The 72,089-nt window shown below is 40.4% G+C and overlaps 2 protein-coding genes across 5 annotated transcripts in view; both read right to left on the bottom strand.

Annotated features, from left to right (window-relative positions):
* dbnlb (drebrin-like b) overlaps positions 1-4,462 on the bottom strand; it is a 38,831-nt gene extending 34,369 nt beyond the window's left edge. For both annotated transcript variants that reach the window (XM_034169900.1, XM_034169901.1), the window contains exon 1: positions 4,286-4,462. In XM_034169900.1, the coding sequence (XP_034025791.1) occupies positions 4,286-4,368 (83 nt within the window). In that variant the 5' untranslated portion in view covers positions 4,369-4,462. The remainder of the gene's footprint in view (positions 1-4,285) is intronic.
* A 10,788-nt stretch (positions 4,463-15,250) lies between these two features.
* On the bottom strand, positions 15,251-66,427 carry ube2d4 (ubiquitin-conjugating enzyme E2D 4 (putative)). Of its 3 annotated transcripts, XR_004560662.1 has the most exons (8): positions 66,162-66,427; positions 52,093-52,156; positions 50,455-50,486; positions 50,290-50,367; positions 50,061-50,166; positions 32,760-32,853; positions 28,695-28,795; positions 15,251-16,663 (listed from the first exon to the last, which is right to left on the bottom strand). XR_004560662.1 is itself a non-coding variant. In XM_034169899.1 (7 exons), exons 1-7 carry the CDS (start codon positions 66,183-66,185, stop codon positions 16,718-16,720), a joined length of 444 nt encoding a protein of 147 aa, XP_034025790.1. In that variant the 5' UTR covers positions 66,186-66,427; the 3' UTR covers positions 15,251-16,717. The 3 variants fall into 3 exon arrangements, 2 of the variants coding, with proteins under 2 accessions (XP_034025790.1, XP_034025789.1); XM_034169899.1 differs by lacking the exons at positions 28,695-28,795; positions 32,760-32,853 and adding an exon at positions 16,914-17,007 and having other exon boundaries at positions 15,251-16,763; XM_034169898.1 differs by lacking the exon at positions 15,251-16,663 and having other exon boundaries at positions 27,860-28,795.
* Positions 66,428-72,089: the final 5,662 nt, after the last annotated feature.

Genomic DNA, 72,089 nt, shown 5'->3' with positions numbered 1-72,089 from the left:
AATAGGAGCGGACTTCAATGGGCATGTTGGTGAAGAGAACAAAGGTGATGAGGAAGTAATGGGTAGATATAGTATCAAGGACAGGAATGTAGAAGGGCAGATGGTAGTTTATTTTGCAAAAAGGAAGGATGTGGCTGTGGTGAATACATCTACTATACACCTACTTTAAGAAAATGGAGGCGCACAGAGTGACATAAGAATGGAGGAAGGTGCACACAGGTGGACTACACAGGGTTCTCACCAGCATTATAACAGCGTAACACACCGTTACAGTCATAAAAAAAAATTACACTGCAGTTGGGCTGTTACATTGTTTTTGAGGGTGTGTAACGGGAAAATAATAATTTCTCTATGTTGACTGTGGAACTGCTGGTTCTGACGGAGAAGGAGCGCGTCCACAATTTATTCATCAACCTGTATCAAAGACATTCCTGCCTTTTCTGCTGATTAAAGTCTCTAAACGGAACCCTTTTCCTGCAAGAATTGTCCACCGCTTCACACGGACAGCTTTTATTCATTCATCATTAACGTGCCTTTTTTTTGTGGGGCAGCCAATGACGTGGATCTCTGCCGTGGACTGGAACCTTAGTATCTCCTGCTTCTCTGGTTCCTAAACTAAAGTTAGTGTCCCTCATGAAAATAATAATAATAATAAATAATAATAATAATAATAATAATATACTCTGCTCCGTGTCTATTTTGGGATTTGCTGCTCCAGGCTGAGCACAGCAGCACTTCAGGTGCAAGACTGGGGCAAAAGTAATATTTTACATTTATATCCCTCTGAAACACTGTTGCTTGCAATTTGAGGGCCATATTTAATATTACAGTCTTACTTCAAAGCCACAAGAAATGAAGCATCAGACCAAACATGGACGAGTGTAGAAATGTGTGTCACTGCACAGGAGCTAATTTATACAGTCCCCAAACCCCCGGCTTCTTAAGGTGATTTTTCCATCCCGTTACGCTGAGAAAAAAAAAAAAAATCCTGTTGCAAACCCTGCTACATTCTTTGTAGGAGATGCAAGCTCAAGGAAATTAGAGGCTAAAGTGGTGGCAGGAGACAGTGTAGTTAGACAGCATCAGATGATGGTTTGTAGGATGACTTTAGAGGTGAAGAAGAAAAGAGTGAGAGCTCAACAAAGATCATACGGTGGAAGGTGAAGGAGGAAGACTGTTGTGTGAAATTCAGTGAGGAGATGAGACAGGCCCTGGATGGAGGAGAAACAATTTTCAACCACTGGAAAAGTACTGCAGATGTGGTGAGGGAGACAGCTACGGAGGTACTAGGTGTGACATCTGGACAGCAGATGGAAGACAAGGAGACTTAGTGGTGGAACAAAGATGTCTAGGAAAGCATAAGGAGAAAGAGGTTTGTGAAAAAAACAATTGGGATAGTCAAAGAGAAGTAGCCAAGAGTACAAGGAGATGGGACGCAAGGCTTAAAGAGAAACTGAAAAAGCTAAAGAAAAGGCATATTGATATGCGAGGAGAGTGTGTTGAGAAGGTGGAGGGAATATTTTGTGGCACTGATGAATGAAGAAAATGAGAGAGAAAAGGCAAGATGATGTGGAGAGAGTAAATCAGTAAGTTCAAGAGATTAGTAAGGATGAAGTGATGGCAGCTATTAAGAGGATGAAGAGTGGAAAGGCAGTTGGTCCAGATGACATTCCACTGGAGGCAAGGAAATGTGTAGGAGAGATGGCACTCGAGTTTCTAACAAGGTTCTTTAATAAAATCTTTGAAAGTGAGAGGATGCCTGAAGAGTGGAGACGAAGTGCGCTGGTTCCCATTTTTCAAATTGCTTTTGGAAATCATGGACGTTGTGTCTTCCGGACAAAAGAGGAAACTGACCATCCAGGTTGTTACCAGCGCAAAGTTCAAAAGCCAGCATCTGTGATGGCATGGGGGTGTGTTAGTGCCCATGGCATGGGCAACTTACACATCTGTGATGTACCAACAATTCTGAAAGGTCCATCCAGGTTTTGTTGCAAAACATGCTACCATCCAAGCAATGTCTTTTTCAGGGACGTCCCTACTTATTTCACCAAGACAATGCCAAGCCACATTCTGCATGTGTTACAACAGCGTGGCTTCATAGTAAAAGAGTGCGGGTACTAGACTGGCCTGCAGTCCAGACCTGTCACCCATTGAAAATGTGTGGCGCATTATGAAGCACAAAATACGACAGAGACCCCGGACTGTTAAACAACTGAAATCGTACATCAAGCAAGAATGGGAAAGAATTCCACCTACAAAGCTTCAACAATTAGTGTTCTCAGTTCCCAAACGTTTACTGAGTGTTGCTAGAAGGAAAGGTGATGTAACACAGTGGTAAACATACCACTGTCCCAGCTTTTTTGAAACGTGTTACAGGCATCCATTTCAAAATGAGCAAATATTTACACAAAAACAAAAAAGTTTATCAGTTTGAACACTGAATATCTTGTCTTTGTGGTGTATTCAACTGAATATAGGTTGAAGAGGATTTGCAAATCATTGTATTCTGTTTTTATTTACATTTTACACAATGTCCCAACTTCATTGGAAATGGGGTTGTAGAAGCTAGGCTGAGAAAACAGGCGAAGATTACTGAGCAGCAATGTAGAGTGGCAGAGAAGATTGTGGGATAGTACAGGACATGCACAAGGATGGAGTGGCAGCAGTGAAATGTGCAGTAGGAATGACAGACTCATTCTAGGTGGAGGTGGGATTACACCAAGGATCAGCTCTGAGTCCCTTCTTGTTTGCAGTGGTGATGGACAGGTTGAGGGATGAGATCAGACAGGAATCTCCATGGACTGATGTTTGTAGATAACACTGATTTGTAGTGACAGTAGAGAGCAGGTTGAGTCTAGCCTGCAAAGGTGGAGATATGCTCTGGAGAACAGGGGACTGAAAGCCAGTATGAGCAAGACTGAGTACACACGTGAAAGAGAGGGAGCCCGTGGTGAAAGTAGATGAGTTTAAATACTTGGAGTCAACTGTCTAAAGTAAAGGAGAGTGTGGTAGAGAGATGAAGAAGAGAGTGCAGTGAGAGTGAGTGATTTGAGACCAAAGAATATCTACAAGAGTGAAGGGGAAAGTTTACAAAACAGTAGGGAGACCAGCTACACTGTATGGCTTGAAGGAACAAACAAAAAGACAGGAGGCAGAGCTGTAGATGTTGCGAATGTATTTGGGAAGGATGAGAATGGACAGGATTGAGAATGAATATATCGAGGGACAGCTCAGGTGGAAACAACATCAGAAAGGGGAGGCTGAGATGGTTTGGCCATGTGCAGAGAAGGGACCCAAAGTATATAGGGAGAAGGATGCTGAGAATGCAGGCACCAGGCAGGAGGAGAAGAGGGAGGCCAAAGAGGAGGTTTATGGACGTAGCGAGGGAGGACATGCAGGTGGTTGGTGTGACAGAAGAAGTTACAGAGGACATGGTGAGAAGGAAAAGACTGACTGCTGTGGTGACCCCTAACAGGAGCAGCCAAGAGAAGATACCATTTGCAATCAGTAAAAACAACTCTGCAATATGATTCATTCCCCACATCCCCCCTTACCATGGATACATGCCCTACCAGTCATCCAAAAATTTATATAAAAAGGAATTAATAATAATACAAATTGAAAACAAACCCATACTGGCTTTCAGCTATGGTTTGCTTGTAGTACAGAGTGAAAACTATTCACAAGCTGTATCATTTTGGTTAGAATATGAAGGCAGTGAGAACATGCTCCCTGAGCAATTAATTCTTCTCATTAATTCAGGTCATTGTTAAACACCCCTAAAAGATTTTATATTCACTTCCAGGAAAAATCACCAAACTTCACTCCTCTTACCAGGAAGTGGAAGAAGCAACAGCTTCACTTTGGTCAACTAAACAATACTCAAACCTCAAAAAAACCAAAACAAAAAAAAAAAACAATAAAATAAATTATATACCGAACCTCAACATAAAAAAACTAAAAACAGCTTATCGATATTCATGAAGTAGTTAATTTTTACATGTCGTTACTGATTTGGTTAATCCATAAGCCAAACCAGTGAGAGACAAACCAACATGAGACTGGCAAGAAGGATTAAAAAATAAATAAATAAAAATAAAAAAAATACTGTTAATTTCTCAAACCGAATTAAAGACATTATTTATTCAGAATAGAGGTGACGTAAGAAACATCAAGTTCAACTTTACCGAACATGAGGATTTACCTGACGACTGGGTGGCTCGATGCTTATGCTAGCAATGTCTCTTAAGGGGACCGTAAAGAATTTTAAAATACTTTTTCTTACCAGTTGGTGCTGGATTTTTCGTTAACCACTTCTTGATATGCTGCCGTTAATGCAGACCCATTTTTGCTGAGGTTTACTGCCATCGTCACTCTGAGCTAGCCAGCTAGCTATCGCCCTTCCTACTGGGGAGAAGCGGTGATGACGCTGGCTTTTCAACTTTGTTGCCAGTACTCACTACAGAAACAAGCAGCCGTATGTATTAAAACCATAGGCTGTATATAAAACAAACATCAAGAAATGGCCACTATAGCTGTTGTATTATTTAATTTCTCATTGTTACAAAAATACCCACAAATTCTTATCTGCGATTTTATTGCTCAATAACAAATTATGCTGTGCATTTCCTCTGTGAATTTTGCATTTACAATATCTAGTGAAAGTTATGAAATAGTGCAGGAGATAACTGAAACAATCTTTCAAATGGTGATGCAAGCACCATAATTGGCACAAATACTCCTCCTTATTACTCTTTTGAAAAAGCAGAGTGTCCACTTGAATTTTCAAGAGGCATCCAGAAAGGGGTCGTTTGAAGAGTTGCACAGTGGTCAAAATTTATAAATGTTCCAATCATATTGAAGACTATACCACATTATTTGCCTGATCATAAATATTCCAAACAAGGTATAGTTTTGAACTAACTATGACTGAATTCTATGGAGTTATGGGGTAAAAACAGCAAAAATGGTGACAAAGGTCAATTTCATTTTGTACAGGGGGACAAAGTTAAAGTTGCTCCAGTTTTGGTAAAAAGTGATGCAAATTATTGGTTGAGCTAATAGATTTAATAAATTGAATAGTTTTGTCCATGTTGAATGTTTGGTGTTCACAGTAAAGTTCAAACAATGTTGACATCCATTGGATTCAACGGCATACAACATGTTACCCTGTAATATAATAACTAAGCATGACACATGATGCAAATTATTCCTTTTTAAAACTCTATTTGCTCAACCAATAATACAGTCTACAACCATAGACTATATGGCTACAACTTGAGAACCAATGAATTTTTCAGTTCCAAACTTTTGTAGTATTTACTCAGCCATAAGATCTCAGACAGGCTTGACATAGGTCAAGGTCACAGGTAGGGCAGTCATTAAATTTCTACTTTTAGAAATAACTTCTCTCCTAATTATGAGGTCAGTGTAATGTCTGATCTCTGTGAGATCTATTTGATAACATAAAAGTTTAACCATTACTATTTCAGTGTACGGAACCAACCCCAATATGTAAGTGAATTTTGAACATAAATTCACAAACGCAAACCACAATAGCTGATATTTATGTTCTGTGCACAAGCCTTTCAGGATTAACACCAATTTATTGCACAATTCTGGAAGTACAAGAGTATCACTTGACTCACTTGGGTACTTCTTTGCAGCTTTTGTTGAGTTTCATAAAGCTTTTGATTCAACTGGCTGGACTGATCTCTTGGATATTTGAAGAATTCATAAGATCCCACAGACGTTGCTGGACATCATAACCAGCCCATACACAGTTACTGTGAGTGCTGTGCCGAGCAGGGGCAAAAACTCCTGAAATTTTCCCAGTACAGTCTGGTGGTCATCAGGGATGGGTTTTGGCCCCTACACTGTTCAGTGCTTGCATGGACGAGCTGTTGGATAGGGTTGTGGAAATCAGAGGCTTAGGTGGCTCTAGTGGAGAGAAAAGGTTTGCTGAGTTTGACTTTGCAAACAATGCTGTGCTCTTTTTAGAAGTAATGGATACAATTACAGCACTTGAGAAGCCAGTGACAAATGGGAATGCCTGTATTTGCGATTGACCTGGATCAAAACTAAGATTTGGACTTTTAACTTCCTGCACTAAGCCATCAGAGTACATCGTACATCTCTATCATGTGAAAGTGATTAACTGGTAGACATTCACTTATCTCAACAGCCATGTCTCTGAGTCCTCAATCTTTGAAATTGAGAGATGCCTGAGAAGAACTTATGGAGTCATGCAGTTGCCTGCTGAAAAAGTTCCAAGTCTTTAGGACCCTGGTGCAATTAGGTATGTAATCCTACGGCTCATTGATCCTACGGCTCCTTGCAAATGGTGCAGCAAGGCAAAACACAAAATCATAAATGCTGCAACAACATAACAGCGTCCAGGTAAAGCAAAAGCACTGTCAAACCTTGCTGCAGTTCAGACCCTTGGCACCACATGCGGGACGAAGATGGTAACTAAAAAAAAGTAATGGGAGGGGGGCACTTTAAGTTGCACATACATATCAAACTGATGTATGGTCCTATATTGAAGTACTGTCTTGTGATTAAAACTGATGTGACAATAATGATGGTAACATGAAATGGGGGTCATGAATACATAAAAATTTCCATGTCACTGAGAAAAAAAAACATTAAATCAAATCAAATCAATTTTATTTATATAGCACCAAATCACAACAACAGTTGCCCCAAGGCGCTTTATATTGTAAGGCAAAAGCCATACAATAATTACAGAAAAACCCCAACGGTCAAAACAACCCCCTATGAGCAAGCACTTGGCGACAGTGGGAAGGAAAACTCCCTTTTAACAGGAAGAAACCTCCAGCAGAACCAGGCTCAGGGAGGGGCAGTCTTCTGCTGGGACTGGTTGGGGCTGAGGGGAGAGAATTAGGAAAAAGACATGCTGTGGAAGACAGCAGAGATCAATCACTAATGATTAAATGCAGAGTGGTGCATAGCCTGAAAGCCGAAGGCTCTGCCTCCCATTCTACTCTTAAAAACCCTAGGAACTACAAGTAAGCCTGCAGTCTGAGAGCGAAGCGCTCTATTGGGCTGATATGGTACTAAGAGGTCCCTAAGATAAGATGGGACCTGATTATTCAAAACCTTATAAGTAAGAAGAAGAATTTTAAATTCTATTCTAGAATTAACAGGAAGCCATTACAAATACAATATCTTCAAAGACTTCAGTCTATCAGTTACAGAAGTTCACTGCACATCAAGAGCAGGTTTTAGCCTAGTAGGACCAATGGCCCAGGCCCATAGGATCAAAGACTCTTACGATTATTGAATTGTCCCACCGGTGCTTCCTGTGTGTTTGTGATATTTAGATGCTACCCTAACTAGATGTCTTTGGCACTAAATTTCTTTGAAGGATCTTGGGTACCACTGGAATGACTGTGTCAAACAAGCAGTGACTTAAGAGTATGCCTTACCTGATGAGGGAGCATCAGCTATGACATTGTGGCCATATGGGGCATGATCCAGCAGATGTAGAAGGACAAAAGAGTGCTCACATTTTATTTAACTGTTGTGGATAGATGTTTTTTTTGAGAGGTGGTAACAGAGTGGTTGTCTGCCTGGGCAGATCCCATGCAGAACCCAGACTGGTTCCATGGTGTGTTGGATGCAGTGATCTGGCATCACTGGCAGATCGCTGCATCTAATCATTGATGGGCAAGATCATCAGTAGTCTGTCATTTGTACTGACCATGCTACTTTAGAGGTACAGGGCATCTGGAAAGTATTCACAGCATTTCAACTTTTTCCATTTTGTGCTCATTAGTCTTAATCCAAAATGGATGAAATTCATTTTCCCCCTCAAAATTCTATTCACAACACCCCATAATGACAATGTGAAAAAAGGTTTTTTTTTCTTTGTGCAAACTGATGAAAAATAAAATGGAGTCAGTGGTACACTGACAAGACTTGTCAAAATGTCTTTTTGGTCTTTACAATGGTGAGCGGCTCATCGTATTGTAGGATAAAATCAAGATTTTATATCATAATGTAGGAACGTACATGCCTCTGTGAGATCAAAGCTTTACTTTCGGTTTTTGCTACCAGGCGGTCCATCTTGAAGCAAAGATCACAACAATAACAAAGCTGCACTTCCCTTTTTTGACACCAGGGGCCTGTACTACGAAGCGGGGTTAACTTACTCAGATGTAACCCAGGGTTAACTTCTTAAACTGGGGTTGACAAAACCTGGTGTTCTCAAGTGGTGTTAATCGGTACTACGACACTGATTAAGATGTTGATTTGTTGAACCTGTGTTAACCTAATTGGAGTTTGTGCACGTTCACATAAAAGGGGCAGGTTGCAGCGCACGTCACCATTTTTCAACGATGGCGCAGTCACCTTACTTTACCGAAGAAGAATGCACGATTATTATGCGGAACTACGAGGAATTTAAATTGACGTTAAGGGGGAAATCGAACACATCGTCTGCCAATAAAGCAAGACGGGCTTGTTGGCAACGTATTGCTGATCGGGTAAATGTGTAAGTACAATTCAATTGTTCTCCATATCTGTTACAGATGATTAACCTGTGGAATGTCTGATATGTGGAAAATAATGACCTTCTTTCATTAATTACGCCCAGATGCAACACGATTCAGAAGTGGGCATAGGCCTACTAATAGATGTTAGGTTAATTTAATGTTTCCTAAATAGGTTACCTCTCTAAGGATTTAAAGCCATTAATGGTCATTCTGTTAACATAGTTACATATATATCACTTTGGCATGAAGGTTCTCCAACAGGACAGCCCCATGTGGGGAGAAAAAGAATGTGAAATATGTAATTATAGTAATTGTATATTAGAATATTTAGAAAAATCACCCAAACCAAAGCAACCCTTATGTGGCTGAAATAAGTGAAAAGAAGGTGAGCTTAGAGTGGACTACACGATAATGGGTATATGAAATAGGTCGACTAGAACGGCTATACCTGCACATTGATACTGTGAAAAGATTTGCGATTGACATAATCGCCCTCGTGCTCTCCCAGGGGTGCACTGATTGGGATTTGCGTGCAATCAATGGCTCCTATTACTCTTGGGAAACCTAGGAGAAATTGTTATTGATAAGCCCCACTTCGCCTAATTAATGGACATGCATTAGACCTATTTTGATATTAGTAATTACCCGCGATTGCATAAAACCCTTCTTTGATTTGCACTGCGGATAAATGGCCAGGGAAAACGACAAATGCATCCAACAGTTTAGATAGAGCAAGTACTACCTTGAGAATCATACGACATACAGTATTCTTGCTCAGATGTTCAGCATCACCGATGGAATACATAAATTGTCCATCAATCTAAGCACAAGGCACATTATCTGCTCGATCGTCAGGGCATTGCTACGATGGGTGATGTTACAGACGTCTGGCCGAGCTGAGAATCTATATCTTTCATGGAGAATATCGTCCGGGTATGTCAGCGGATTCTGGCGATCTTTAAAAACCCTCGCCCTGTGAAGAGAGCCCCTCACAATTTGTGCCCCAATATCAAACGGATCATCCAAGTAGGCCGACATTGTCTTCGGAGTGATTGAAGGTGGATGGGCGGTACTTAAAAAGGGAGTGGTTAAGCGAAAACCTCAAGCTAACCTAGAACATAACCTGCTCGGAGCAGGTTTGGCACGCAGCGTAAATTGCCATGGCAGCATACCTCGATCAAAACCTATCCACCTTTCGTAGTACGGGTTAACCGGGAAGTTACTCCACACGTCATCAACTTACTCCCGAAGTTACCATGATAAGCCAGTAACACCGCTTCATAGTACAGGCCCCAGGTAGTGCCATCTTATAACAGAAAGCTATAATTCTGGTTTTGGCCACCAGGTGGCTTTGTTTATTTTCCTAAATTTTCTAAGTTAGACCCAATTATCAGTGGTAAATATCACTGAAACTAACAAAAAATAGACTTATAGACACAGCCACTATGCATGCTTTGACCAAATTTCATGTCAATCAGACAGTCTTGTTAAATTACTCAGACAAGACTAAAAACTACAACCCCAATTCCATTGAAGTTGGGACGTTGTGTAAAATGTAAATAAAAACAGAAGATAATGATTTGCAAATCCTCTTCAACCTATATTCAATTGAATACACCACAAAGACAAGATATTTAATGTTCAAACTGATAAACTTCGTTGTTTTGTGCAAATATTTGCTCATTTTGAAATGGATGCCTGCAACACATTTTAAAAAAGCTGGGACAGTGGTATGTTTACCACTGTGTTACATCACCTTTCCTTCTAACAACACTCAATAAGCGTTTGGGAACTGAGGACACTAATTGTTGAAGCTTTGCAGGTGGAATTCTTTCTCATTCTTGCTTGATGTACGACTTCAATTGTTCAACAGTCTGGGGTCACTGTTGTCGTATTTTGCACTTCATAATGCGCCACACATTTTCAAAGGGGCAACAGGTCTGGACTGCAGGCAGGCCAGTCTAGTACCCGCAGTCTGTTACTACGAAGCCACGCTGTTGTAACACATGCAGAATGTGGCTTGGTATTGTCTTGGTGAAATAAGCAGGGACTTCCCTGAAAAAGACGTTGCTTGGATGACAGCATGTGTTGCTCCAAAACCTGGATGTACTTTTCAGCATTGATGGTGCCATCACAGATGTGTAAGTTGCCCATGCCATGGGCACTAACACACCCCCATACCATCACAGATGCTGACTTTTGAACTTTGTGATGGTAACAATCTGGATGGTCTTTTTCCTCTTTTGTTTGGAGGACACGACATCCATGATTTCCAAAAACAATTTGAAATGTGGACTCATCAGACCACAGCACACTTTTCCACTTTGCGTCTGTCCATTTCAAATGAGCTCGGGCCCAGAGAAGGAGGCGGTGTTTCTGGATGTTGTTGATGTGTGGCTTTCACTTTGCATGGTAGAGTTTTAAATTGCACTTGTAGATGCAGTGACGAACTGTTAACCGACAATGGTTTTCTGAAGTGTTCCTGAGCCCACACGGTAAGATCCTTTACACAATGATGTCGGTTTTTAATGCAGTGCCAACCGAGGGATCAAAGGTCACATGCATGTTGGTTTTCGGCCTTGCCGCTTACGTGTAGAAAGTTCTCCAGATTCTCTGAATCTTGATTATATTATGGACTGTAGATGATGGAATCCTAAAGTCCTTGCAATTGAACGTTGAGAAACATTTTTCTGAAACTGTTGGACTAGTTTTTCATGCAGTTGTTCACAAAGTGTTGCTCCTCACCCCATCTTTGCTTGTGAATGGCTGAGCCTTTTGGGGATGCTTCTTTTATACCCAATCACGACACTCACCTGTTTCCAATTAGGTGTTCTTTGAGTATTCATCAACTTTCCAAGTCTTTTATTGCCCCATCCCAACTTTTTTGAAATGTTTTGCAGGCATCCATTTCAAAATGAGCAAATATTTCCACAAAAAGTTTATCAGTTTTAATATGAAATATCATGTCTTTGTGGTGTATTCAATTGAACGTAGGTTGAAGAGGATTTGCGAGTAATTTTAATCTTTTCATTTATATTTTACACAACGTCCCAACTTCATTGGAATTGGGGTTGTAAGAATTCACACCCTTTGCTCAATACTTTGTTGATGCACCTTTAGCAGCAATTACAGCCTCAAGTCTTCTTGAATATGATGCCACAAGTTTGGTGCATCAATCTTTGGGCGGTTTCACCCATTCCTCTTTGCAGCACTTCTCAAGCTCCATCAGGTTGGATGAGGAACATCGGTGCACAGCCATTTTCAGATCTCTCCAAGGTAGGCATGTGAATCCCATCACTGATGATGCGCACCCCGATGCACTACCAGCAATATGATACATGTAGCGATACAATTCACCCCGTTCCTGATTCGATGCAATTTGCTATGTATTTGATGGCGATTCAATTCCTCATAATGTGATACGATTAGGCATTTCCTTTCAGATATTAATGGCATAAATGTAACCTCTGAGCTGAGCTGTTCAGCTGGCTGCACGTCAAAATCAATGTTTCATAAAGAACCCTGGACATCTCATTTTTGGGTGAAAAACATTTTGGTCAGTTGTAGTTTATTGTTTGTATTATAACTTTGGATTTGATATAAAACGGCAATTCACTCAAGTTATTAATTCCAGCCGAAATCTGTGCAGCTCTTTGGATCTGCGCACTTAGCCCCACAAAACAGAGGATATTATTATTTCCTTTACCTGACAGACAACTTCAGTTTACACACGGCTGGTGCTCATGCCAGTGGACTTGCCACTTCAGAAAACCAGCAGACAGCGGGTTGAAGTACTGCTTCCTTGTTTCAAGCACACCAGCTGCAGTCTGCAGTCATCGTAGAGAAATAATTTTCTCAAACATCTCAAAACAGCGGTCGCTCCGGTGTCCCGAACAGTCTGTGGTGTATTCAATGTGCCGTGGAAAAAAAAAAAAAAAAAAAAAAAAATCGATGCAAGCAGGCAGCGAGCGATGCAACGTAATACAACCCGTCAATTGAATCATTGCACAATGAATGAATGCACTCGTATCGTGCACGTTTGTATCAAGATACTGATTTGTATCGATTAATCTCCACATGCCTACTACAGGGATGTTCAAGTTGGACTCAGATCTAGGCTCTGGCTGGGCCACTCAAGGACATCCACAGAGTTGTCCTGAAGCAACTCCTTGACATCTAGGCTGTGTGCTTACGGTCATTGTCCTGCTGAAAGACGAACCGTCACCCTAGTTTGAGATCTGGAGTGCTCTGGAGCATGTTTTCATCCAGGATGTGTTTATACATTGCTGTATTCATCCCTCAATCCTGACTAGTCTCCCAGTTCCTGTCGCTGAAAAACATCCCCACGATGCTGCCACCACCATGCTTCACTGTAGGGAAGGTGCCTGGTTTCCTCCAAACATGATGCCAAGCATTCACACCAAGGAGTTCAATCTTTGTCTCATCAGACCAGAGAATTTTGTTTCTCATGGTCAGAGTACTTCAGGTGCCTTTTGGCAAACTCCAGGGGATCTGCCATGTCCCTTTTACGAAAGAGTGGCTTCCTTTTGGCCACTCTACGACACAGGCCTGATTGGTGGATTGCTGCAAAGATGCTTGTCCTTCTGGAAGGGTTTTCTCTCTACAGAAGAATGCTGGAGTTCTGACAGAGTGACCACTGGGTTCTTGGTCACCTCCCTGACTAAGGCCCTTCTTCCCTGATCGCTTAGTTTAGACAGGTGGCCAACTCCAGGAAGAGTCTTGGTGGATCCGAACCTCTTCCATTTATGGATGATGGAAATCACTGTGCTCACTGGGACCTTCAAAGCAGCAGAAATGTTTCTGTACCCTTCCCCAGAATTGTGCAAGACAATCCTGTGTCTGAGGTCTAATGCAACTTGTCCCAAACTATTTAAAACATCCATGCAAAGACAGAATGCACACAATTCCGAATGAGATTCACTTTGCATTTCTTATTGGCACATTATTATAAAGAAACCAAACAGCTGTAGGCAAAAGTAAAATAAGATGAGCTTTATTTAAGCTTCATGACAGCAGACCATAGAATCTGTGGTTTTGACAAATCATTATCTTGTATATGTAAGGGCAGGTGGAGACTGTTGCACAGAAATTCCTAATTTTAAGATTGATGCAAGTGTCCTTGTCACCTGCTAAGAGCGACGGCCCAGACACCAAATTTACACCATGACACATTCTCTCTATATACAAAATAAGGGTTAAGGCTAACATTTTAGGTCAGAGGCGTTAGACAGATGAATTGTAACAAAATCCCTGATGTCTGGCAAATGGCTGCGAGAAAGTTCTCCAGAGTGCAAAGCATGCCAAGCTGCCTATATAAATTATTTAGCACACTGGACAAAGGAGGTCAATCAAGATAAAGTCACTCGCATTATGACGGCTGCATTCAATTGTACAGTTGGAAGATATTCAGCTTTCAAATAAATAACCAGTTGAGCAAACAGCAATGCAAACAATATTTGACCTAGTACTACAAAACACAGACTTTTTTTGTTTTTTAAATGTATAGCATGGCAGAAAAAAACTGCATCAAATGGATATATACTATTTTTAAAAACTTTTTAGTTGATACTGTATTTCAAACAGCCTTCAGTACAGATGCTAAAAATGACAAAACTATATTTGGTGCCAAAGCCAGAGTTAATTCTACAATCGATGACTCTAAAACGTTTCATGCTTTAGTATGGACCTTTCCGAATGGTTTAATTCAATAATGCCTCAGTCACAGAAGTCTGCCTCATGCCTACAATGTTAATTCCCTTTATAACAGCTGCACCAATATATTGTCAGCCACAGTTAGAAAATTCAAGGCATGTCCTAACTACCTTATCCAACACTCACATAGATTATAAGAAAACTGGTATTACATTATAACATCACAATCATGTTTCAGGTCAGGTGACACTCTGGGGGGTGGGGGTTCAAAACAAGTGTCATCCACACAAACTTTTATCTCAAAATGAAAAGCTTCACTAATCCACTGACAAATAACAAAACGCTAAAGAGAGCAAGACAGCTTCACATCATACAGTATTTAAAGCAGATGAAACAAACAGCAAGTTACTGTATTTACCTGAAGTAGCCAGATGTACTATTTAAAAAAATGTGAGGTTTTGCAAAATGTCAAGTCAACCAGAAATAACAGCTGTAACCAAAGACCAGTTCTATTTCAAAAACAGCAGGATGCACACTTTATCATTATTAAGTGAAAGTTCGCATCCAAGCCTTGATCAAACATAAAAGAAAAAAAAAAAAGGCGACGACAAGAACTGATGGCAAATTTTGGTTAAAAAAAAACAAACAAAAAAACAACACAAAGATCGTGGATTTATTGAATCAGGGTCTATGATGTGGACCCCCCCCCCCCCCCCACACACACACACACACACAAAAAACCCCAACTACAGAAGGATCTGTACCAGTTTCATTCCAGAGGCCTGGTGACTTTGGTCACCATGGAGCCATCTACACATCTGGGTGCATTGAGTAGCTTCACATTTGTGTTTTGTGATGCAAACAAGTACCAATGTTTTCAATTTGCTCACTTTTCAACAAACTGAAACAGTGTGACATGATTTTGAAACATCAAAACTTTAAGCCTTTTTTTTTTATGTGGCCTAACAACACATGCGCAGACAGCCCCACAGGTGACTGCAGTACACCCGTAAAGACTGATGATTTGGTGAGATACCTGAGCAACTGTACGGAGGAGGTGGCACAAACTTTAGCTTTAATCCAACCACGACAGGGAAAAGGTTTTACAACAGTACAGTGCACATGACGACAACAGCTTCAGCCAATCGTGGTTCTGCATGCACAGAGCTGCATACTTTCCATTTTTAACTCCTCCACCAAGAACTGGTTAAGCAGATCAGGTGTGTTCAACCAGCTCAGCGAAATTAAGCCAAACCAACTGCCACAGCTACTCAGGCATCGGTGACACAGCAGAGGGCTGGAAAACATGCTGAGCTCAGGGTTTCCACTATGCAGATTAATTCCATTAAAGTTAAAAGATTTTTAGTTCCTGGTTCTAAAACCACCATTCTGACCTCAAAGCATTCCACGGCCCTGCTTTACACCCAATGCAAACCAGAAACATGACTTAATGCTGTTAAACAAATACAATCCCAAGCATCATCACAGTTTGAATTGTTACACATATTTGTGCACTTGTGCAGCTAACTAACCAGTAACACTGGTTTCGAAATTAGTGTACATACATAACCAGTTTTATTGTATTTAGAATATGTTACTTCTATGCCATGCATGAAAATGACATTTTGGCTATGCAAGGATTATTTACATTCCCAGTTTTCCAGTAGCAGCTCTGACCAAGTCCTGTTCCTTTGTACTTTTTCAAGTATTGAGTCACAAATGATGGAACTGACTTGTGGAACGCAGCATTGGTACCAGTGCTTCTAGGGAATCTAACGGCAATGATAACGAGTAAGATGACGTCTGTCCATGCCTCTTGTCCATAAGCGCCCACAACAGTGGGACAAGATGTAACTGTTACCGCGACCAAATGGTGTTTACACTTCCAAATGCAGTCCGCGTTACAAACCACCCTTCACATTGTTCTGAGGTACAGGAAGCAGGTGCCAATAGATCAGCTGCTGGTGATGTCAATGCACCATTTCATGTTGAAAAAGGGAACATTCTGTCTCAAGATGAATGGATGCTGCTCCAAATGAAATAAAAGGCCACCGTAAACATGGAAACAAAAAGACATCCGGTGAGAGACAGACTATATCGCAGATGTGAACTGAGAGCCATTCTATTAAATTAATGGAATTGTTATCCCTACCCCCATTTTAGTACCCTGACACAACTCACTGGTGGTGAAAATGAGCATGAACAGCAACAGTGACGATAACCACAATAGCAGGAATAACAGTTTATAGTCTGAGTGAGGCGGCATGAACTGAAGAGGTTCTGATATTCCATATGGAAGTGCTTTAAGGAGCCCGTCAAGTCCCACTCAGTAGATCCATACAAGTCATGAAGCACATAGTCTCAGCTCAGCACATGGAAAGCCGGGTGCCGTTGTACCTCAGTGCATCGCTTCCTCCTCCAAATGATGGGCTGTTTTCTAGTGTTTTGTTTTTCTCTCTCATTTGCTTCAAGTTCCCAATTAAACCGTTTTTTTTCTCCTTTTGTTAATTTGATCTCGCTGGCACTCACATTGCATACTTATTTGTCCATTCTCTTGCTAATTTGTTGTACCTGCAAAAAATAAAAAATAAATACATTAAGTACATTTACAGTCTTACCTGCAAACACATTTTTCAATTTCAATTTCAAATTAATGGTGAGAATCAGAGTCAGCACACGTTTTCTGGTCAAGGTGAAAGCAGCAGAAATGTTCACACTCACTTTTCCCTGTCAGCTTTGTATGTGTGAGCAATCTCTGGTACCAGTGGGTCATCCGGGTTTGGATCACAAAGAAGAGAGCAGATAGACAATAATACTGTGGAGGAAAGAACCGTTAAGTAGTTCGAGAATTTTTACAGTCCTGAAGTCATTCAGGTACAAATATAAAGTTAAAAAAATAAACATTCATACAGACACATAACATCTTAAAGAAAATGATTGCACATTGCAAATAAAATTATTTTATTTGCAAACTGTTAATTATTGAATAGTCATTTTAGCATTTACACGACTGTGTAAATAAACTTCTAAATGAAGCATCAATTCCCAGATGAAATGGTTACAGCAAAATGTAAACTGTCTTGATGGATAGTTGTTTACACTTTATGGTATAGATTTTTTGCTGGTAATTGAAGTTGTTCTCTACTAAAATCTTTTCAACAAAATGAAATTCATTTTTCCCCCCTCAAAATTCTATTCACAACACCCCATAATGACAATGTGAAAAAAGTTCTGTTTTTGGTGCAAATTTATGAATAATAAAATGAAAAGTCTGCGGTACACTGACAAGACTTGTCGAAAGATCTTTTTGGTCTTTACAATGTGAGCGGCTCATTTTATTGTGGGATAAAAATCAAGATTTCATATCATAATGGAGGAGCGTACATGCCTCTGTGAGATCAAAGCTATACTTCCAGTTTTTGCCACCAGGTAGCGCCAACTTATAACAAAGCTGTAGTTCCGGTTTTTGCCACCAGGTGTCCCCTTGTTTATTTTCACACAATTTGTGAAGTTTGACCCAATTATCAATGGTTAATATTGGAACCACTCCAAAAAAACAAAAAAAACAAAAAAAAAAAAAAAACAACATAGGCTCATAGACACAGCCGCTGTGCCTCCTTTCACCAACCTGTAAATCAATCAGATGAAAAATACTCAAAATTTAAGGTGAACATCATGATGGTGAGCAGCTCATATTGTGGGATAAAAATCAAGATTTCATATTATGTATAGTGCGGCAGATAATATTTACAGAGGAATCCTTGAAATGGTGATACAAGCACCAAATTTGGCAAAAGTACACCTTAGATATTACTCTAAGCGGCCACATAGGGGTCAACTGAAGAATTACATAGGGGTCAAAATATAAAAATGCTCCAGGCATATTGAAAATTATACCACATTATTGTAATTGAATTGTAATAGTTCCAAAAAGATATAGTTTTGACTATTTATGACTGAATTCTATAGAGTTATGGGGTAAAAACAACAAGAATGGTGACAAAGTTCAGTTTCAGTTTGTACAGGGGTCAAAAGTTAGAGTTGCTCCAATTTTGTTCAAAGGTGATGCAAATTATTGGTTAATAGGGTTTCAAAAAGGAATAGTTTGCACCATGTATCATGAAAATTCAGTAAGGTATATCTTATATATTATATTCCAATTCTAAGGTGGAACTATGCCAGTATACAAAGGTATATCTAAATATCAAACAAGGAAAAGTAAAATAGGAGAGTAGAAAAGAGTAAAGTAGAGTCACTTAGGTGCCTGGTCTTGAGAACCAGGGATGGTAGGTTTTGTTTCACGTGAGCTAACCTTGTATTGTCTACCTGTGGTGTTACTCCTGAAATGTGGTAGTAGTAAATGTAAAACTTGCAAATACATAATAGAAGGAAATAACTCCTTCTATTATGTATTTGCAAGTTTTACATTTACTACTACCACATTTACCAACTCTAGTGTCCTGTATAGCATCAATCACATCCCTTCCTACCAAGGTAGGGTTTGGGGATGTAACATCATAATTACAGGACGAGTTGGAAATAAGAGGTATACCCTTCTTTAAGGGACTAGGGCATGGGTAAAAGCAATAAATTTTCATCTGACTGAAATCAATGCCAGCAATTCCCTAAAATGTGGTGTAGTGGAGGCACACACTCTTTTTTCCTCAATAAATACAATAAACACATTATACAGCATACAAATCTATTCTAAATAGCCTCTAAGGAGAGACAGACAAAACATAAAAAGAATGCAAAACTTGAACATAAGGTACATAAATGGGTGGTGGGGAGCACCCCCCCCAGAACATTTTTTAAATACCAAGTCAAATTTTGTGTATTATGGTGAGTTTTAACAGGCATGAATCCCTCTGAAACAAATAAAACTCACTTCAATCTGTGAAGTAAAAACACAGTATTGATTGTGGGGGGGTCTGGGGGATCTCCCCCACAAATCTTTTAAAAGAACAAGTCAAATTCTCTATATTCTGGTGAATTTTAATGGGTATGAAGCCCTCTGAAACAAAGAAAACTCAATTCAAACTATGGGGTGTCTAGGGGATCTCCCCCCAGAAATTTTTTAAAAGAGCAAGTCAAATTTTGTATATTCTGGTGAATTTTAATGAGTATAAAGCCCTCTGAAACAAAGAAAACTCACTTCAAACTATGGGGCGTCTGGGGGATCTTGTCCTCTGAAACAAGTAAGTCACTTCAAAGTGTGAAGTAAAAACACACTATTGATTAGGGGGGTCTGGGGGTGCTCCCCCAGAAATTCATTAAAAGAGCAAGTCAAATTTTGTATATTCTAGTGAATTTTAATGGGTATGAAGTTCTCTGAAGCAAAGAAAACTCACTTCAAACTGTCAAGTAAAAATTCTTTGTCTTCTGTAGTATTTTGATCTGTTCTAATCCGGTGAATGCACCAAATGGGTGCTGTGTTGCTGGCTGTACAGTCAATAAAATATAAAATTAGGGCCTAAAGCAACTGACAAAGGTGTTCTGCTGTGCACAAAGTAACACTGTCACCAGTTTGGCGTACTCACATTTAATTGGTAAAATGCTCTCACTCGTAAAACAAACTAGGGCTGCAACTAATGATTATTTTAGTAATCGATTAACCTTTTATTTGTTGTTTGTTTTTTTACTTACATGAGTTTTGCCATTATTTCTTCGAGTTATTATTAAAAGGCCTTTGTCACGCAACATCAACGTTTGAGTTTGTAATAAAGTTATGATGTTATATTCTCATCAAAAACATACCTGGAGTAGTGTTGTTTTATTTTGGACATACATACATCACCGACACAGCACAAAGAGATTTCCATCAGGTTTCACCCGATTATGAGCATTTTTCGATGCCTACAGCAACTATCTCAACCACTGACAACATATTACAGCAAGAGTCCACAAAAGTATTTTAAAGGCCTGACTAAAGTGTAATATGTGATCTTTAACAAGTTATTTCATGAAAAAAGACAAATGTGCAGTTTACTGCATTTTATTTTTTTTTTCTTGTGTAAAAACACAGCTTAGATGTGGTTTGACCGAAACAAATTGTCATTAAACTTAAATAAAACAGGGATGAAGTGGAGGTTTAAGAGTCACTAGGTGTTCACAGGAAACATTTATTTCTATATTTATGTTCATTGTTAGTTGGTTTTATCTTTTCTGTTGTGTTTTATCAGGTTCTTTTTGCCTGTTTCTCAAAAATTGTATTGTAGCAATATTAGTTAGGGCCCGAGTAGGAAAAAGTCCTATGAGGACCCTATTGTAATTGCGCTGTTTATTATTTATTATTCTTCTTCTCACTTTTGAAATCGAAATTTCAGCCTCTTCCCATGCTCAAAAACTCACCAAACTTTGCAAAGTCGTCCGGCCGGATCTGAAATTCAATATTTTGGGGGTCGCACACAAGGTCGCAGAGAAATAGCACCCCCCACAAAAATTTTCAAAAAACCCTCCGCAGAGGAGTTTTTTTTCGTCGTTGCCTCACGAAATTCGGTACACATATTTACCATGCTGGGACACACAAAAAAGTCTCTTACCGTCATGGTGAAATGTCGACAGGAAGTCGGCCATTTTTATTTTAATTTTCGATTTTGAGGTAATTTTTGCCATTTTTGGCCATTTCCAGTACTTACATTTGAACGAACTCGTCCTAGGGATTTCATCCAATCATCTTCAAATTTGGTCAACATCATCATGACCCTATGGTGATCAAAAGTTATCAAAAGAATGTAATTAGGTCAAAAGGCGTGGTTGCTAGGGTTCGTCAAATTTTGGCGAGCTGTTCGGAGGACGCCGTTTCACTTCGAACAGCTGTCACGCACACATACTTAATTGTAGATCCTTCAAACTTGCTGGACATGATGAGGGCTCCGCCCTGAATGTCTGCATATATTAACTTCCCACCTCTGCCATAGCGCCCCCCAGTGGCAACAGGAAATGTCCTATTTTTACTTTAACAGGTCCTGATGTCACATAGTTAACCCAATCAACTTCATTCCACTTATAAAACATGCAGAACAAGTTGGTGAACGTAGGCGATGATCGCCGTGACGCTATGAGTAACGGCGTCCGTGTGGCGGCATGCCAAATATTAACCCTTCGCCATGAAATTACGTTCTTCCTTTTGACGGCTTTAATTTTGTCATATCATCATGAAAATTGATACACACATCAAGCACGACAACCTCTTACAAGTCATAGGGGCGTTGCCCATGGGCGTGGCAAAATGCCTCAATAGCGCCCCCTTGAAACTTTCAAAAACCCCTCCCCTAGGGTTTTTTTTGGAGTAGGGAGATGAAAATTGGTACACGTGTGACTTGCATAGATGTACAAAAAAGTCTCTTGCACCATGGGTCTACTCCAAACAGGAAGTCTGCCATTTTGAATTTTCTTGTCATTTTGGCGTGATTTCCACACGTATTTGAGCGAACTCCTCCTAGGGATTTTGTCCAATGCGCTTCAAATTTCTTTCACAGCATCCAGAGATGATACTGACCAAAAGTTATAAAAAGCTTTTCTCTATGTCAAAGGGTGTGGCCGCTATGGCGCCGCCATTTTGACCCTTCACCATGGAACATCAAGTCATGATAACTCCTTCATGCTTTGCCTGACTGACTTGAAGCTTCACATGTGTGATGACAGTTGGCCCCTGAACACACCTGGCCCCTCTGTTTGTACACTGAGCACCCCCTAGTGGATGAACCATCAACATGTCATAACTCCTTCATGCATTGTGTGATTTGCTTGAAATTTTAACTGTGTGATGAGTGGTTGCCCCTGTGCGCACATGCCCACATCTGGTCACAAGGGGACACACTGGCCTGGGTAGGCGGCCATGCGGAACGAGGGCCTGTATATGACTGCTTGCAGTCCTAGTTATTACTTTTGTTGTTGCTATTATTATTAATAAATAAATTAAAAATATTACAATTCGTAATACATGTGACTCTTTTACGACAACAAACGCTAAGCCATTATTTATTATACAGAAAACAAATGCATAAACTGTGCTGAGATGCGAACAGCTTAATGCTAACTTTAACATTGAAAACGCCATAGACATGCTAACGTGTTAGCATCGGCCCCGTTATAAAATACATCTATCAACTGTTTTAGAAGACCATAACAGGTCAGTTTAATATAAAAAAGGTAAATATTACTCACAGACATATGCTCTTTAGGGTTTTAGCGGGGGAAAATTAAGAAAAAAGCGAAACAATAAAACAAACAAGCAGTGAGTCGGATCATTGTTTCATTGGTTCAAAGCACAGCTTGGGGAAGATCTGCCAATGTTCTCACGAAGACAGGGAGGAGAAGGACTGTGGCTCATGGCAAGCAGTAAACAGAGCAGAGAGGGTTGAAAATTCACCCAGTCCCTTCCTCCTCAGTGCAGCACCATACACGCTGACATTGCTGCTTTGATTAGCCCAGAATGGGATGCTGCTTTGACAGTGAGACTATCATATTTCGGCCCCAAAACACGCATGACACCACGTGCGCACGCGTATGTGTAGTTAAATTTTCCAAATGACAGAAATCCGTCGTGGTGACGGAGAACTTTAACCCATGGACTAGGGTATGAGTCCATCACCCTGGTTTGCCGGGCTAGTGACCCGGCAAACCGGGTGCTTAGTTATCACATTACGGGGTAACATATGTCACATGTCATAGAATTGAATGGATGTCACCATTATTTGACCTTTCCTTTAGAGACCAAGCATTCAACACAGTGAAAACTATTTCATTCCATATTAATCCAAGTAGCTCAATTAACAATTTGCACCATTTTTTTTTTTACTAAAATTAGAGCAACTTTAACTTTTGACCCTTGTACAAAGTGAAACTGATCTTTGTCACCATTCTTAAGGTTTTTACCCCATAACATTCAGTCATAGATAGTCCAAACTATACCTTTTTGGAATCTTTATGATCAGACACATAATGTGGTATAGTTTAATATGATTGGAGCATTTTTATATTTTAACCACTGTGGAATTCTTCAATCGACTCCTACATGGCCGCCTGTTCAAGTGGCCTGTCAGTTTTTTCAAAAGAGCAATGTCTAAGGAGAATTTGTGCTGGATTTGGTGCTTGTATCACCATGTGAAGTATTGTTTCAGTTATTTGCTGCACTAGCTGGAGCAAACGTGACAAAGCAAAGCTGTACTTCCAGTATTTGCCACCAGGCGGCGCCATCTTGAAGCAAAGATCACTACAAATACAAATCTGTACTTTTTTTTTTTCTTTTTTTTTTTTTTACACCAGACAGGGTCATATTCCAACAGAAAGCTGTGTTTGCCACCAGGTGGCTTTGTTTACTGTCCCAAATTTTGTGAAGTTTGACCCAATTATCAGTGGTAAAGATTATCGAAACCACTCCACAAAAAACAAAAAAAAACAAAAAAAAAAACAGGCCTATAGACACACCAACTATGCATGCTTTGACCAAATTTCAAGTCAGACAGTCTTGTCAAATTACTTAGACCAGACTAAAAACTAAGTATTAACAGCCTTGGCTCAATACTTTGTTGATGCGCCTTTGGCAGTAATTACAGCCTCGACTCTTCTTGAATATTATGCCACAAGCTTGATGCATCAATCTTTGGGCAGTTTTCAGATCTCTCCAGAGTAGGCATGTGAATCTGATCACTGACAATGATTCAATATGCACCTCGATACACTACCAGCGATGCGATACGACCATACGATTCACCTTGGCTCCTGATTCGATGTGATTTGATACGTATTTGATGGCGATTCAGTTCATCACAATGTGATACGATGCGATTTGGTGCAATATGATTAGGGATGGGTATTGTTACGATTTTAATCGATATAGATGCCATTATCAATTATTTTCTGTGAACTAAAAGTAGGCTTTACAGGTTTTCTATGTCAACAATATTTTATTGAATCTTAAGTCAATAAATATGAAACTGGTCACTGGATACATAAAAAAATCAAAATCTGTACATGGTCACTGGATCCTTGATCTCTGGACATAAATAGAAATAAATAAAATCTGTAGTTTTTGTCAAAAGCATTTCCTTTCAATTATTAATGGCACAAATGTAACTCCATAGACTGAGCTCTGCACGTCAGGATGTAATTCATAAAAAACAGGACGTCTCATTTGGGGAAAAAAAAACAGTTTTAGTCAATGTAGCTAATTCTTTGTATAACGTATGGAAAGAGGTGTAATTTGATTTAAATCTGCAATTCACTCTGAAGTGATTAATTCTGACCGAAATCTGCATGGCTCTTTGGAGCTGAGCACTTAGTTCCACAAAACAGAGGATATTATTATTATTATTTCCTTTACCTAATGGAAACTTCAGTTTTTGCACGGCTGGTGCTCAAGCCAGTGGACTTTCCACTTCTGAAAACAGCGATGCAGAGAACCAGCAGACAGCGAGTCAAAGCGCTGCTTTGTTGTTTCAATCAGACCCGCCCACGGAAATAAAAATTTTCTCGATAAACACTCAAAACAACGGCCGCTCCCGGTGTCCCAAACCTTCGTGGTGCATTCAATGTGTCTCGGGAAAAAAAAAGTTGATGCAAGCAGGCAGCGAGCGATGCAACACAATTCAACCTGTCAATTGAGTCGATGCACACTGAATGAATCAATGCACTCGCATCACGCACGTTTTTATCTAGATATCAATTCATATCGATTTATCTCCACATGCCTACTCCAGAGATGTTCAAATCGGACGCAGATCTAGGCTCTGGCTGGGCCACTCACGGACCTTCACAGAGTTGTCCTGAAACAACTTTGACAGCTGAGATCAAGAGCACTCTGGAGCAGGTTTTCATCCAGGATGTCTGTACATTGCTGCATTCATCTTTCCCTCAATCCGGACTAGTCTACCAGTTCGTGCCGCTGACAAACATCCCCACAGCATGATGATGCCACCGCTATGCTTCACTGTAGGGATGGTGCCTGGTTTCCTATAAACATGAGGCCTGACATTCACACCAGAGTTTAATCTCCATCTCATCAGACCAGAGAATTTTGTTTCTCATGGTCTGAAAGTACTTCAGGTGCGTGTGGCAAACTCCAGGTGATCTGCCACGTCCCTTTTACTAAGGAGTGGCTTCCTTCTGGCCACTCTACTACACAGGCCTGATTGGTGGATTGCTGCAGAGATGCTTGTCATTCTGGACAGCATCTAGACCACTGTGCTCACTGGGACTGTCAAAGCAGAAATGTTTCTGCACCCTTCCCCAGATTTGTGCCTTGAGATAATCCTGTGTCCGAGGTCTAATGCAACTTGTCCCAAACTATTTAAAACATCCATGCAAAGACACAATGCACACACTTCTGATTGAGATTCACTTTGCATTTCTTATTGGCACATTATTATAAAGAAACCAAATGGCTGTAGGCAAAAGTAAAACAAGATGAGCTTTATTTAAGCGTTATGACAGTAGATCATAGAATATGTGGTTTTGACAAATCATTATCTTGTATATGTAAGGGCAGGTGGAGACTGTTGCACAGAAATTCCTAATTTTAAGATTGATGCAAGTGTCCTTGTCACCTGCTAAGAGCGATGGCCCAGACACCAAATATACACTTCATGACACATTCTCTCTATATACAAAATGAGGATTAAGGCTAACATTTTAGGTCAGAGGTGTAAGATGAATTGTAACAAAATCCCTGATGTCTGGCAAATGGCTACGAGAAAGTTCTCCAGAGTGAAAAGCATGCCAAGCTGCCTATATAAACTATTTAGCACACTGGACAAAGGAGGTCAATCTAGATAAAGTCATTCGCATTATGACGGCTGCATTCAATTGTACAGTTGGGAGATATTCAGCTTTCAAATAAATAACCAGTTGAACAAACAGCAATGCAAACAATATTTGACCTAGTACTACAAAACACAGACTTTTGTTTTTTAAATGTATAGCATGGCAGAAAAAAACTGCATCAAATGGATATATACTATTTTTAAAAACCTTTTAGTTGATACTGTATTTCAAACAGCCTTCAGTACAGATGCTAAAAATGACAAAACTATATTTGGTGCCAAAGCCAGAGTTAATTCTACAATCGATTACTCTAAAACGTTTCATGCTTTAGTATGGACCTTTCCGAATGGTTTAATTCGATAATGCCTCAGTCACAAAAGTCTGCCTCATGCCTACAATGTTAATTCCCTTTATAACAGCAGCACCAATATATTGTCAGCCACAGTTAGAAAACTCAAGGCATGTCCTAACTACCTTATCCAACACTCGGATTATAAAAAAAAACTGGTATTACATTATAACATCACAATCATGTTTCAGGTCAGGTGACACTTTTGGGGGGGGGGGGGGTTAAAAACAAATGTCACCCACACAAACTTTTGTATCTCAAAATGAAAAGCTTCACTAATCCACTCACAAATAACGAAACGCTAAAGAGAGCAAGAGAGCTTCACATCATACAGTATTTAAAGAAGATGAAACAAACAGCAAGTTACTGTATTTACCTCAAGTACCCAGACGTACTATTTAAAAAATGTGAGGTTTTGCAAAATGACAAGTCAACCAGAAATGATAACAGCTGTAACCAAAGACCAGTTCTATTTCGAAAACAGCAGGATGCACACTTTATCATTATTAAGTGAAAGTTGTTAAAATATTAACATGCAAGCCTTGCTCAAACATAGAAAAAAAAATGGCCGCGACGAGAACCGATGGCAAATTTTGGTAAAAAAACAAAACAAAACAAAAATACAACAACAACAAAAACTAAGATCATGGATTTATTGGATCAGGGTCTATGATGTGGACCCCCCCCCCCCCCCCCCCCCCCCCCCCCCCCCCCAAAAAAAACCCCAACTACATAAGTAACTGTACCATCAGTAAGATTCCAGGGGCCTGGTGATTTCAGTCACCATGGAGCCGTCTACACATCTGGGTACATTTAGTAGCTTCACGTTTGTGTTTTGTGACACAAACAAGTACCAATTTTTTCAATTTGTTAACATTTCAACATACTGAAACAGTAACTTATTTTAAAACTTTAAGCCTTTTTTATTAATGTGGCCTAACAACACATGCGCAGACAGCCCCACAGGTGACTGCAGTACACCCGTAAAGACTGATGATTTGGTGAGATACCTGAGCAACTATACGGAGGAGGTGGCACAAACTTTAGCTTTAATCCAACCACGACAGGGAAAAGGTTTTACAACGGTACAGTGCACATGACGACAACAGCTTCAGCCAGTCGTGATTCTGCATCCAGAGCTGCATACTTTCCATTTTTAACTCCTCCACCAAGAACTGGTTAAGCAGATCAGGTGTGTTCAACCAGCTCAGCGAAATTAAGCCAAACCAACTGCCACAGCTACTCAGGCATCGGTGACACAGCAGAGGGCTGGAAAACATGCTGAGCTCAGGGTTTCCACTATGCAGATTAATGCTGCGTTCCATTAAAGTTAAAAGATTTTTATTCCCTGGTTCTAAAACCACCATTCTGACCTCAAAGCATTCCACGGCCCTGCTTTACACCCAATGCAAACCAGAAACATGACTGAATGCAGTTAAGCGAATACAATCCCAAGCATCATCACAGTTTGAATTGTTACACATATTTGTGCACTTGTGCAGCTAACTAACCAGCAACACTGGTTTCGAAATTAGTGTACATACATAACCAGTTTTATTATATTTAGAATATGTTACTTCTATGCCATGCATGAAAATGACATTTTGGCTATGCAAGGATTATTTACATTCCCAGTTTTCCAGTAGCAGCTCTGACCGAGTCCTGTTCCTTTGTACTTTTTCAAGTATTGAGTCACAAATGATGGAACTGACTTGTGGAACGCAGCATTGGTACCAGTGCTTCTAGGGAATCTAACGGCAATGATAACGAGTAAGATGACGTCTGTCCATGCCTCTTGTCCATAAGCGCCCACAACAGTGGGACAAGATGTAACTGTTACCGCGACCAAATGGTGTTTACACTTCCAAATGCAATCTGCTTTACAAACCACCCTTCACATTGTTCTGGGGTACAGGCAGCAGGTGCCAATAGATCAGCTGCTGGTGATGTCAATGCACCATTTCATGTTGAAAAAGGGAACATTCTGTCTCAAGCTGAATAAATGCTGCTCAAAATTAAATAAAAGGCCACCGTATACATGGAAACAAAAAGCCATCCAGTGAGACACAGACTGTATCGCAGAAGTGAACCGAGGGCCATTCTATGAAAATGAGCATGAATGGCAACAGTGACGATAACCACAATAGCAGGAGTAACAGTTTATAGTCTGAGTGAGGCGGCATGAACTGAAGAGGTTCTGATATTCCATATGGAAGTGCTTTAAGGAGCCCGTCAAGTCCCGCTCAGTAGATCCATACAAGTCATGAAGCACACCGTATCAGCTCTGCACATGGAAAGCCGGGTGCCGTTGTACCTCAGTGCATCGCTTCCTCCTCCAAATGATGGGCTGTTTTCTAGTGTTTTGTTTTTCTCTCTCAGCTGCTTCAAGTTCCCAATCAAACCTGTTTTTCTTCTCCTTTGTTAATTTGATCTCGCTGGCACTCACATTGCATACTTCTGTGTCCATTCTCTTGCTAATTTGTGGTACCTGCAAAAAAAAGTACATTTACAAAAAGTCTTAAGCCCCTTTCACACCGGGCCTGCATACAGTTGCATATGCTGCTTATCTACCGTCATCTTCAACCGCTTATCCGGGATTGGGTCACGGGGGCAACAGCTCTCGCAGGGTACCCCAAACTTCCCTTACCGGGCCACACTGACCACCTCTGACTGGGGGATCAGGAGGCGTTCCCAGGCCAGTATGGACATATAATCTCTCCACCTAGTCCTGGGTCTTCCCTGGGGTCTCCTTCCAGATGGACGTGCCTGGAACACCTCCGTAGGTAGACGCCCAGGGGGTATCCTCACCCGAACCACCTCAGCTGGCTCCTTCCAACACTAAGGAGCAGTGGCTCTACGCCGAGTTTCCCACTGATGACTGAGCTTCTCACCTTATCTCTAAGGGAGACACCAGCCACCCTCCTGAGGAAGCCCATTTCGGCTGCTTGTACACGCAATCTAATTCTTTCGGTCACGACCCAACCCTCATGGCCATAGGTGAGTGTAGGAACAAAGATTGACGAATAGATCAAGAGCTTTGCCTTTACGTTTTGGCTCAACTCCCTTTTCGTCACAAAAGTTCGGTAGAGTGAATGCAATACCACCCCTGCTGCGCCAATTCTCAGGCCAATCTCACGCTCCATTGTCCTCTCACTTGTGAACAAGACCCTGAGGTACTTGAACTCCTTCACTTGGGGCAAGACCGCACATTCCCTATCCGGAGTAGGCAATCCATCAGTTTCCTGCTGATTCAGAGGTGCTGATCCTCACTCCAGCCGCTTCACACATGGCTGTGAACCGATTCAGCGAGTGCTGGAGGTCACCGGCCGATGAAGCCAAGAGGACCACATCATCTTCAAAAAGCAGTGATGAGACCCTCAGCTCAAAAAACTGGAAAACCCCCTCCCCCCAATGACACCTCAATATCTTGTCCATGAATATTAAAAAGCAGGATTGGTGAGGAGGTGCAGCCCTGGTTAAGGCCAAACCCCAGCGGAAACGTGTCAAACTTACTGCCGAGCACCTGAACACAGCTCTTGCTTTGTGAGTACAGAGATTGGATGGCCCTGAGAAGGGACTCCTCCCTCCACACTCCCGCAGCACCTCCCACAGTATCTCCTGGGGTACCTGAACATACGTCTTCTCCAAGTCCATAAAACACATGTAGACTGGATGGACATACTCCCAGGCACTCTCCAGGATCCTTGTGAGAGTGAAGAGCTGGTTGGTTGTTCGTCAACCAGGATGGAACCCGTATTGTTCCTCTTCAATCAGAGGTTCAACTGTCGGCCAAACCCTCCTTTACAGCACCCTGAAGTAGACTTTATCAGGGAGGCTGAGTAGTGTGATGCTCCTGTAGTTGGCACACACTCTCTGGTCCCCTTTTTAAATATGGGGACCACCACCCCAGTTTGCCACTCCTTAGACACTGTCCCAGACCTCAACGCAGTGTTGAAGACATGTCTCAACCAAGAGAGTCCCTCTCCACCTTGAGCCTTCAGCATTTCTGGATGAATCTCATGAACCCCCCGGGCCTTGCCACTGCAGAGTGTTTTGCATATTTATTTACACAGGAACGTCTGCATCAGTTGCATGCAGCAACTTGAAGCTTGAGGAGGTGAGAGCACCGAGGAGCTGCAGCTCGACTATAATGAGCAGATGTGCGCTCCAATTTCTCTTATCTTTCTTCTTGTGCAGCGCTACAGGTGTGCACTCCGATTTCTCTTCTAGTTATCTTTCTTCCTGTGACCGCGGAGCTGCAGGCGGCGATCTCGTACATGTGTGCAATCAGTCCGTGAGTGGACGTGGAGATGTCCTCCATGAGGACACTGGATGTGGACACATCCTCTACCTGGCAACCAGGGTTCTAGCTAGGACCATTTTAGTGCTGGGAAAATTATGTGATCACAGCTCATAGCTTCGGGGAGCCGCAGGCCCCTGGGTCCATGGTCCCCCGAAGCTATAGGGTTTTATACCACTAAAACACTTTTGGCAAGCCTCATTGTAATCAATTTTTTTTTTTTTTTTTTAGACATTGAATGCAAGAATAATAAACAAAAAAATTATATTTATGTTGTAATATTTTTAAGATCAAGGTTGCAAGGTTGTGGAACAACCAACCAAAAAAGTCTGTCAATAAATTAAACAACATTAAAAATGTTAAAAACACACTAGTATTTAATATTTAAAGGACATAGCATTAGCTGTCTTCAAAAGTGACTGTTTTAATCCAGTGAATCAGGCAGTTTTTCTGTCATTCTGACAAGTTTTCTTTCTTTTTTTTTCTCAACAATTTGAGTGGGATTGCATTACTTTTTCTTTTTAAACAATATAACACCTAATTGTCAAACCTGCTGTTTTAAATGAAAAGCTTTCTGAATCCGTTTCACTTTCCTTTCACTGATGCTGTGTCGCCAACCCCGTCTGCTGTTTTCAAACTCGGAGCTTTTTGGAAACACGAAGCCTTTAAACTGTAAAATAAACTAAATTTCTGAATGTATCTTCATATTCAGAAAGCCCTCTGAAGGACTTTCATGGTGGGTTAATTTTTTTTTTTTTTCCAGCTCAGAGCAGCGTAGAGACACTGTTCTGCTTCTGCCGTTCACAGCTCTGTGGCCACAGAACGCGCTGACTCTCTGATCTCTGCTGTTTGCGATCTGATATAAAGAAAATGAGAAATATATTTCTTATTATTTTAATTATTGGTTTAAAATTGCAAAACTATGACGCTATAAGTTTGAAATAAGTTCAAACTGGTACATTTTCAGCAACATTTCAGTTCATTTTTCAGAAATTCTGTTTTGGGCGGCACAGTCAATTTGAACCCAAGAGCCGGGCTGCCCACCGTGGCTAGAACCCAGCTGGCGATCGGTCTGTGAGCAGGAGTTGATGGACTTTATTTAACACAATCCTGAGTACTCATGAGGAGGTGAAAGCGCTGAGGAGCTGCAGCCAGGCTGTGTGATTTATAGCTCGGCAACAATGGAGCACAGCAGGAATCATAAACTGGCGTTGGGTAGCGTGGTATTGTGTGGGTGTGGCATCCAGTCACGTTAAGTATGTTACGTTGCCTCAAGTTGCCTGAAAACTACTTCCTTTCTGCATCCAGTGCTATACACTGAAAATCTGCGAAAAAATTAAACATGTGCCACTGCGGTGGGCTTACAGTAAGGCTGAGCAGCGACTGTGGGATTGTGCGATAGACCAAGTTGCAAGCAGATGGCTGTGCATTGAAACTGAGAACAAAAATGTCACTGAAATGAACAAATTGTCATTAAAGAGTTACTTCCAAATAATCAACAAAAAATTAAACGTTTAATTTTTTTGCATCTATTTTGCATTGCCCTTTGCGTCCCTCAGTGTATTGTGGCGCTAGGCTCACATTGCGTGCAGCTCTGACTGTGCCAGGTCACCGCTGCAATATGGGCTTGTGGGAAGGCTGCCGGACTACTTTCGAGGTTTTCCGGAGGTAAACAAGAAGACATCCAACATGGCACAAGGCCACATGCATGCATCAGTGAGAGGGTAAGTAATCATGATTTAGTTGAAATTCTTGCCATTCGTGTGACTTAAAACATTGTCAAATTAAAACATTGGCAAGTCATGCGTTGTTTTGCAGTGCAGTTATTCGTTTCTCCTGGGACTACTTTAGGTGTAGTGATTGCTTCTTGGTGATGAGGCCAGAATGCAGATACGCACAGAATATTAAAAATCTTAATAGTGGTTCGGCCCAACTGAGAGAGACCACTGCCTGAGCAGTGGCGACCGGTCAAGGATGGCGTTAGGGTGCAAAACTCGCCGTCATCATGATGCAACTCTATGTTGACCCGGTGTGAAAGGGGCTTTATACACAAACACATTTTTCTACTTCAATTTCAAATTAATGGTGAGAATCAGAGTCAGCACAAGTGTTTTGAGGTCAATATGAAAGCAGCAGAAATGTGGACACTCACTTTTCCCTGTCAGTTTTGTATATGTGAGCAATCTCTGGTACCAGTGGGTCATCCGGGTTTGGATCACAAAGAAGAGAGCAGATAGACAATAATACTGTGGAGGAAAGAACAGTTAAGTAGTTCTCTAACTTTTACAGAGTCCTTAAGTTATTCAGGTACAAATCTAATGTAAAAAAAAAAAAAAAAAAACAGTAGCTAGGACTCCAAGCAGTTATGGACAGGCCCTCGCGTCCCTGCCTCCCCAGCCACCGTGTTCCTTGCTACTGTGACCCTGTGCCACTGCGGCGGGCTCGCAGTATGGCTGAGCAGCGATTGCGGGATTGTGCGAGGGACCAAGTTGCAAGCAGACGGCTGTGTGTTGAAACTGAGAACGAAAATGTCACTAAAATGAACAAATTGTCATTAAAGAGTTACTTCCAAATAAATGTTCATTCATTCATTTGGTTGTTGCTTTCTGTTTGGGGTTAAGGAAGGAAGGAAGATGGCGGGAGAGATGTATCTGAGCACACTATGTACATTAAATATTTCTTGGGGTTTTCACTTGGATGGATGGTTGAGTCATACAAAAGGTTAATGTGCGTGTGTGTTCACATATATCTGTAGTCATATAGTGCTGCTTAGTTTTTGTCATCATCTGTCAGTACTGATGGTATTGGGATCAAGTACAGTTAAAATAATACTCAGAGCATGATCAGATGTGGGCAGGTGCATACGGGGCAGACAGTTCAAGTTTCAAGCAAATCAGACAATGCATGAAGGAGTTTCAATTTTCAATTTCAATTTATTTTCATTTATATAGTGCCAAATCACAACAGAGTTGCCTCAGGGTGCTTCATACAAGTAAGGTCTAACCTTACCAACCCCCAGAGCAACAGTGGTAAGGAAAAACTCCCTCTGAGGAAGAAACCTCAAGAAGACCAGACTCAAAGGGGTGACCCTCTGCTTGGGCCATGCTGCAGACATAAATTACAGAACAATTCACAAAATGAATATACAGGAAATGCTGTTGGTGCACGGGACAGGAGGGTCTCCAGCACAAATACCACACCCAGCTCTGGATGGCGCTGCACCTTAAACAGAGAGGAAAAACAGAATCAGGCATCAGAAAGACAAGAAATACAGCATAATTTGTCAAGAAACAACAAGAAAAACAGGAAATACTAAGGTGATTGCCGGCCACTAGCCCTAAGCTTCACTAAAAGACCCAGAATCTAGGTAAAGTTGAGGCCGCGGCGCACTCAGTTTCCTAATAAAATGACCCGAAGATATCTTATTCACCCTAGGGACACAAAGTAGTCCTGCACCCCGAGAACACAAAGCCTGGGCCGGTATGTAAGGTTTACTTAGGTCAACGAGGTAGCGAGGTGCCAGTCCGTGAACAATTTTATAGACTAGTAGCAGAACTTTAAAATCTGATCTCACTGGGACAGGAAGCCAGTGAAGGGATGCCAAAATGGGTGTAATATGGTTGAACTTTGTTTCGTGTCAAACGTCTGGCTGCAGCATTTTGAACCAATTGGAGAGCCCTAATGCTGGACTGCGGTAAACCAGAAAATAGAACACTGCAGTAGTCCAATGTAGAAGAGATAAATGCATGGATCAGGGTCTCAGCATCAGCCACAGACAGGATGGGATGAATCTTCGCTATATTTCGCAGGTGGAAGAAAGCAGTCCTCATAATATTTCTAATGTGGAGGTCAAAGGACAATGCAGGATCAAAAATTAGCCCAAGGGTCCTCACTTTGTCAGTGTGATGTATGACACACAAGCCTAGGCTAAGCATTAACTGGTCAAATTGATGTCGATGTCTCACTGGACCAAGAACCATCATTTCAGTCTTATCAGAGTTTAAAAGTAGGAAGTTTCTAGACATCCAACTTCACACTGATGCAAGGCAATCTTCTAAGGACTTTATGTGAATGAGATTACCAGCAGTTATCAGCATATATACATGAGTATCATCAGCATAGCAGTGTAAGGTAATCCCAAAGCGCCACAATATGTGCCCAAGGGGTGCTATATAAAATGAGAAAAGCAGGAAGACGGATCCCTGTGGAACCCCAAATTTCATGTCACGATGGTTAGAGATAGTGTTACTGTACAAAACACAGTGAGAACGACTGGTCAAGTATGACGTCAGCCATGCAAGGGCACTCCCAGTAATTCCAAAATGATTTTCAAGCCTATCAAGTTGAATATGATGATCCACTATCAAATGCAGCACTGAGATCTAACAGCACAAGAAACATGGTGGTCCATTGCAAGCAGATCATTCACCACTTTAGTGAGAGCTGTCTCTGTGGAATGATATTTTCAAAAAGCACAATACAGTGGCTCAAAGAGATTATTTTCAGTAAGATAGTCCATGAGCTGCCATGACACCACTTTTTTTTTCAGAACTGTAGAGCAAAATGATAGATTTGATAACAGCCGATAGTTTTTCAATACACTAGGGTAGAGATTAGGTTTCTGAAGTAATGGTTTAATCACTGCAGATTTGAAACCTTTAGGAACAGATCCAGAAGTTAAAGAAAGATTAATAATTTCCAGCACAGTGTGCCCAAGAGTGGGCCACAGGTCCTTAAACAGTTTTGTTGGTATAGGATCAAATTAACAGGTTGTGCTTTTGTTGAAGTTATGAGTTTCGTCAGCATGCCTAGAGAGATACTCTCAAATTCTGTAAATCTAGGTAATACCTCAGTAATGCCACCCGCCTCAATAGTAGGGTGTTGTGGCTGGGTTAAGGCATGCTGGGATATGTTTAACCTAATGTCTTCTATTTTCTTCTCAAAGTAATCCAGGAAATCTTATGCTGTAAAAGGAGAGCGAACTACAGCTGACTGTCCACGAATAAGTGTTACCAACTGTGTCAAACAAGAACTTTGAGTTATGCTTGTTTTTGTTGATCAAATCAGAGTTATAGGTCCGCTTTGTAGCCAGTAATGCATGCTTATAGTCTAAGATAGCATCACGCCATGCAAGGTGGAATACTTCTAATTTTGAACTACGCCATTTCCATTCGAGACCACTGGCCTTATGCTTGAGGTCATGCAGGTAATCAATGAACCAAGGTGACTGCGTTTTGGGGGAGCACAATTTTAACAAAGGTGACGCAATCATGTGGAGTATAGTTTTGAGCACTGAGTTTAAACTATCCACAAGATAGAGAGAATGAAGGCCAGTTATCAATAAAGCTAAAGCCTTGCTGTCTACAAAATTGCGCCAGCCACCTATTTAACGATGTCAGCCTACTAAATGCCTCATCAGTACCCCAGGACGGGAGGGGACCAGAGACTATTAATCGATGCCGACGCATCTTTCTGGCAAGGTCACAAGTCCTCTCTATGTCCATTTTTGTAACCTCTGAGTGCTTCATCCTGACATCATTGATGCCGACGTGAATAACTATGATTATATCTCATGTCATGTTCCTTAGTCTGTCTTCCCTTCTGCAGCATCAGCACGCTAAGATGGGATGCAATGTCGGGAGCTCTGGCCCCAGGAATACATTTAACGTCAGCTGGCGTCTGTAACCTGACTTTGCGGATGATAGACTCCCCTATCATTAAAGTCCGGCATTTCGGCCTGGAGACAGGAGTGAAAGTCACTCGTGGGCTCAGAGAATTCATATCAGGCAAATCCAAGGGGGAAAACCGATTCACAGTTCGCAGTGTTGAGTGTGATGGGGTACCACAACCGGGCTTCAAAGGAGTTATGACAAGTTGATGGTTCATCCACTAGGGGGCGCTAAGAGCACAAACAGAGGGGGCAGGTGTGTATATAATCCCCTGATACCATACATCTGTAATTTGTCCAATAGCAAAGTATGATCCATAGTATCAAATCCTTTCTGTAAATAAAAAAAAAAAAACTAAAGTATATTGCCTATTCTCAATCACATTGAAAATTTGTTCAACAAAATCCATTACAGCCAGTGAAGTAGTGCGATTTTTCTAAAACTGTATTGCTGCTCACTAAGGATATGATGTTTAGCTAAGAAATCATTTAACCTCATTACAAATACCTTTCCCAAATTTTAGAAAATTGTGGTAAGAGGGAGATTGGCCTATAATTTGAAAAACATGTTTATCACCAGATTTGAACAATGGTATCACTTTCGCTATTTTCATTTTGGAAGGAAATTTCCCTGCCATTAATGACAAATTACAGATAAATGTTAAAGGCGTAACAATATAATCAATAATATTTTTACCAAAAATATCAAAGTTGTCACTGTCAGTGGATTTTTTCCCCTTACGTTTATGAACTATGTCAATCTCTTTTTCATCTGTTCCTTTAATGAACATTGAATCCAGAACTGTTAATTGTTTTGCTGTAATCCAAAGACCACGTTTTAGAAGATACAATTGAATTTGCTACATTTTTACCCATGTTAAAATATCCATTAAAATGATCTGCTACAGCTTTCTTTTCTTTAAGAATTGTGTCAGTATTTGTATAAAAAAGCAGGATATTCTTTAACTTTTATAATTTCATTTCATTAATAATTTCATTTCATTATAATTTCATTTAAAAACTTCCATGTACTCTTTACATTAGTTTTTTCCTCCAATAAATCACTGTAGTACTTACTGCCTTTTACACGATCGCATGTTAATTACTTTGTTATATCTTCTCTTAGCTTCATTTGTTCAAAAGTTTAGAAACTTGCTTGTGTGTATATATATATAATTTTTTTTTTTTTTTAACATGCATTCTGAAGTCCCTTAGTGATCCAAGGTTTATCAACATTTAATGATTATCATTTTGCTCATTTCCAACTTTTGACACAAAAGGGCAACGTTTATCATATAACAATAGAACAGAAATGAATGATTCGTAACACCGATCTATATCCTCAATATAAATGTTACTCCAGTTTTAATGTAATAAAGCCATTCTAAGATTTGCCATAGATTCCTTTGTTTTTTTCTGTGTTTAGTTCGCAATGTTACTACAGTCAATTTTATCAACTAAGGAATTGAAAGCAACAAAAACAGGCAAATGGTCACTGATATCAATCATGAGAAGTCCGCCCATTATATTTCCCACGGTAATATTTGTCAATATATTATCAGTAAGTGTTGATGTATTCCTAGTTATCCTGGCTGAATGAGTAGTCACTGAGTACTATCCCATACAAAACAGAGAATTTATAAATTCATCTATATGTAATTGACTATGAGGATTTAGGAAATCAATATTAAAGGCTCCACAGATAAAAGCTTATTATTACCTTTGCCAAGGAGGTTATGTTTTCGGTCGCGTTTGTTTGTTTGTCTGTCTGTCAGCAGGATAAGTCAAATGTTCTATCAAACAACAAAGTTTGGTGATGATCGGATGCAAAAATATAGGGAAAACAGAAAATGTGTCAGTGTGAGGTGACAAATGAAGCTAGAGGTGCACAACTAACACCAAGTTGTAGCTGAATCTGTACTGATTCAGTAAGGTGTCATAAGATTTGATGTAGCTTCAAATGTTATGGAGCTAGATCCAGAAGAAAACGGCCATTACCGAAAAATCGTTTTTATACAATAACTTTTGAACTAATAAAGACATAAAAGTGATTCCAAGTTCTAGTGGTATGTTTTCATGGTCAAGGATGTCAAAAATAAAGGAAAGAAATATGTATCGTAGTTTTGGCTGTAACACTGAATTGTTGAAAAGATCACTCTGCCAAGGAGGGAATCTCTTTAGGGTCAGTGACCCTATGGCCTTGTTTAGAGAAGTGTTTCATAAATGTTAAAAAAAAAAAAAATCATACATTTGCAGTTTAGTTGAATAATAAATTGAATTTTGTCTCTTATCTGTTTTTGTCTATAAGCACATGCAATATCAGTAGTGCTCAGATGACAGTAGCTTCTGGGAAAGGTGCAAGTTGCAATAAACTGTGATGTCAAGCGCTAAGGATACATGCTAGCCAGTCACAGCAGATGAAACTTGTTTTTTTACTACTGAGCAAACATCATTGTTAGACTTTTTTAGGTTCAATGATTCCACGGTGTGATAGATGTTATGGCATCAGTGACCCCATGGCCTTGGCGGAGGTTTGCACTCTCTGAGTGCTTCTACTTTGTAAATGGTTCCTTTTTTTTTTTTTAATTAGTATTATTTTTACCAAAGAAAGCTACAGCTTTTTACGGAGACCATAAAAGCTCAACTTTAAATAATTTAGGGTTTTTTTTTGGGGGTTTTTTTTTCCCCCCAGGCGTTTTTCCACCATATATTTGAAATTTGAAAAAGAAAAAAAACAATATCCTATACATTTTCTGGCCACCATATATATACATATATATATACACACATATATATACATATACACATATACACATATATACATATACACATATATATATATATATATATATATATATATACACACACACACATACACACACACAGTAGTGTTTCTTTATATTTTAAGAAATATTTTTTATTTGTCCCAATCAGGAACATTTGCTGTGCAGACAACCTAAATACAGATGCACTTCAAAGTCTTCCATTGATGGGCTGAACACCATGAAGTCCAGTCGGAAGAAAACATCTCTGCTCTTCAACTCTTCAAAATAGAAGAAAAGACTCTTCAACAATAACAGAGGTCAAAGCTGCAGAAGAGACCGTCACCTGGTCCTGAGAATCCAGCATAAAATCACCTGCTTCTAAATAAAAGGCTCAAGTATTTTATTATTATTTTTTTAAAAATCTGTTTCATTTTATATTTTAACAATAAATGAATGGATCCTTAAAATAGTCCACAAAATCAAAGTTAAGTCAAAAGATATTTGCACAGGTCGAAGCTCTCCCCTTATTGTGTACAATTTTAAAACATTCACAATCACTAGTCAAATTCATATTTTAGAAATGACTGTCCTGATCAAAACATTAAAAGCAATCACATATTCTGACGTAATTACAAGTTGAAATGACTCAAAAAAAAAAAAATTTCATCATGAGGTTTATTTCACAGAAATCCTACTTTACAACCACACTGCAGTCATTGTTAAATTATCTCCTGTCGCATTTATAATAAACATTTGTATTTACAGTGTGTTTTTCTGGTTGAGATGAGATATGAATAATCTACCAGACTTAAAAAAAAGTACAAATTTCCATGCTATTTTATTTATCTAAAATAAATATCCAAGGTTCCTTATGTTAAACAAGAAATTATCTAATCTAAAATAACAGGTGGTTTTAATTTACAGATGAAGAAAGGCTCCTAAAAAAACCTTTAATTCATTTGCTTTTTTTTTTGTTGCTATTTACAAGTATTCTAAACTTTTTTCCTATTGGACAGCGCGAAGCTACATCACAGTTCAGATCGCTGAAAGTTGGATTGGGTTGATCCTCGACCGCATCAGCCTGTCGACAAGTGGCAATGCGCGCTCTCGTCAGAAGCGTAGGTTTAGCTTGGCTTTTGACGCAGCGCTCCTGACACTTCTAAAAAGCAACGCACCTCATTGAAAATAATGCTTTTTAGACCAATTTGTGACGCCTCTGACGCTTCCTACCGTTAATCGCCTGGGCCAATAATCAGTTGATCCCATCAGCCGGCCAATTACACTGGTCAACAAACAACAAAAACATCAAAAAAAAAAAATTTTTTTTTTTTGTCTTGCATGGACTTTGAGAACTGATTTAGGGTAATTTGGGGGGTGCTGAATTCGAATCAGAGCTCAGATTTTCTCTATCAAATCACGCTTTTTTGCAATCTGCATGTTCCGTATTGATGGATTGCACAAACATTTGTCATTCACGCAAGAGTTTGACGCCACTAATCATGCACAAAAGCAGCTTCAAAAGCATAGTTTTAAACCAGGTTTACGATACGATACGATACACTTTATTGTCCCCTCAGGGAAATTTGTCTTGGACTCATGCTAGGTGCCTTACAAGAAAACAAAAAACAAACAATACAGATAAAAACACAACCACATCCATAACAAATTAACATGACAGGAGTCAGGAGAAACACCATAATATTGCATAATTCCAATTTTAAACATTATTGTTTAACAATTTAATAGACATGGGGACGTTTGCAAAATGTAAACAAAGAGCCGTAATATATCTTATGGCGCCAAAGAAGTGTGCGAGACTGCAGCTTTTGCTTCAATGCTTGACATGAGAAGTAGCCATAAAATTAGAAAAATAGTTTCCAGAAAAAGTAATAAGGTTAAGAAAAGTCATTTTTAAACACGTTTGGCTGTAACATTATTTTTTTAACAGGAATGTTTGTTATTGTGTGACAGGTTCAGCAATTTACAGTTTAGTGAAGACTGTCCTGATTTTCTTTACGCGAAGGTAGTTAACATGTCTACGACTTCAAAGAGAAGGAAGGCTTTCAATGACCCAGTTTCTGTTATAATTGTGGTTGCTTCACTTTACCACCTTAAAGACGTAGCATCAATACTTACAGTGTATACACATATAATATACAGTGTACCTTGCTTATTTCGGAATACCACATTGTCACAAGGACAAAAACTGGGCGCCTCACCAAGTTTGCACAACTTGTATCGAAACACTATGATCCTGGTCTCAAGGAAAGAACGCCAAGCTCAAATTTGGTGTGCCAATGGTTTGGAGAGAACCAGAAAAAACACTTAGATGACTGTTACTTCTGCCTTGTAAACATGGGATTTAATAAGAAAATCAAACAACACTTGCAATACCACAGTGTACCATCTGCTATACGACCGGTTCCCCGAGTGATGAAATACGCATACTCATTTTCACCAAGCTCCCAGACATTGATAAAGATGAGTTTAGTTCTTCCATGTCTTCATCCACTCACGAAGAAGAAGAGGATATAGCGCATGAGGCATGAGATGCAAATCGAGTTTCTCTGTATAGCCAGTCCTACTGCTGATCGTTTTAATGTGACAGTGTTACCTTTTCGTTTTTTTTGTTTGTTTTTTGCATGCTTTTGGTTTAAAGCTGCAAATTTAATTCTGTGAGAAAACACAAAACTAAGAAAAAAAAAAAAAAAAAAAAGCTTTTCAGTGGTGCCTTACCTGTAATGAGCATAATGCTCCAGATTGTATTTTTTCAATATATTTCACTTATTTAGTATTTGTATACTGTGGTCTGGTCAATAATACTCAAAAAGGATGCAAGCATAAAAGTAGTTTTGAAAACGCATTTTTAAGGTGGTAGCTGCCTTCCATTGCAAACATTATTCCATATATGGGTGCTTAAATGCAATGTAATTTATTTTAACGTTTGGCAAAAAATATTTTTTTATTATTGTTTTAATATTTCAAAAATGTGATGTGACTGGCAAAAATTAACACCAGGTTCAGATTCAGCACTCCCAAATTACCCCAAATCCATTGAAAAGCTCCATGCAAGAAAAACTGTGTTGACCAGCATTATTGGGCCGGCCAATAATCGGTGAGCTGGTAATCAGCCCAGCCAATTATCAGTCTATCCCTACTGTGGAGCATGTTTTTGTAAGCATGTCCATGTCAGGAGATTAAAAAAATTAACCTAATTAATTACAATGTTTGTGACTGATTAATCTGAATTATCTCAATGAATCGCATGTATAATTTTTAAATATCAGCCCTCAAATCGCAAAACATATACACAAAAGCAGTGAAGGAAAAAAATTTAAGTTAAAAATAATTACAAAAATATTTTATTGTATAAAAATGAACTTGGCAAAACTGCATCAGCATGAACATACTGAGCATGATTTATTTCTGTACCACAAAATGTATTTAGAAATTTTTTTACAAAGTGTGTAATTGGGGCTTCTAGTAATATGAGGTAAAATTAGAGGATCTCATGGCCCAGTCACACGGCACTTAATGAAGGGTGACGAAGCCCTGACGAAACAAGAAATCTGGACTTTCGTTGGCATCGTTTAACCTTCGCGCAGCTTCGTTCCTGCAGCTGGCACTTCGTCAGGATTTTTAAACTGTTGAAAAATTTGAACGAAGGGCAACGAAAACCTCAATTCGTCTGTGTTTCGTTTTTGTCATTCTTGACGTTTTTTAATCGTTTGTTTAGTTTTTGTAACGTTATTGTTTAATTTGACTTCGTTGGAGCAGCTGAATGTTTTCACACAGTGCAGAAGCCGTTTTGTGAGCGCTGAGGCTAGTGCTGCGTTCATGTACCGTCGGAAATTACAGGGCAAACTCAGCCTGCTTGCTTGGATTTTTTTAACCTGTGTGGGTGGGGGGCAGCTTGAATGGGCTCAGGCACCTTATATAGGCCAGAATTAATCTTTTGTGAGGATACAATTAATTATTTTGCCATAAGCAACTGCTGAATTTGAAACAACAAAAAAGTTGTGTAATTTCCGACGGTACATGAATGCAGCATTAGCGGCAGCAGCAGCTCCTGCGTGCGCTTATTATTTTGTATTAATATAACAATATGAGTGTAGGAATGACAATCCAGCCCTTCTGTACATGTAGCAACAAGTAGATGAATCAAAATGATTATATAGAGAGCTGTTCTGGAAGGAAGAATTCACGTTGTGGATCAGTGATCAGCTGCTGGAAACAACCGCACGAGAGTCAATGCGCACGTTCACACGCACTGATTAATTTACTGCTCTGATATATTCAATCATCTTTACATTTATATTTATTCCTCTTTTGACAGTTTTCTGTTGTAAATCAATATACGAGGTCTGTTAGAAAAGTATCGGACATTATTTTTTTTCAAAAACCTAATGGTTTTTAATCAAGCGTGCTTGCGTGAGCCAACCTTGAACCTTCGTGCGCATGTGTGAATTTTTTCACGCCTGTCGATTGCGTCATTTGCTGGCAAACAGCGTTTGTGTGAGGTCGTCTGTAGTGTGCTCGTCGGATTTTCATTGCAAGGAAAATGACGGAACGAGTGGCGCAGCGCTGCATCAAATTTTGCCAGATACTGTGCGACAGCCAGGTGGAAACCATTCAGAAGATTCAGACGACTTTCAGTGGCTTTTCAGTCGTGTGACTATCTGAGAAATTGCAGAAGAGGTGAGCATAATTTTTCGGAGTCCAGCATGTCCTGTGAGACTTCAACACGAAGGCGCTTTTGCTCCATCAGCAGCGGCATTAATTTCACTGTCACTTTTCATGGCCAAATCTTCACAATGGAATGTGCTGAAAAAGTGCTGATGTCCACCTCTTCTGCAATTTTTCGGATAGTCACATGACGATCCAGCATCACCACAGTGTTCACTTTGGCAATGAGCTGGTCATTTCAGCATGTTGATGGCCAACCAGAGCGCGGCTCGCTCTCCACCGTTGTGCGGCCGTCTTTAAATCGGTTGTACCACTCCTTAATCTGTGTGCGCCCAGAGCATTGTCACCGAAAGCCATCTGAATCTTCCTAATGGTTTCCACCTGGCTGTCACTCAGTTTCTGGCAAAATTTGATGTGGCGCTATAATGATAATAATAATAATAATACAATAATCATTTATTAATTTATATAGCGCCAAATCATGAGTAATCGCCTCAAGGTGCTTCACAAACATTTAAAAGCAGAATAAAATGAAATAAGATTAAAACAATAAAAAAAATTTAACCATAAAAAGGTAAAAGTAGTAAAATAAATAAAACAAATAACAAAAAGGACACACAATCATATAAAATACTAATGATAAAACAGGGAGAACAAATGTGTCTTCAGCCTGGCTTTAAAAGTCTCTACAGAATCCGACTGTCGTATCAGCGCAGGCAGATCATTCCACAGAGCTGGGGCGCAGTGATAAAAAGCTCTGTAACCCACTGACTTTTTCTTCACCCTCGGGACACACAATAGTCCTGCATCCTGTGAATGCAGAGCCCTTGCCGGCACATAGGACTCAACCAGGGCGGCCAGATAGGGGGGTGCCAGTCCATGAACAATTTTATAGGCCAATAGTAATACTTTAAAATCCGATCTCAAAGAGACCGGAAGCCAGTGAAGGGATGCCAGAACCGGCGTAATATGGTCAAACCTTCTGCTTCGTGTCAGAAGTCTGGCAGCAGCATTTTGAACCAGTTGAAGACTCCTGATGCTGGACTGTGGTAAACCAGAAAACAAAGCATTACAATAGTCCAATCTAGAAGAAACAAAAGCATGAATCAGAGTCTCAGCATCAGCCACAGACAGGATGGGACGAATCTTTGCTATATTTCTTAGATGGAAGAAAGCAGTCCTCGTAATGTCCCTAATGTGGAGGTCAAAGGACAATGTAGGATCAAAAATTACCCCAAGGTTCCTCACTTTGTCAGTATGATGTATAACACATGAACTTAGGCTAAGCGCTAGCTGATCAAATTGATGCCGATGTCTTGCTGGACCAAGAACCATCATTTCAGTCTGCGCCACTCGTTCCGTCATTTTCCTTGCAATGAAAATCCGACGAGCTCACTACATACGACCTCACACAAACGTGGCTTGCCAGCAAATGACGCAATCGACAGGTGTGAAAATATGCACGCATGCGCACGAAGGTTCAAGGTTGGCTCACGCAAGCAGGCTTGATTCAAATACATCAGGTTTTTGAAAAGAAAAAAAAAAGTCCGATACTTTTCTAACAGACCTTGTATATGGCTTAGTAACGTGATACCGCACTGACCACAGCACACTTTTTTTTTTTCTTTTTTTTATTGGAGCAAGACGGAGCGTGCAGCATGTCGAAAGACAGCGAGGATTCTGATGATGAAGGAGATGATCCCTCTTTTGTTCTGGACGAGGAACCAAAGCAGGTGGGTCCACCGACATGCGCACACATCTCCACAACTTTTGTTTGCAGTTTCTCCAGGACTCAGGCGCTATGAGCTCCGTCCCAGCGCTGAGTCCTGGAACTCAGAGATGCAGACACACACACTGCGCCAGCTGTGGCTCCAGGCGCGTTTCATTTAAAGCGTCGAGATCGTTAGCCTTGATTTTGTTAATTTCCTCTTTCGTCCCTTTTGCGCTCTTGCTTCGCAGGCTGTTCAGTAATAAAGCTCTTTCGTCCACCTTTTCTCAACGAATTGTGACTTTTTTTTTTTACTTTTCCCTTCATTCAGGAATTGTCTTGTGCCATGTGACTGGGTCATTAGGGGGTGGGTTATTTCTATTACATGTGAAAAATGTGTTAAAAAATCTGTCAGTCACAAATTTTGGGGAAATGCATATAAAACAAATATAAATCCAAAATTTCTGTTACAAAAGAAAGCTATAAGAGTTATAAGTAAAAAAAAAAAACCTTATCGGGAGCCAATGAATCCACTGTTTGTTTATTTTGAAATTTTGGGACTTGGTTGATTATTTTATGATACAGTTCATGTATAAAGTTAAAAATGAACTCTCACTGCAACATGTCCAGGAAATGAGGGAGTCCTGTTATCATCTCAGAGGAGTATCAGTATTTGACTGCGTAAAGTATCGTACTACTGTAAAAAGTCATTGTGTATCTGTTAAAAGGGGTTAAAATCTGGAATGACTGCCCTGATGGTATTAAATTATTTGGTACTTTGGCTGGCCTGCAAAGATCTTATAAAAATAACAAAAGTGCTTACTACGATAAATTAGATAAATTGTTTTTGTTTCTGTTCTTTTGTTTAATCTGTGCTTCATAGTGCTGACTGTTCCATGTTCAGATGTTTTGGTGTATTGATTAATCTACAAAAAATTTTTGCTTGTCTTCGTGTCCTTTTCTTTTTGTAGTTGCTGACATGAGTCAAAGACATGACACAAAACTAAAGTCATTTCAAATGGCAACTTTCTGGCTTTAAGAAACACTATAAGAAATCAAGAAAAAAAAAAGATTGTGGCAGTCAGTAAGTTACTTTTTTAGACCAAGCACAGGAAAAAAATATGGAATCACTCAATTCTGAGGAATAAATTATGGAAGCACCCTGTAAATTTTCATCTCCCAAACTAACACCTGCATCAATTCAGATCTGCCCGTTGACACTGACCCTATGCCATGATACTGACCCTATGTGTCTTTTTGCAAGGAATGTTTTCACAGTTTTTGCTCTATGGCAAGATGCATTATCATCTTGAAAAATTATTTCATCATCCCCAAACATCCTTTCAATTGTCCAAAATATCAACGTAAACTTGTGCATTCATTGATGATGTAATGACAGCCATCTCCCCAGTGCCTTTACCTGACATGCAGCCCCATATCATCAATGACTGTGGAAATTTACATGTTCTCTTCAGGCAGTCATCTTTATAAATCTCATTGGAACGGCACCAAACAAAAGTTCCAGCATCATCACCTTGCCCAATGCAGATTCGAGATTCATCACTGAATATGACTTTCATCCAGTCATCCACAGTCCACGATTGCTTTTCCTTAGCCCACTGTAACCTTGTTTTTTCTGTTTAGGTGTTAATGATGGCTTTCGTTTAGCTTTTCTGTATGTAAATCCCATTTCCTTTAGGTGGTTTCTTACAGTTCGGTCACAGACGTTGACTCCAGTTTCCTCCCATTCGTTCCTCATTTGTTTTGTTGTGCATTTTCGATTTTTGAGACATACTGCTTTAAGTTTTCTGTCTTGACGCTTTGATGTCTTCCTTGGTCTACCAGTATGTTTGCCTTTAACAACCTTCCCATGTTTGTATTTGGTCCAGAGTTTAGACACAGCTGACCGTGAACAACCAACATCTTTTGCAACATTGCGTGATGATTTACCCTCTTAAGAGTTTGATAATCCTCTCCTTTGTTTCAATTGACATCTCTCGTGTCGGAGCCATTATTCATGTCAGTACACTTGGTGCAACAGCTCTCCAAGGTGTGATCACTCCTTTTTAGATGCAGACTAACGAGCAGATCTGATATGATGCAGGTGTTAGTTTTGGGGATGAAAATTTACAGGGTGATTCCATAATTATTCCTCAGAATTGAGTGAGTCCATATTTTTTTCCTCTGCTTTGTCTAAAAAAGTAACAGTTACTGAATGACAATTTTTTTTCTTGATTTCTTATAGTGTTTCTTAAAGCCAGAAAGTTGCCATTTGAAATGACTTTAGTTTTGTGTCATGTCTGTTATCTGCTTTTTTTTCTACAAAACTAAACAACTGAAGGAACATCCTCCGAGGCCGGTGATTCCATAATTATTGCCAGGGTTGTATATGAGTATATGGCAACTCATGATAGGGGTGGCCGTTTATAAGCCTTTGCTTCAGCCCACACCCTTTTGGCCGCACACAACCAGGAAATTGTTTTGTTGAGGTTTTGTTTGCTTTTGTGAGAGATTTCTTTAAGTTGTGTGTGTGTGTGTGTGTGTGTGCGCGCGCCAAATAAAAATTCAAAATTCAATTAAATATTCAAATTTGCTGAAATCAGGAGAATCTCTGTGAAAACACTCAGAATTATGGGATGCTGGCCATGTTGAACATTAAATTTCAAACACATGAAAATGTAAAAGATAGATTAAAAAGTGGTCTGGCACAATATGACCCCTTTAATAATTAACTGGCTCTAATTTTCAAATCTGATCACCAAACATTCAAATCTGGATGAAAGACATCATGAATCAAACATAACAACAGCTGTTAAAGCAAGAATTGCGTCAGGAAGGGTATATGGCATAAAACGTGTGCCACATCAACAAACGGAGCCACCTCAGACCTGTTGTGGCGACCCCGAGTGGAAAAACAAGGGAGCAGCCAAAAGGACTTACTTTGACTTTGGTATGAAAATATTTAACAGATCATTCACCTACATATGTCGCTTAGCAGCAGGAAACATTAACTTTTTATTTCTCAGTCAGAGAGCAACACAGATTGTCCGTGCACTGTTGATGTGCCATTTTAACTTTGAGCTATAAAAAAGTAAAAAGCAACAACAACAAAAACTGCTGGTCTAGTGCTACTGTTTAAACAATGCAAAAAGTGTCCAAAGACAGACATCCACACCAGTTATTGCTCTCAAAAACACTATTTACAGACCAAGTCAATGACACCAAAACAAAAGAATCAAAGTGCGATGAATTGACAAAAAAACACAACAAAAAAAACCCAAAACAAAAAAAGAATTATGCTATACAAGTGCTCTAATTCATTAATCTAAATTAACACATTACTTTGAGAGCCATACCATGTGGACTTATTCTTCAAAGCTTTCTGGCAGGAATTACATAATTGTAAGGGAAGAGTTGGCAAAGAAAAAAAACAAAAAGGCATTAGCCTGAAGGAGCACATCTTCACCTACTTGAGTGTCTCTTTGTGTGTATTGCCACACAAATGCGGTGGAGTTCCACCCACAGCGACAAAGCAGCAGCATGAAATCTCAGCGGATGTGTTTTTATTCACTATTTTCCATACAGTCTGGGGATGTCATGTGTGAAAAGCCCAGAACATAAATAGTAGGGATGTCCCGATCCGATCACGTGATCGGAAATCGGGCCCGATCACGTGGTTTCAGACTTGATCGAAATCAGACGTTGCATCCCGATCAGGAATCCGATATACATTTTATCCTCATTATTTTGATCAGTGCTATTTCAGGCTCATTATTGCAGATTAATGGGCCTTTCACGCATCGGAAGTGTCAGAGGCGTGAGACGCGTTGTTTTTTTTCGAGGTGTCAGAAGCGTTGCTTTAGTTCGGCTTTTGACGTGACGCTTCTGATGGGAGCACGCTTTGCCGCTTGTCGGCAGGCTGACGCGGTCAAAGTTCAACCCAATCTTTTTTTTTTGTTTAATTGAACAAAAGAAAAAACATAAGTTCAACCGGACAGAGGTGGGGGGAGTTACGTGCGCAAAGTTTCTTTCGCAGAACTGCTGGTTGTGTGTTTACGTGCTCAGCCTGACCGATGCCGCGACCGGGCCAACTGATAAGGACACAGAACAAAATGCGCTGTTAAAAAAATAAAATAAAAAAGAAGCATGCAAAATTGCACTAAAAAAATCCGTGAAACTGCGAGGCCGCGAAAGGTGAACCGCGCTATAGCAAGGGACCACTGTACACAAAAGACCCATATATCTCAAATATTGTCACAAATCTGTCTAAATCTGTTAGTGAACATTTCTCGTTTGCCAAGATGATCCATCCCGCCTCACATTCGACAGCGTGATCATTGCACAGGTGTGCCTTAGGCTGGCCACAATCAAAGGCCATTGTGAAATGTGTAGTTATGCTTTATTTTTTGGCGGGGGGAATCACACACACACACACACACATATATATACATATATATATATACATATATATATACATACACATACATATATACACATATTAGTGCCTGTTTTAATTAGGAAGAATGTTAATAGGGCAACACCTCAATAAAATCCTTATCCAAGAAATCAAGAGGCTTCTAAATTCACTGTTTGTGTTACTCTTTTGAAGACAAACTCATTCCTTACCCTTTGATACTGTAAGAGCAGGCGACCATTGAGATCGGAGTATATCCAGACAAATGCTTCCATTGCTGTTGATATTGGGATGGTAAATTTTCGTTGTGAATGCAACCTGCCACAGAAGAGGAGGAGGAAAAAGTAATTTATTGGTGAAGGCAGTTCTGCTTCTGTCAGTGTAACTAATATATTGGACTGAAACACGAGATAAATTAACAAAAGGGAATGCCTTACTTACCTTTGGTGGTTTAAAGGGGTAATCTGTGGGAAAATGAATGGTGAGGAAAAACACTCCACCTTGATAAGGGCTGTCATTCTGTTACAACAAAAGAAAAACAGGTTTGTGGACAGAAATTTCACAACAATAGCTCTCTGAAAAGAGTTGAGATACATATTAACTTACTGGGCCCATTATTGTTGCCTGCCAATGAAACACTGGAAGAAAAACACAAATATCTTTTGACAAATGTAAAAAAGCAGCTGCATTTTTTCCAAGATTATTTACAATCGCTACAGACCTACAGTGGGGAAAATAAGTATTTGACCCCGTCAGTTTTGCAGGTTTTCCCACCTACAAAGAATGGAGAGGTCTGTAATTTTTATCGTAGGTACACATTGCATTTTATTATTTTTCATGCATTTTACTGCATGAAATAAGTATTTGACCCCCTAGAAAAACAGAGCTTAACAATTGGTACAGAAACATTTGTCTGCCATTACAGAGGTCAGACGTTTCCTGAAGTTCTTGACCAAGTTTTCACACACTGCAGCAGGGATTTTGGTCCACTCCTCCATACAGATCTTCTCCAAATCTTTCAGGTTTGGAGTTTCAGCTCCCTCCAAAGATTTTCTATTGAGTTCAGGTCTGCAGACTGGCCAGGCCACTCCAGGACCTTGAAATGCTTCTTACGGAGCCCCTCCTTAGTTGCCCTGGCTGTGTGTTTCGGGTCATTGTCATGCTGGGTGACCCAGCCATGACCCATCTTCAATGCTCTTACTGAGGGAAGGAGGTTGTTTGCCAAAATCTTGCAATACATGACCCCATCCATCCTCCCTTCAATACGGTGCAGTCGTCCTGTCCCCTATGCAGAAGAGCACCCCCAGAGTATGATGTTTCCACCCCCATGCTTCACGGTTGGGATGGTTTTCTTGGGGTTGTTCTCATCCTCTAAACATGGTAAGTGGAGATGATTCCAAAAACCTCTATTTTGGTCTCATGTGACCACATGACCTTCTCCCATGCCTCCTCTGGATCATCCAGATGGTCACTGGTGAACTTCAAACGGGCCTGGACATGTGCTGTCTTGAGCAAGGGGACCTTGCTGCCCTGCAAGATTTTAAACCATGACAGCATCATGTGTTCCCAGCTCTCTTCAGGTCATTGACCAGGTCCTCCTGTGTAGCTCCTGTGGAGTTTTCTCAGAATCATCCTTACCCCACAAACTGAGATCTTGCATGGAATCCCAGACCGAGGGAGATTGACAGTCATCTTGTGTTTCTTCCACTTTCTAATAAATAATCCTAACAGTTGTTGTCTTCTCCCAAGCTGCTTGCCTGTTGTCCTGTAGTCCATCCCAGCCTTGTGCAGGTCTACAGTTTTGTCCCTGGTGTCCTTAGACTGATTGATTGAGTGTGTGAACAGGTGTCTTTTAAACAGGTAACAAGTTCAAACAGGTGCTGTTAATACAGGTAAAGAGTGCAGAATAAGCTTCTTAAAGAAAAATTAACAGGTCTGTGAGAGCCAGAATTCCTGCTGGTTGGTAGGTGTTCAAATACTTATTTTATGCAATAAAATGCAAATTAATTATTTAAAAATCATACAATGTGGATCTCTCACAGTTGAAGTGTAGCTATGAAAAAAATTACAGAACTCTCCACTCTTTGTAGGTGGGAAATCCTGCAAAACTGACATGGGGTCAAATACTTATTTTCCCCACTGTACATTTTTGAATATCAGGTTGCAGTAAACTGACAAGCAAGTGTTGTATTAACAAGAGTGTGCAAATGAATTTATCCATACGCCAACACTTAAACTACTTACAATCATCTCCAACTGGTCCAGCAGAGCACTGAGCCGGTGGGTCCCTCTGCAGGTCTGACAATTCCTAAAGGCAATTAAGGAACAAAATGAAGCAGACTTCAATGTATGCATTGTTAACATACTAAAAATGTTAATGCAAACTTTATTTTGAATTAACAATTTATCTGCAGTAAAAAAAAAAAAAAGTGAAAATAGAATTTGTCCTATCTCATCAAATGTGAGGCAATTTGTTTTATTTTTGTTTTTCTAGCATTTATTAAGTTCTAAATTTAATATATGGGAGCTTTAGACTACTGGTTGGACAATACAAGTAATTTGTCTTTGAACAGTGACAGAGCCAATGCAATTTCAGACAGTAATATCAGCACGTAAGACTAATCTTTCCAAACACATCCAAAACCTCAAAGTTTACCAAGTGTGTTTCAAAGCAAAATAGTTTTGACGTTCATTTCAACTCCATGATGAGAGCAGCAGTACAAGGTTCTGACAATAATCCATCTACCAACATCAAGGTACCAATTCCTGAAACAGTAGAACACTTTGCGAATGTGGGTTAATTCTTCATTCTGATGCATTTGCCTCATTCATGCCATGTTTGACAGGGGTCTTAAGGCCCGGTCACACGGCACTTAAAGAGGAACGAAGCCCAAACAAAACAAGAAAACTGGACTTTTGTTGGCATCGTTTAACCTCCGCCCAGCTTCGTTTCTGCAGCTGGTGCTTCGTCGGTTTTTTAAACTTTCGAAAAATTTGAATGAACGCCGGCGAAAACCTCAATTCGCCCGTATTTCATTTTGCTGCTGTTCTTGACGGTTTCTTATAGTTTGCTTAGTTTTTGGAGCATTAGCTGCCACTGTGTTCATGTACCGTCGGAAATTACAGGGCAAACTCAGCCTGTTTGCTTGGATTTTTTTTTTTATCTGGGTGGGGGGTCAGCTTCAATGGGCTCAGGCACCTTATACAAGTCAGAATTAATCTTTTGTGTCAATACAATGAATTACTTTACCAAAAATAGAATGAAAACCACGCTCCTGCCACAAGCAACCGCTAAATCTGAAACAACAAAAAAAGTTGTATAATTTCCAACAGTGCTTGAACGCAGCAGCAATCGCCTCCTGCGTGCGCTATTTTTTTTTTATATATATATATAACAATATGAGTGTAGAAATGACAATCCAGCCCTTCTGTACATGTGGCAACAGGTAGATGATTCAGATGATTATATCAGAGCTGTTCTGGAAGGCAGAATTCACACTGTGGATCAGTAGCAGCTGGTGGAATTAACCGCACATGGGGAGTCAATGTGCAGTGTTCACAAGGACTGATCAACTTACTGCTCTGATATATTCAATCATCTTTACACTTTTATATATTCCCTCTTTCGATAGTTTTCTGTTATAAATCAACATATATGGCTTAGTAACGTAATACAATGATACAGCAGCCACCACGACACACCAGCGTGTTTTTTTATATATAAATTGAAGCAGGATGGAGTGTGCTGCATGTCGTCAGTCTTAACCAGACAGTGAGGATTCTGATGATGAAGGAGATGATCCCTCTGTTGTTCTGGACGAGCAAGCGGGGCAGGTGGCTCCACCGACATGCGCACAGATCTCCACAGTGAGTCAGGTCACATGTTTGCAGCTTCTCCAGGACTCGGGCACTACAGAGCTCCGTCCCAGTGGCAAATTCTGGAATGCAGAGCAGGATGCAGACACACACTGCTCCAGCAGTGGCTCCAGGCACATTTCGTTGAAAGCGTGGAGATCAACATTAGCTTCGGTTTAGTTTTGTTCCTCTTTCGCTCCTTTTGCGGTCTTGATTCGCAGGGCATTCGATGATAGGAAAAGTCAAAAGCTCATTCGTCCACCTTTTCTCAGTGATTTGTGACTTTGTACTTTTTGCCCTTCGTTCAGGAATCGTACACCGTGTGACCGGGCCATTAAACGAATGCTGAAAGTATTTGAGTCTCCTTACAAAGTTTCAACCTCTCTTTGTCTCACTCATTTTTAACAGCTTACTTCATACACTCAACAAAAATATAAATGCAACACTTTTGGTTTTGCTCCCATTTGTATGAGATGAACTCAAAGATCTAAACTTTTTCCACATACACAATATCACCATTTCCCTCAAATATTGTTCACAAACCAGTCTAAATCTGTGATAGTGAGCACTTCTCCTTTGCTGAGATAATCCATCCCACCTCACAGGTGTGCCATATCAAGATGCTGATTAGACACCATGATTAGTGCACAGGTGTGCACTAGACTGTCCACAATAAAAGGCCACTCTGAAAGGTGCAGTTTTATCACACAGCACAATGCCACAGATGTCGCAAGATTTGAGGGAGCGTGCAATTGGCATGCTGACAGCAGGAATGTCAACCAGAGCTGTTGCTCGTGTATTGAATGTTCATTTCTCTACCATAAGCCATCTCCAAAAGTGTTTCAGAGAATTTGGCAGTACATCCAACCAGCCTCACAATCGCAGACCACGTGTAACCACACCAGCCCAGGACCTCCACATCCAGCATGTTCACCTCCAAGATCGTCTGAGACCAGCCACTCGGACAGCTGCTGAAACAATCGGTTTGCATAACCAAAGAATTTCTGCACAAACTGTCAGAAACCGTCTCAGGGAAGCTCATCTGCATGCTCGTCGTCCTCATCGGGGTCTCGACCTGACTCCAGTTCGTCGTCGTAACCGACTTGAGTGGGCAAATGCTCACATTCGCTGGCGTTTGGCACATTGGAGAGGTGTTCTCTTCACGGATGAATCCCGGTTCACACTGTCCAGGGCAGATGGCAGACAGCGTGTGTGACATCGTGTGGGTGAGCGGTTTTCTGATGTCAATGTTGTGGATCGAGTGGCCCATGGTGGCGGTGGGGTTATGGTATGGGCAGGCGTCTGTTATGGACGAAGAACACAGGTGCATTTTATTGATGGTATTTTGAATGCAAAGAGATACCGTGACGAGATCCTGAGGCCCATTGTTGTGCCATACATCCAAGAACATCACCTCATGTTGCAGCAGGATAATGCACGGCCCCATGTTGCAAGGATCTGTACACAATTCTTGAAAGGAGAAAATGTCCCAGTTCTTGCATGGCCGGCATACTCACTGGACATGTCACCCATTGAGCATGTTTGGGATGCTCTGGACCGGCGTATACGACAGCGTGTACCAGTTCCTGCCAATATCCAGCAACTTCGCACAGCCATTGAAGAGGAGTGGACCAACATTCCACAGGCCACAACTGACAACCTGATCAACTCTATGCAAAGGAGATGTGTAGCACTGCATGAGGCAAATGGTGGTCACACCAGATACTGACTGGTATCCCCCCCCCAATAAAACAAAACTGCACCTTTCAGAGTGGCCTTTTATTGTGGACAGTCTAAGGCACACCTGTGCACTAATCATGGTGTCTAATCAGCATCTTGATATGGCACACCTGTGAGGTGGGATGGATTATCTCAGCAAAGGAGAAGTGCTCACTATCACAGATTTAGACTGGTTTGTGAACAATATTTGAGGGAAATGGTGATATTGTGTATGTGGAAAAAGTTTTAGATCTTTGAGTTCATCTCATACAAAATGGGAGCAAAACCAAAAGTGTTGCGTTTATATTTTTGTTGCGTGTATAAGGGTCATGTGGTGGTGGTGGTGGTGGGGAGCTATCCCAACAGCCATGGGGCTTGATGCAGGGTACACCCTGGACAGGATGCCAGTCTGTGACAGGGCCACATATAGACAAACAAACACATTCACACCCGCACGCAGACCTACGGACAATTTAATGTTTCCAATCCACCAAACCTACACGTGTTTGGATGTGGGAAGAAGCCAGCGGACTCGGAGGGAACCCACACAAACACAGGGCGAACAAGGCCACAGGGAATCGACCCCATGACCTTCTTGCTGTGAGGCAACTGTGCTAACCACTAAACCTCTGTGCTGCCCATTCTCTATCTCATTTGAAACAAACAAGGCAGTTTGATAATGTTTTTCATTTCCACTGTCATGAATCTCCCAAAATTTCCTGTATAATTTCCTGTATTGTCAATTGTGTCGCTAGCATGGCCCAAGCAGAGAGTCACCCCTTTGAGTCTGGGCTGCTTGAGGTTTCTTCCTCAAATCATCAGAGGGAGTTTTTCCTTACAGCTGTCACCTTTGCGCTTACTCTAGGAGTTGGTATGGTTAGGCCTTACTTGTGTGAAGCACCTTGAGGCAACTTTGTTGTGATTTGGTGCTATACAAATGAAAGTAAATCTAAAATGAATATGTATGAACTGTAATTTTTTGTTATTTCCCTTATAACAAATGTACTTACCGTATTTTCCGTAATGTAAGTCACACATGTTAAAAAAAATGCCTCTTGAAGAAGACAAATCCAAATGGACTGCATTTATATAGCGCTTTTCCATCTGTATCAGACGCTCAAAGCGCTTTACAATAATGCCTCACATTCACCCCGATGTCAGGGTACTGCCATGCAAGGCGCTCACTACACACTGGGAGCAATAGGGGATTAAAGGCCTTGCCCAAAGGCCCTTAGTGATTTTCCAGTCAGGCGGGGATTTGAACCCATGATCTTCTGGACTCAAGCCCAACACCTTAACCACTAGACCATCACCTCCCCAAATATCCAAATATAAGTCACACTTTTTTTTACATTATCATGTCTTTAATTTGGTATTCTTGTACATTGTTTAATAGTACTTATTATTGCCAGTTACTATTTTATTATTAAGAGTTTATACGGTTTTATGCTCTGATTCCTGGGAATGCCCTATATAAATAGTTTTTAATGAACTACATTGTATTGGGACTGTATACAAGTCCCAGGCCCTCTCCAACTAGTAAAAACAAAACAAAAAAAAACTGCAATGTAAAGCTGCAAATACAGCTTTACATAATCTATATAACATTTGTGAATTGATTCAAAATTATCCAATGTCTGCACTACAATGCATCCACCATTCAAATCCCTCCACTTTACGGTTGGACATCAAGTACCAGTTCTTTTTAGAATCGTAAAGAAATGATTCGATCCACCAATATCAATAGCTTTTTTGCTTAGGGCCCCTTCACACATAACACGAAAGACGCAGAAACAGGAAAAAAATCCACAAACCAAACACAAAATGGGGAACCACAAACCGTTCCACCTGCTGTCATGTGGGACGCACGTTCGCACAGGCGTACACGACACACTGGCGAGTCGCGACGGTTTCATGCACGCTTGTGCGCAAATACAGTGCGAGTAGCTGGACTGTGTTACACCACATTGCGCCGCTGCTGTGGAGAAAAAAACAAATAAAACCACACACCATAAAAAAAACAGCATTTTATTGAATCCCTCTTATCGAGCGGACAATACAAGTAAGTCTGTTTCTCTGTAGATGACCCATGGTCACAGATGTACAGTCATGAAATGACATGAATGAAGCAGTGCGCTCTATCATTTCCACATCTGCTGGCCCGGCGTGTCCAGTGCCTGTCCTGTGGGCGGCGCGCTGCAGGACAGACACTGCGTCATGTGGAACAGAGCTCACATTAAATAAAAAAAAATAAATGGCACTCGCGGGATTCGAACCTCTAATTTACAAAATCTCTGATTAACACATGGAAACTTTAACATTGCACTACCATTACTATCTTAAAACAGGAGTATATAAAAAAGCATATTTAAAAAAAGAAATTAGACAATCGCCTGCTGCACGTTCACACGATCTGACGGTCCTTTTTACCTGGGACAGCCTGTCAATGTGCACGCCATGCGCTCCCTCGCTGCAGCCCGTCGCAACAGCGATGATGTTTTTATGCATTTCCACGTGAGGACAGCAAGCAGACACGCTCATCACAATGGACAGTTGTAAGGCCATATCTGTCAAAACACGGTACGTGTTCCTCAGCTGTGACGTCCAGAACCAGAGATCTCAACAGCTGCTGCTGTCGGCAACCCCGCACCCTGCCCGTTCAGTGCACACACCAACCTGTCACTCTGTTTCTGTGTAACGTGATCATTTTTTTGTTATTTGTTATGTAATTGGTTATGTAGCCATTGTAGTACTTATTAATATACCTGTACTGGCTGTGGTCTCTGTGTTTTTAAATGTGACACATCAATCAGCTGGGAAGCGGCTCGCTGTGCTGTGTGCGCTCTGACATGGCTAGGTAGTCCCATCTATCAGCATTGCATGTAAGTGTGCTCTCATTGTGCCACATGAAATTGGGGGGGGGCAACACAAGTGTGATACACGTGCAAAGCACGTGTTGCTTTTTGCAATGCCACACTCATGGGGGCACTTAGATAAGTTTCACATCCAGCTCGAAAGTGATCATCTGCTCACTGTTTTCATGCTAACAGTGTGAATGGGTACACATTTTCTAAGTGCCCAGTGAGCGGTGTTGGATGTTCGTGTGTGTCACCTGGTATTTGGCCGACACCTGCCACGAGAGGGATCGAACGGGCTCTCACAGGACACTCTGTCTTTCGACCGCTAGTGTGCATGAATAGATGTAGCAACAGGTCTACAAGGCGTTAGAGGCAGCTTTGATTTTTTAGAATGGCATGCAATTCCTCCTTCGTGCGCTAGTCAGCTTCAGTCATGTTATGTGTGAAGGGGCTCTTAATTTCCTTATCCTTCAGAGCGACCATTGTTTCTGAAGGTGTTTTGTTGGGAAAATGATCATTACTCTATGTTGATTGCAGACCTTGCAGCGGGTCTTCAATAAACTGTTTCTTTTGATGCTCCTTTTATACCCAATCATGACACTCACAATTAGCGTCCTCAGTTCCCAAACGTTTATTGAGTGTTGTTAGAAGGAAAGGTGAAGTAACACAGTGGTAAACATACCACTGTCCCAGCTTTTTTGAAATGTGTTACAGGCATCCATTTTAAAATGAGCAAATATTTGCACAAAAACAATAAAGTTTATCAGTTTTAACATTAAATATCATGTCTTTGTGGTGTATTCAATTGAATATAGGTTGAAAAGAATTTGCAAATCATTGTATTCTGTCTGTATTTACATTTTACACAACATCCCAACTTCACTGGAATTGGGGTTGTACTTTAGTTAGGGATGGGTAGTGATAAGATTTTATCGATATAGCCAGGCTGACAAAGAGTCAGAGCTCTATTGAGCCGAGTATTCCTTTAACTTTAACTAGTAATGACTTCATGACTTTCTTTGCTAATAAAATTTTAACTATTAGAGAAAAAATAACTCATAACCATCCCAAAGACGTATCGTTATCTTTGGCTGCCTTCAGTGATGCCGGTATTTGGTTAGACTCTTTCTCTCAGATTGTTCTGTCTGAGTTATTTTCATTAGTTACTTCATCCAAACCATCAACATGTCTATTAGACCCCATTCCTACCAGGCTGCTCAAGGAAGCCTTACCATTATTTAATGCTTCAATCTTAAATATGATCAATCTATCTTTATTAGTTGGCTATGTACCACAGGCTTTTAAGGTGGCAGTAATTAAACCATTACTTAAAAAGCCATCACTTGACCCAGCTATCTTAGCTAATTATAGGCCAATCTCCAACCTTCCTTTTCTCTCAAAAATTCTTGAAAGGGTAGTTGTAAAACAGCTAACTGATCATCTGCAGAGGAATGGTCTATTTGAAGAGTTTCAGTCAGGTTTTAGAATTCATCATACTACAGAAACAGCATTAGTGAAGGTTACAAATGATCTTCTTATGGCCTCAGACAGTGGACTCATCTCTGTGCTTGTTCTGTTAGACCTCAGTGCTGCTTTTGATACTGTTGACCATAAAATTTTATTACAGAGATTAGAGCATGCCATAGGTATTAAAGGCACTGCGCTGCGGTGGTTTGAATCATATTTATCTAATAGATTACAATTTGTTCATGTAAATGGGGAATCTTCTTCACAGACTAAGGTTAATTATGGAGTTCCACAAGGTTCTGTGTAGGACAAATCTTAGAAACATGGTGTCTAACCAGATCCTTACTCTGGATGGCATTACCCTGACCTCTAGCAATACTGTGAGAAATCTTGGAGTCATTTTTGGAGTTCCCTGAAAAGCCTTCAGTTAATTCAAAATGCTGCAGCTAGAGTACTAACGGGGACTAGAAGGAGAGAGCATATCTCACCCATATTGGCCTCTCTTCATTGGCTTCCTGTTAATTCTAGAATAGAATTTAAAATTCTTCTTCTTACTTATAAGGTTTTGAATAATCAGGTCCCATCTTATCTTAGGGACCTCATAGTACCATATCACCCCAATAGAGCGCTTCGCTCTCAGACTGCAGGCTTATTTGTAGTTCCTAGGGTTTGTAAGAGTAGAATGGGAGGCAGAGCCTTCAGCTTTCAGGCTCCTCTCCTGTGGAACCAGCTCCCAATTCGGATCAGGGAGACAGACACCCTCTCTACTTTTAAGATTAGGCTTAAAACTTTCCTTTTTGCTAAAGCTTATAGTTAGGGCTGGATCAGGTGACCCTGAACCATCCCTTAGTTATGCTGCTATAGACTTAGACTGCTGGGGGGTTCCCATGATGCACTGAGTGTTTCTTTCTCTTTTTGCTCTGTATGCACCACTCTGCATTTAATCATTAGTGATTGATCTCTGCTCCCCTCCACAGCATGTCTTTTTCCTGGTTCTCTCCCTCAGCCCCAAACAGTCCCAGCAGAAGACTGCCCATCCCTGAGCCTGGTTCTGCTGGAGGTTTCTTCCTGTTAAAAGGGAGTTTTTCCTTCCCACTGTCGCCAAGTGCTTGCTCACAGGGGGTCGTTTTGACCGTTAGGGTTTTTACGGCCTTGCCTTACAATATAAAGCGCCTTGGGGCAACTGTTTGTTGTGATTTGACGCTATATAAAAAAAAATTGATTGATTGATTTCGATGCCATTATTGATTCTGCTTATCGATCTGATTCCTTATCGATACCTCTTGTGAATTTTGTACTAAAAGTAGGCTTTACAGGTTTTTTATGTATTTCATTGAGTCTTAAAGTAAATAAATATGAAATTGGTCACTGTATCCTTGATCTCTGGACATAAATAAAAATAAACAAAACGGTGTTTCACTTTGAAGTTATTAATTCCGACTGGACTCTATCATTCTAACTTGACTCGTCAGAGAGCCACGCAGCGTTTGGAGCTGTGTGAACAGAACGGAGGACGATTCTCGTTTCTTTCTCGCAACAAGACAGGAGTCCCAGTTAGTAACTTTAATCCGCACAAAAGTGACTCACGATTTCAGGGATGAAAGTGGCTGAAAACAAAAAAAAAGCTGAAAACCAAAATTACCCCCCAACACCACAAGCACGAAAATGTTTGAATTCTAGAAGCACTGAAATGCAATCTGGGATTATTCCAGATAATAAACTACAGTGAGTGCAGCATCCATTTAGGTGAGAAAAAAAAAATCGTTCCTTATTCAAATTCATTCCGGTAGTATTCTGCTCTTCCTAGGATGCAGCAGTTTTCTAGCTTGGCAGATAGTTCTGGAGGAAATCACTGAAGAAATTAACACATTGAAAATATGGTTTGCCTGAAACAAACTGTCATTAAACTTAAATAAGACAGGGATGAAATGGAGGTGTAAGAGTCACTAGGTGTTCACAGGAAACATATTTATTTCTGTATGTATGTATTTATTTATTTATGTTCATTGTTAGTTGGTTTTATATTTTATGTTGTGTTTTATTCAGGTTCTTTTTGTCTCTTTCTCTAAAATTATATATAATCATTAGATTAGTTATTATTACTATTATTGTTGTGCTTGCTATTATTATTAATATATAAACAAAATAAATTTTAAAAATATTACAATTTGTAATACATTTGACTCTTTTACAACAACAAACGCTTGACAGCTGCAACAGCTTAATGCTAAGTTTAACATTGTAAATGCCACAGACATGCTAACGTGTTAGCATTGGTCCCATTTTTAAGTTATAAAATACATCTATCAACTGTTTCAGAAGACCATAACAGGTCGGTTTAACATAAAGGTAAATAATACTCACAGCCATATGCTCTTTAGGGTTTTAGTGGGGAAAAGCGAAAGAAAAAAAAAAAACTCAACAAAGCAATGATTGAAGCACTGCTTCAATCTGCGAATCACTGCTTCGATTGGTTCAAGGTTCAAAGCAAAGCCGCACTGCAGAAAAGATGATTACAGACCCACTGCAGGGTCTGTAATCAATGTAGAGAAATTAAAATTTTCCTGACAAACACCCCCAAAAACAACGGCCACTCTGAAGGACCGATAAGGGAATCGTTAAAGTAGACCTGCATTGAAATAAATGCAGTCAGATCTTTGGACCAAAAAATGACATTTACACATAAGATCCTTCTGAATGTAGTAAAGTAAATCTGCAAGCCCAGATCTGTCATTCAACGGAGAAATCTTCATTTAAAAATGACAAATTTACAGCTAACATTTAGCCCTCCGCAAACTGTCCCTCTTATCATGGACGCTGCCGAGACGTCACGGACAAGACCCTCTCCCAGCATGCATTGCACGCGCCAACTGTAATTTGTGGATTTACGTCAGTTTGCATCTACACCTTTTTCTTGTCTTATACGGAAGGATCTACTTTTTTAAAACTTCATATTGTCTTGTGGTATGTTTGGTGAGTACACATTTCTTTTATTTGTGCTTGAAAATTATTTTTGGGGACTTTTTCATATGCCCGTTTGATTGAGTGGTGTCGCATTGAAAATCTACTGTCTTTCGCCTCCGGTGTACTGTCGCGGGCTACGGAGGCGAGACCCGCAAAGAATCCAAGTCGTTAAAAAGCTATAAACCTCTCTCAGCAGCCACGGAGCTCTGTGGCTCCAATTACCGAGACGTGCGGCGCTGCAGATTTTGCCACAACAAGTCTGTCCTTGCGAGCAACAGGTGTCACCGGCCGCTCCGCATTAAAGCGGTGAGCGTAGTCTCTGGACTTGTGCCAAGTTGGCTGCACCTCCATTCAGTAGACAGGGACGTGTCTGCAGCTGCACAGCAGACACAGGGGTGTGAGTGGCCCGCGGCGGCATTTAACGAGCACATGCACTTGGTAAGCGCATCAGGGGCAGTGAGAGCGAGGCGTCGGGGAAGAACGGCGCCCGCTGTCGATGTCGCTCGCTGTTGATCTGAGCATGCAGACCGGGCATGCAGAGCTATATCTCACATTCAATACAGCTTACTTTTTGATGTTGAAACCAGGATGTGTATAACAGTAACATTACTAACAGATAAAATCAATTTCAATGCGGGATCGGACTGAAGGCGGGAGCGCGTCGTCTTGTCCCTGACGTCATGGAAATGATACGGCTGTACAAACTGTTTTCACAGAGGGCTAAATTTTAGCTGTAAATTTGTCATTTTTAAACAAAGATTTCTCCGCTGAATTACAAATTTGGGCTTACAGATTTACCTCTACTGCATTCACAAGGGTATTATAAATACATATCAGCTATTTCTTTCTGAAATCTGACCACATTTATTTCAATGCAGATCTACTTTAAGTAAAAAGGTTATTGATGTTGGTGGATTGAATCATTCCTTAACAATACCTGAAAGGAACCGGTTCTCGATACCCATCCCTAACTTTAGCACAGCACAGTCCCAAAAAATATGACTTTATAAGCTCTTAAGCCCAAAACAAATGAACCCTTCTTCATCTTTGGAAATTATTGCTGGCTTGCAGACCAACAGGGTGCATTACCGCCACCTGTTTGGGCATGGAACTGAAATGAACTGAATGAATGGACTCTGACGTATGTTGTCAAACCCGGAAACATTCACCACGTGAGTAAAAACCCTGATTTAGGGTCATTTCCAGAAAACTTTCATCACCGCTTAATGAAAAGAGAGGAGTTTAACCCTAATCAGATTAAAGTTACTTCTTCAAGTCACTGTGCATTACGATTATCTTTGTATTGTGAGTCGATCGCAGCATTAGAATTGGCCCATGAGCAGGGGGAGGTCGGGTTTGGCTGAACTGACCAATTCACCCACTTTCAGCAAGCTGACAGCTTTTCATCCACTGTTCAGCAGCGCATCTGTCTCTCAAAGTGCGGTGACGTTCAGAGCTGTGGTCTTACGCAGACATTTTTACGCTTTTCTTTCTTTCTTTAAAGTTGTGCCTCTGTGTGCAATACCTGATAAAACAACACAAATGAAAATTAATTTGGCTCACTCAGGGCGCACAGAAATATGAGCATTCGAAAATCTAAATTTTGTGATTTCGCCATTTTGGTTCATTTTGACTCCAAATTTCTAGGATAGCCTAAAAAAGGGGAACTCTATCAAGGATTAAAATAAATGTGATTTTTGTTTGTTTCTAACATATATTGACCCATAAAAATTTTTTGGGACAAATCTGAATGGGTCATAAATCACAACCTGCAAGACTCTTATAAATACTGGCTCTTAAGCAGTCTTTTGCTGTGTGTTTATTGTACATGGAATATTGTGGTGATGATGAAAATGCTTTTAATTCACCCATCACATATAGTCACCCCTGAAACACCATAGCAGGCTCACTATTATTACTGCCTTATTTTACCAAGATTTTGTGAGCCTTATTTTCGGCTGTGCCGTTAATGACACAGCGTTAAAAATACACCCAATGAATGCAAACCAGACTGAACAAACTAAATAAATATTAAATACATATGTTGCAACAACTGCTACTTCTCCTGAAGTGGCACACAGCAGCCACTAAGAATATAGTCCTGCTGCCCAACTTTGCTTCTGGTTTCACGAAGCTTTGCATTCAAGACTCCGAACTTCACCATGACGGTCATTAAATATCTGACTGCCATTATTACATTTGTTTTTCTTGATTCTTTGATTTGTTCCTGTTGAGATAACAAATGGAGCCATTCACTGCAGGAAAACTGGCACAGACCTACTTTGGGCTTCATAGGGCTTTATAAGCGTGGATATTTCACAGCTGCACATCATTAAACATTCGGTTACCATCATCCCACTTGTGTTTCTTTATTCTTTCATTTGTCCAACCACAGTCAATAAGCTGGTAAGCATACACATCGTCAACAAATAGCAGTGCTGTTTCAAAGTCCTGCGTCCACACCTCTGCTGCCCCATTGAGAACATTAACCTGATGTTGCTTCCTGTCAAACATTTGTGGTTACAATCTTGCAAAATCTGATAAACATAAGAAGGGACGGGCTAGATGTCGCCAACAATGCATTCTGGGTCAATTTTGCCTAAATGTGATAGGGAGGATTGTACTACGCAGCGCTACCATGCAGTAGTTAACTTTTCATTCTAATACGATACTATTTGATACAGGCTCCAAGATCCAATTATCAGGATTTGTGATGTATTGTTTCACTGTTAGCTCTAGCCCTACTGACATTGTTTGCTTTCAGTAAAAAACTAATAAAAATAGCCTATGAAAAAAAACTCATGGAATAATACATAAACAAAGACAGTATCACAATATCTATTTGGATCAAAGTTAAAGCCTGTTATTTAACGTGTCTTTAACAGGAGCCTGTCTATTCTGTTATATAAATACACACCATCAGGGCCTGCTCCACTGCCCCATTTGCCTTTCCATATATGGCAACACTGACGACAAGGTTCAAATCTGGCAACCAGCTGCCATTCAACACTAAAGAGTTAAGCCACACAAACACAATAATAAAGACAAATGACAAGCAAATCATCTGAAAGCAATTCATGTAGCATCCAAATACCAGAGGTAGCTAGCTGTTGGCCTAGCACAGCTCTGCGGGATGGCTGGTTCGGTCTAAGTACAAATAAAGAAAAATGTAAAGTGACACCAAACATTAATCTTTTAGTATACCGGCGGTGCCGTGAAAGTAGTTATCGCTAAGTAACGACAGTGTGCTGTAGCGTTGCACGAAGGAGGCCATTAGCTCGCCATTGTCTGAAAATTATTTTTAGGAGGAACACGAAAGTAAGGCGAGGTCGAGACAAGGCAGCGCAAAACCGTCATTTCCGCATGGCTTTACCTTCGTAAAGCCGTGTTCTGAGTCAGAATGTATGTGACAATGTGATAAAGCACACAAATACCACAGCGAACACTCACCTTTTGAATTCTTTTCAACGCCATTGCTTCAATGGCTCCTACAGCTAGCCTGTCAGCTAACAGTTAGCACTTCACACATAAAATTTGGCTTCTACAGCAACGGTACCTTCAAGTCACTTTTTATGGTTTTATATATCGCGTCTGACACAAGTGACTTGCTGTTTTCTAACACGGCCTCTGTGCCAAAAGTGTTGGATAATCTCTGACTCTTTTATCTTGAAACCAGGATATCTTCTCATCCCCACAGCTCTTCTTGGTTGACTGACTATCACGGAAATATCGTGAGATTTCAATGCTGCCCTCCATGTTTGTAGTCCAACGCACAGTGGACAGTTTTGATTTGATTAAAAATTAAAAAAATGATGATGGCTCGCAATTTATAACGAGCACTTGCAACAGCAATTAAAACATTTTTTCAGGATAAATATTAACTTGAAGGACATACCATATTGCAAGAAATAATCCTTTCAAGTAAGGTCTAAAGGAAAAATATCAAAAATTTTGACAAAAAATTCAAATGATCAGAGATGTTTTACAATTAACAATAATAAGAAAACCCCCAGTTATGTGTCACGTTTAATACTTGTGAACTTTTTAAAATTAATTGACATAAATATTAAAGTATTGCATAAGTATCCATTTTCTTTTTTTCTTTTCATTATTATCTTTTGCTGGGTATACATTCATTTGCATATGTTTTATATTAAAATGTATATATACTTTAAAATGTGATTTTCTTTTATTTATTTGTTTTTGCAAATAGGAAAACAGTAAAACAAAACAACATGATAAGCAAGGCAAAATAAGAAGCAAAACTTTATTTAAAATTTTTATTTATTCATTCATTGTGAAAGTATGAGCACTGTGGTGTCAGGGTAGCAGATGCAGGACACACCGCCAGGTCTTTGCAGGTGAAGATGGTTTACTTTCAGTGCAAACATGGTCACTGTTGGAGGAAGCAGATACAAGACAAATGGACTACAAACTGACAAAGAGATACAAATTGGAGGATAAAAATAAAACTGACAAAGTGGCAGGGTACAAATGAGGTGGACAGACATCAAGATGGGTAAGGATGGATCATGGCTCACCACCCAGACAGCAAATACAAGGTCTGTTAGAAAAGTATCCGACCTTATTATTTTTTTAAAAAACCATATGGATTTGAATCACGTGTGATTGCGTCAGACAAGCTTGAACCCTCGTGCGCATGCGTGAGTTTTTTCATGCCTGTCGGTTGCATCATTCGCCTGTGAGCAGGCTTTGACTGAGGTGTGGTCCACCCCTCTCGTCTATTTTTTTATTGCGAATAAATGTCTGAACGATTTGGAGCTTTGCTGCATCAATTTTTTCCAGAAACTGTGAGAGACCTCCAGGTGGACACCGTTCGAAAAATTAATATGGCTTTCAGGGACGATTTTATGGGGATTAAACAGATTACGGGGTGTTACTGCCGCTTTAAGGACGGCCCACAACTGCTGAGAGCGCGGCGCGCTCCCAGCCCCCATCGACAGGCTGACACCCCGCTGGAACAACCAGATCATTTCCAACATGAAAGCTTTGTTGATCCGGGACCTCGTCTGACTTTCACAAAAAGGCAGAAGATGTGGACATCAGCACTTTTTGGGTACATTCCACCGTTACAGGAGTTTTTTTTCATGGAAAGAAAAGCGGAGGGACGCGCCACAGCTCCGTTCATTACACGGGACAAAACCCACCTCGGTGTTGGTCTCTCAGGACGGCTTTCAGGTGGATTTCAGACGGATTCCGGTTGCTTTCCAGTCGTGTGAATATCCGATTGTGATTGTGCATGAGCTGGACATGCCAGAACATGTCCCGTGAGGCTTCATCATGGCGTTGCTTTGCACCAAGCGGCTTAATTCATGGAAAAATAAATGTGTAAGCTTCAACAAGTGATATTTGTCATCCACTGGATACTGGGGCTTAGTAAATCACTTTCTAGACTGATTCACTGTGCCCGGGTGCATGTGACACACATGAGTCATGTTATCAATTAGCTGATAGTCTGGAGAAGACATAACACATGCTCATCAGTTGGACGGGGTAGTCTTCTAACTAATAACAATTTTTGGGGGCCACCTTTCCTCTGTTGTGAGAAATAAATACAAAGACACTGACATCCACAAAATTGACTTTTGATAGGAAAAAAATGACTTCACTTGCCACTTAGTTTTACCTTTAATGTATCCAAAAACAAAGCACTAATTTATAAGGGGGATGTCTTTATGCATAAAAAAATATGGCATAACTGCTGCAAATATATATGTAGTAGGGCAGATATAGCTACTGATTCACTGTGCCCCGGTTTCCCCTACTTAAAGGACATGTTGCACTGAAATCATAACAATTTAGATTTAGGTTGTTAGTGACCATCCGATGATCCACCAGGATTACTTTGTACACTTCTATGACCGGTTTCAAAGTATACGACATTCGCAGAAAACAGCTATGAAAACAAAGTACTCGTGAGTATTCGGGTGTTTCCGACAAGTGACGTAGCTACTAGAAGCGTCGCAGTGTGCGCTTCAATGGAATGTAGCTGCTAACATTAAGAACTGAGGCACAGATTAATTCCAAAGATGACATACGTGTGATGTTGTGTTATGATGACTCGTTTTTAAGTGAAAACTTCATTTTGATGCAGTCACAGTAAAAGCTGCAGCTCTGAGAAGGCCTTGTGCACCTGCCGCCATGAGGCGTAAAGGCAGTCTGTCAATAATCATCTCTGCTGCAGGTTCAGCTTTGTGCACGATTAATTCTAAGTGTTGTTATCAATAAAATCTAAAAAAAATACATCAGCTGCTGGGGGAAAACACATCTTAGAGATATTCCTTTTTGCAGCGAGCTGAGAGGAGCAACGAGCAGCAGCAACACACACACACACACACACACACACACACACACACACACACACACACACACACACACACACACACACACACACACACACACACACACACACACACACACACTCCAGCTCCAAATTCACACTCAAAGCAAAAAAAAAAAAAAAAAAAACTTGCCACAAAAGGGGTAAAATCCTGAACATGCCAGACTCACCGTCACCATTTAATTCCAAATGTCAAGTCCACACGATCAAAGAACTCACTCGTGCACGCGCAATCGCCGGCTGCAGCTTCACCTCTCTCACGATCATGGCACATTAAATAACGTCCATTAACTCCTGGAAATAATATATTCTGAATTTTTCCAATTCAACAAATCTATCTGCATGTCAGGAAATCTGTTAAAAACAGTGTCATCATCAGTGGTGGGCACAGCTAACCAAAAAGTTATCTTTGATAACAGTTAACTGAAAAGTTAACTTTTATAAAGATAAACTGATAAACCACTAAAAAAAAAATTAGCAGAAGTTACAGCTAAAAGCTAAACCAATAGCTTTTTAGTATTGACTCCAGTACACTGGCAGCTACTGATAATGACGGAATGGACGAACCCCGCCTGTGGATCTGATACCTGTGTGGACTTCTCGTGTTCTTTATATTATTTTGCTGTTTGATCTTCCATTTTGTGTTTCTTCAGCTTTGTAAAACTTTGCAAAACCTTGTAATTGTTAGAATGGCCTAAGTAGTGGGTCACCCCTTTGAGTCTGGTCTGCGTGAGTTTTCTTCCTCAGTATCATCAGAGGGAGTTTTTCCTTACCACTGTCACCTGTGTTCTTGCTCTGCTCTAGGGGTTGGTAAGGTTAGACCTTACTTGTGTGAAGCGCCTTGAGGCAGCTTTGTTGTGATTTGTTGCTGTATAAATGAAATAAATTGAATTGAATCTCACAGGGTGGCTCTCTTGGCCCTCAAGATGTCCTTGCATATGGAAAACAGGCACTCAACGGCAGCACTGGATGGGATGGCTGTGTTGTACTTAATGAACAGGTCCATCAACAGCTGTTCACCCAAGAAGGCAACGTCAATCAGGACCTCCTTTGAGCTGGTCTCCAGCCAGGTCTTCAGCAAGATCTGTGCCTTGGACTTCAGTAACCTGTGGCTCCTGCACTCCTGGGCCTGAGTGATGCTGCTGAAGAAGTCATCTTCCCCACCCTCATCATTGCTGGTGGTGCTGCTGCCCTCCACAATGGTCTCCCTCAAGGCTGTCTCCATGGCAGTCTCCATGAACTTCTTTACCCTGCTGAGCTGCCTGTGATTATGCTTCTCCGGCCAGAACAGATGAAACATGGGGTGGAAGGCAGCTGCCAGCTGGCACTCTTGGCATTCTAGGAGGGGCCTAGACCTTTTCATGATGCCTGCCAGTATTGTGTCTACCAGAGGACTGCAGTACAGGAGGCCTTTGGACTTGGCCTCCTTGAACTTCACGATGGTAGCTGCTGCAGTTGGCAGAAAGCTCCTGAGACAGGCCTGATCCTCTCCCTGGATCTTATCCCCAGCCTTGACAACACTGGACATCACCTGGGTGGCTCCTTCAGGAAGCTGACCTCAGAATCAGTGAAGCTCTGCAGCTTCAGCTGCGTCATCAACTGGTAGACAGCTCCCCTTTTACTTTACAGCAGGTCATTAAGGACAACAGAGTAATAGGTGGAGTTCCATCTGGTATTGTTGGGGACTACCAACCTCCTCTTCAACTCATTCAGAATTCTGTCTGCTGACATGGTGCTGAAGCACTGCTGGTTCCACAGTGCCTGTGCCTTGGACACGGCCTTCCTGTAGGCTGACTTAAATGGAGTGCTGGCAAGCCTCTTGTCAGCATCCATGCTGGCTACCAAGTTGAAGGTATGGGCTGCACACCTCATGTGCACTGGCAGGTTGTGGCCGAGGCCAGTGGACCTCTCAGGGGTGGCCTCAACAGAGATGTACACCACCTCCTTCATGGTCCCAGCCTCAGGATCCACATCTATGTCCACATCCTTGAAGCCCTCCATATTAGAATCAGCAGCAGGCTCAAGAATGGTTGGCAAGAGTTCAGTTTCTGTGCCAAACTGGTAAGAGTGGTGAGGAGGACTTTTAAGAAGCCTAAGAGTGTCTTAAGCAGACAAGCTGGTGGAAAAGATAGAGAGGAAGCAGATATTCTCCGTATGTAGGATGACAGTGAGTCAGTAACACACTACGGACTTGATCTACGTGTTTATTTTTATGTTAATTTACTGTCTTATTGTATTTATAAATTGTTTAGGTTCTTGTTATCATATTCACACATTAATATTATTATTTTATTATTATTATCAGTATTATTGATATTTTATTATTACTTCTATTTTGTCATTTTATTTTTAAATGTACAACAATGGAAATAAGTGTTGTCACTTTCTTGTGTTATGCATGCAATTTTAATGTATTTACAATTAGATTATGTACATTGAACTTATTAATAAACGCACACATCCACACACACTTTTAATATGAAGATAATCGGCATGTGAATGAGATATGTTCAAACATCTTCAAGCTGTGTAACAATTCATTTTGTGGTGACCAACTTAAAATAATGAAAGACAAGTGAGAGCTTTTGTCTTTTTGGCACTCTTATTTTTCAGATAAAACAACACAGGGATGGCATTAAACACGATACACTTTTCACGTATGGTGACAACATGGTGACACTTAACTCACTAAACCAATTGAACCACAAAACACAATAAATCAACAACACTAACAACATTCTTAAACTAACATGAACCACAATAATAACATTTAAAACCCCCAAACCCAGAACTCCCATAATGCATTGCAGCACAAGAATTTACAGGTTTAGCGACTGGCCCAGCAATTGCTCCAATTTAATTTTGCTGAGTATCATCTTTATGACATTAAATTATTTTCATGATTAAGCATTTCTAAATGCAGCAATATGATCTGTTGATTTTACTGTTTATTCATATGTAGGAATGCAGAGTGCATTTATTTTTATTTTCCCTTCCCTTTCTGTGACAACCAGTCA

Source organism: Thalassophryne amazonica, chromosome 5 (assembly GCF_902500255.1).
Source record: "Thalassophryne amazonica chromosome 5, fThaAma1.1, whole genome shotgun sequence".
Lineage (NCBI taxonomy): Eukaryota > Metazoa > Chordata > Actinopteri > Batrachoidiformes > Batrachoididae > Thalassophryne > Thalassophryne amazonica.
Note: the sequence above shows the minus strand (reverse complement) of the source record. Positions and strands in the feature narration are given on the sequence as shown.

Coding starts and splice junctions, on each gene's coding strand:
- ube2d4 (XM_034169899.1), bottom strand. CDS start 66,185: ATGGCGTTGAAAAGAATTCAAAAG. Junction 50,167..50,289: donor ACCCCTTTAAACCACCAAAG/GTAAGTAAGGCA, acceptor CTTCTGTGGCAG/GTTGCATTCACAACGAAAAT. Junction 16,764..16,913: donor TACAAAGCTGACAGGGAAAA/GTGAGTGTGAAC, acceptor TATTTTTTGCAG/GTACAACAAATTAGCAAGAG.